Here is a 55,994-nt window from a genome sequence, read left to right on the forward strand (position 1 = left end):
CGAAAGCTGCGCGTTGGTAGCCTGCTGGCAAGTGGCACATTTCGCGACAGGACGCTCTTGGTGATGCTGGTCGAGATGCCCTCTGCCTCCCTGCTCTTTGAGAAGCTGCTTTGAGGATACACTCAGCGTAGCCTGTGCAAATAGTACGGCCTTCTGCTTCTCTCAACTAACGACTTTACCTGCCCTCGTCCCCGGTGCAAAGTGCCTAACCACAAGTGCACGCTCTGACCCCGGCGTCCACACGTCAGTGTTCCAAAGCCTTCACAGGCGTCACAGACGTACTGCTGCCACATCCCCTCTGAACGCAGCCTGCTACCCGGCTGGGGCTGCATCGCTGCAAACGGTTTGTGGACAGAGCTCCTGCCACTCTCCTAACCGAGGGAGCCCAACGCAGGGTTTCCTGTAACGTTTGCAGACAGCACTGTCTTGTAGCACATCTCTTTCGTTTTCCCTCACCGTTAGCTATACTTTCTAAAGCCGGGGCAACAGGCTCCTGCTGTGACGGACGAGGCTCGCTTACTGCTTGGCATACGCCACAGAGAAATGAGCGCAGCTGTAGAGGCCTAGTCCAAAGAGCTCAGGGACGTCTCGGTCCAAAAGTGGCCTTGCCACAGAGTTCACAGATGTCTTCCAGCCCAGGAAGGAACGCGCTGCTTTAGGACTTGTTTCCTAGGCTAAGCCATGAATTGTGCCATTGCTTTCGTGCGTCCTTCATTTCGCCTACATTCCAGAGCCCTGAAAGTAACGGGGGCTTGTCAACGTTCAAGCTCCCTCCTGGGGACAACGCATACTCGTGGAGCGAGGAAGCCTCAGGCAGGCTGCTGGCAGCGAGTTCGCGTTCCTTTGGCGTCTGAACCGAAGGCTTCCGGAAGGTCTCCTGAGAACCCCCCCCCACACCCCCCCGCAAAATTTGGCAGGACGTCTACAAGTTTGCCAGGCACAGCGATTCATGGTGTTAGGTCCGATGCACTGAGCGGGCCGTCCTTGAAAACTGCTGTCGTTCTTTTGCAGCTCCATAGGTTCCTTTTCTTTTTGGAGAGATGCCCTTTCTCTTTGCTCCTCTTACACACAGGGAAACGATTTCCTGGCCATTCGGCCGCTACCCCCTCGAGAGAGGGCAGCTTCTCATTAACTTTGGAGAGTGCCCTCCTGCAGCGCTCTCGAGCATGACTGTTCCTTGAACACACTAACCTGCACTCTCCATTCGAGGAGGGAGCGCACTGCCTGGGAACCGTTTGTTCTCTGAGCGGAGTAGGTGGCACTACTGGGCCTGTGTACTTTGTGGTTCACTGTCTTCTGAAATGCTTTCGCCTCGCCATTGTGGGGCATACATTGTGCGGCTCAGCTCCCTTAGGAGTTACAAGTGGTAGAATTACCTTCCGGGGGAACACATCGGTGCCCGGATCACCCTCAAGGTATCACTTTCTTGGCGTGGAGGTACCTTCCTCGAAAGCTGTGCATTGGTAGCCTGTTTGAAGGGGCTCCTCTCTTGACGTGAACGCTCTAGGTCACGCTGATCGACACGGCCGCCGGCTTCTCTGCTCTTTGAGAAGCCTGCTTTGAGGATACACTCAGCGTAGCCTGTGCAAAGTTCAGCCTTCTGTTTCTCTCAACTCACGGCTTTACCTGCCCTCGTCCCCGGGGCAAAGCGCCTCACCACGATTGCGCGCTCTGAGCCCGACGTCCACACGTCAATATTCCAAAGCCTTCACAGGCGTACCGCTTCCACTTCCCCTCTGGACGCAGCCTGCCACCTGGCTGGGGCTGCATCTCTGCAAACGGTTTGTGGACAGAGCTCCTACCACTCTCCTAAGCGAGAGAGTCCAACGCAGGGTTTCCTGTCACGTTTGCAGAGAGCACTTTCTGGTGCTCCCCTCTTTTGCTCGTCCCTCACCCTTGTCTGTGCTTTCTAAGCTGGGGGAACAGTCTTCTGCTGCGGTGGACGGGGTCTGCTTCCTGCTTGTCGTACGCCACAGAGAAATGCGTGCAGCTGTAGAGGACTAGTCAAAAGAGCTCAACGACGTCTCAGTCCAACATTTGGCTAGCTGCAGAGGTCATAGTATCTTCCAGCGCAGGAAAGAATTCGCCGCGAAGGAGATGTTTCCTAGGATAAGAAATGATTCCTGGCCTTGCAGTTGTCAAGCTCGTGCTGACCGTTGCCATCTCAAAGCCTTTCCCCAACAGTCTCCTTGGTTCTGTTCTGTGGAGGCCAGCTCACCTTAACATTACCCTGGCTCACCCAAGGAGCTCATGAAGGGATTATATTCGGTATGCCCGTCACGTCTGGCGTGCAAACTGGGGCCAAAACATGGCCTTGGTTGCCAGATACAACAGTCTTGACTGCACAGGGAGCCTCCAGAGCCTAGGGCCTGTTGGAGGAGGCGTTAGTTACAGGCCAAGTCACTACCGTGATCTCCAGAGAGTCTCACCGCCACCAGGGAGAATTTTAGTTTGAGAGGGCAGTCTGTTGAAAACGCCTCTGCGGTTCCTTCATTTCTCTTACAGCCCAGACCCCTAAAAGTAACGGGGGCCATTCATTCAACGTTCAAAGTCCCTTCCTGCGGACCACACACACTTGTGGAGCGAGGCAGCCTAAGCCGGGCTGCTTGCGTCAAGTTCATGTTCCTTTGGCTTCTGAAACGAAGGCATCCGGTAGCTCTCCTGGAAACCGCACAAATCTTCGGCAGGACCTCTACAAGTACGCCAGGTGCAGCGAGTCATGGTGTTAAGTCCCATACTGTGAAAGGGCCGTACTTGCAAAATACTGTCGTTGTTTTGGAGCACCGTAGGTCCCTTTTCTTTTCGAAAAGATGGCCTTTTTGTTTTCTCCTTTGGCACGCAGGACAAAGGACTCCACGGCGTTCGGCCTATAGCCACTCGTGGGAGGGCATCTTCCCATTAACTTTTGAGAGTGTACCCCTGCAGCGCTCTCGATCATGACTGTTCTTTGAACACACTACACTGCACTTTCATTTCGAGGAGGGAACGCACGGCATGGGAACTGTTTGTTCTCTGAGAGGAAGCACTGGCGCCTGTTCACTGCCTTTTGAAATGCTTCTGCCTCGCCATTGTGGGGCATACGTCGTGCCGCTAAGCTCACTTAGCACCTATATGTGCTAGAATCACTCTCCGGGGGGGCGGGGGGGAACACATCGCTGCCCAGATCACGCTCAAGGTATCACTCTCTTGGCGAGGAGGTACTAAGCCTTCCGCGAAAGCTGCGCGTTGGTAGCCTGCTTGCAAGTGACACATTTCGCGACAGGACGCTCTTGGTGATGCTGGTCGAGATGCCCTCTGCCTCCCTGCTCTTTGAGAAGCTGCTTTGAGGATACACTCAGCGTAGCCTGTGCAAATAGTACGGCCTTCTGCTTCTCTCAACTAACGACTTTACCTGCCCTCGTCCCCGGTGCAAAGTGCCTAACCACAAGTGCACGCTCTGACCCCGGCGTCCACACGTCAGTATTCCAAAGCCTTCACAGGCGTCACAGACGTACTGCTGCCACATCCCCTCTGAACGCAGCCTGCTACCCGGCTGGGGCTGCATCGCTGCAAACGGTTTGTGGACAGAGCTCCTGCCACTCTCCTAACCGAGGGAGCCCAACGCAGGGTTTCCTGTAACGTTTGCAGACAGCACTGTCTTGTAGCACATCTCTTTCGTTTTCCCTCACCGTTAGCTATACTTTCTAAAGCCGGGGCAACAGGCTCCTGCTGTGACGGACGAGGCTCGCTTACTGCTTGGCATACGCCACAGAGAAATGAGCGCAGCTGTAGAGGCCTAGTCCAAAGAGCTCAGGGACGTCTCGGTCCAAAAGTGGCCTTGCCACAGAGTTCACAGATGTCTTCCAGCCCAGGAAGGAACGCGCTGCTTTAGGACTTGTTTCCTAGGCTAAGCCATGAATTGTGCCATTGCCTTCGTGCGTCCTTCATTTCGCCTACATTCCAGACCCCTGAAAGTAACGGGGGCTTGTCAACGTTCAAGCTCCCTCCTGGGGACAACGCATACTCGTGGAGCGAGGAAGCCTCAGGCAGGCTGCTGGCAGCGAGTTCGCGTTCCTTTGGCGTCTGAACCGAAGGCTTCCGGAAGGTCTCCTGAGAAACCCCCCCCCAATATTTGGCAGGACGTCTACAAGTTTGCCAGGCACAGCGATTCATGGTGTTAGGTCCGATGCACTGAGCGGGCCGTCCTTGAAAACTGCTGTCGTTCTTTTGCAGCTCCATAGGTTTCTTTTCTTTTTGGAGAGATGCCCTTTCTCTTTCCTCCTCTTACACACAGGGAAACGATTTCCTGGCCATTCGGCCGCTACCCACTCGAGAGAGGGCAGCTTCTCATTAACTTTGGAGAGTGCCCTCCTGCAGCGCTCTCGAGCATGACTGTTCCTTGAACACACTAACCTGCACTCTCCATTCGAGGAGGGAGCGCACTGCCTGGGAACCGTTTGTTCTCTGAGCGGAGTAGGTGGCACTACTGGGCCTGTGTACTTTGTGGTTCACTGTCTTCTGAAATGCTTTCGCCTCGCCATTGTGGGGCATACATTGTGCGGCTCAGCTCCCTTAGGAGTTACAAGTGGTAGAATTACCTTCCGGGGGAACACATCGGTGCCCGGATCACCCTCAAGGTATCACTTTCTTGGCGTGGAGGTACCTTCCTCGAAAGCTGTGCATTGGTAGCCTGTTTGAAGGGGCTCCTCTCTTGACGTGAACGCTCTAGGTCACGCTGATCGACACGGCCGCCGGCTTCTCTGCTCTTTGAGAAGCCTGCTTTGAGGATACACTCAGCGTAGCCTGTGCGAAGTTCAGCCTTCTGTTTCTCTCAACTCACGGCTTTACCTGCCCTCGTCCCCGGGGCAAAGCGCCTCACCACGATTGCGCGCTCTGAGCCCGACGTCCACACGTCAATATTCCAAAGCCTTCACAGGCGTACCGCTTCCACTTCCCCTCTGGACGCAGCCTGCCACCTGGCTGGGGCTGCATCTCTGCAAACGGTTTGTGGACAGAGCTCCTACCACTCTCCTAAGCGGGAGAGTCCAACGCAGGGTTTCCTGTCACGTTTGCAGAGAGCACTTTCTGGTGCTCCCCTCTTTTTCTCGTCCCTCACCCTTGTCTGTGCTTTCTAAGCTGGGGGAACAGTCTTCTGCTGCGGTGGACGGGGTCTGCTTCCTGCTTGTCATACGCCACAGAGAAATGCGTGCAGCTGTAGAGGACTAGTGAAAAGAGCTCAACGACGTCTCAGTCCAACATTTGGCTAGCTGCAGAGGACATAGTATCTTCCAGCGCAGGAAAGAATTCGCCGCGAAGGAGATGTTTCCTAGGATAAGAAATGATTCCTGGCCTTGCAGTTGTCAAGCTCGTGCTGACCGTTGCCATCTCAAAGCCTTTCCCCAACAGTCTCCTTGGTTCTGTTCTGTGGAGGCCAGCTCACCTTAACATTACCCTGGCTCACCCAAGGAGCTCATGAAGGGATTATATTCGGTATGCCCGTCACGTCTGGCGTGCAAACTGGGGCCAAAACATGGCCTTGGTTGCCAGATACAACAGTCTTGACTGCACAGGGAGCCTCCAGAGCCTAGGGCCTGTTGGAGGAGGCGTTAGTTACAGGCCAAGTCACTACCGTGATCTCCAGAGAGTCTCACCGCCACCAGGGAGAATTTTAGTTTGAGAGGGCAGTCTGTTGAAAACGCCTCTGCGGTTCCTTCATTTCTCTTACAGCCCAGACCCCTAAAAGTAACGGGGGCCATTCATTCAACGTTCAAAGTCCCTTCCTGCGGACCACACACACTTGTGGAGCGAGGCAGCCTAAGCCGGGCTGCTTGCGTCAAGTTCATGTTCCTTTGGCTTCTGAAACGAAGGCATCCGGTAGCTCTCCTGGAAACCGCACAAATCTTCGGCAGGACCTCTACAAGTACGCCAGGTGCAGCGAGTCATGGTGTTAAGTCCCATACTGTGAAAGGGCCGTACTTGCAAAATACTGTCGTTGTTTTGGAGCACCGTAGGTCCCTTTTCTTTTCGAAAAGATGGCCTTTTTGTTTTCTCCTTTGGCACGCAGGACAAAGGACTCCACGGCGTTCGGCCTATAGCCCCTCGTGGGAGGGCATCTTCCCATTAACTTTTGAGAGTGTACCCCTGCAGCGCTCTCGATCATGACTGTTCTTTGAACACACTACACTGCACTTTCATTTCGAGGAGGGAACGCACGGCATGGGAACTGTTTGTTCTCTGAGAGGAAGCACTGGCGCCTGTTCACTGCCTTTTGAAATGCTTCTGCCTCGCCATTGTGGGGCATACGTCGTGCCGCTAAGCTCACTTAGCACCTATATGTGCTAGAATCACTCTCCGGGGGGGCGGGGGGGAACACATCGCTGCCCAGATCACGCTCAAGGTATCACTCTCTTGGCGAGGAGGTACTAAGCCTTCCGCGAAAGCTGCGCGTTGGTAGCCTGCTTGCAAGTGACACATTTCGCGACAGGACGCTCTTGGTGATGCTGGTCGAGATGCCCTCTGCCTCCCTGCTCTTTGAGAAGCTGCTTTGAGGATACACTCAGCGTAGCCTGTGCAAATAGTACGGCCTTCTGCTTCTCTCAACTAACGACTTTACCTGCCCTCGTCCCCGGTGCAAAGTGCCTAACCACAAGTGCACGCTCTGACCCCGGCGTCCACACGTCAGTATTCCAAAGCCTTCACAGGCGTCACAGACGTACTGCTGCCACATCCCCTCTGAACGCAGCCTGCTACCCGGCTGGGGCTGCATCGCTGCAAACGGTTTGTGGACAGAGCTCCTGCCACTCTCCTAACCGAGGGAGCCCAACACAGGGTTTCCCGTAACGTTTGCAGACAGCACTGTCTTGTAGCACATCTCTTTCGTTTTCCCTCACCGTTAGCTATACTTTCTAAAGCCGGGGCAACAGGCTCCTGCTGTGACGGACGAGGCTCGCTTACTGCTTGGCATACGCCACAGAGAAATGAGCGCAGCTGTAGAGGCCTAGTCCAAAGAGCTCAGGGACGTCTCGGTCCAAAAGTGGCCTTGCCACAGAGTTCACAGATGTCTTCCAGCCCAGGAAGGAACGCGCTGCTTTAGGACTTGTTTCCTAGGCTAAGCCATGAATTGTGCCATTGCCTTCGTGCGTCCTTCATTTCGCCTACATTCCAGACCCCTGAAAGTAACGGGGGCTTGTCAACGTTCAAGCTCCCTCCTGGGGACAACGCATACTCGTGGAGCGAGGAAGCCTCAGGCAGGCTGCTGGCAGCGAGTTCGCGTTCCTTTGGCGTCTGAACCGAAGGCTTCCGGAAGGTCTCCTGAGAACCCCCCCCACACAACCCCCCCAATATTTGGCAGGACGTCTACAAGTTTGCCAGGCACAGCGATTCATGGTGTTAGGTCCGATGCACTGAGCGGGCCGTCCTTGAAAACTGCTGTCGTTCTTTTGCAGCTCCATAGGTTCCTTTTCTTTTTGGAGAGATGCCCTTTCTCTTTCCTCCTCTTACACACAGGGAAACGATTTCCTGGCCATTCGGCCGCTACCCCCTCGAGAGAGGGCAGCTTCTCATTAACTTTGGAGAGTGCCCTCCTGCAGCGCTCTCGAGCATGACTGTTCCTTGAACACACTAACCTGCACTCTCCATTCGAGGAGGGAGCGCACTGCCTGGGAACCGTTTGTTCTCTGAGCGGAGTAGGTGGCACTACTGGGCCTGTGTACTTTGTGGTTCACTGTCTTCTGAAATGCTTTCGCCTCGCCATTGTGGGGCATACATTGTGCGGCTCAGCTCCCTTAGGAGTTACAAGTGGTAGAATTACCTTCCGGGGGAACACATCGGTGCCCGGATCACCCTCAAGGTATCACTTTCTTGGCGTGGAGGTACCTTCCTCGAAAGCTGTGCATTGGTAGCCTGTTTGAAGGGGCTCCTCTCTTGACGTGAACGCTCTAGGTCACGCTGATCGACACGGCCGCCGGCTTCTCTGCTCTTTGAGAAGCCTGCTTTGAGGATACACTCAGCGTAGCCTGTGCAAAGTTCAGCCTTCTGTTTCTCTCAACTCACGGCTTTACCTGCCCTCGTCCCCGGGGCAAAGCGCCTCACCACGATTGCGCGCTCTGAGCCCGACGTCCACACGTCAATATTCCAAAGCCTTCACAGGCGTACCGCTTCCACTTCCCCTCTGGACGCAGCCTGCCACCTGGCTGGGGCTGCATCTCTGCAAACGGTTTGTGGACAGAGCTCCTACCACTCTCCTAAGCGAGAGAGTCCAACGCAGGGTTTCCTGGCACGTTTGCAGAGAGCACTTTCTGGTGCTCCCCTCTTTTTCTCGTCCCTCACCCTTGTCTGTGCTTTCTAAGCTGGGGGAACAGTCTTCTGCTGCGGTGGACGGGGTCTGCTTCCTGCTTGTCATACGCCACAGAGAAATGCGTGCAGCTGTAGAGGACTAGTGAAAAGAGCTCAACGACGTCTCAGTCCAACATTTGGCTAGCTGCAGAGGTCATAGTATCTTCCAGCGCAGGAAAGAATTCGCCGCGAAGGAGATGTTTCCTAGGATAAGAAATGATTTCTGGCCTTGCAGTTGTCAAGCTCGTGCTGACCGTTGCCATCTCAAAGCCTTTCCCCAACAGTCTCCTTGGTTCTGTTCTGTGGAGGCCAGCTCACCTTAACATTACCCTGGCTCACCCAAGGAGCTCATGAAGGGATTATATTCGGTATGCCCGTCACGTCTGGCGTGCAAACTGGGGCCAAAACATGGCCTTGGTTGCCAGATACAACAGTCTTGACTGCACAGGGAGCCTCCAGAGCCTAGGGCCTGTTGGAGGAGGCGTTAGTTACAGGCCAAGTCACTACCGTGATCTCCAGAGAGTCTCACCGCCACCAGGGAGAATTTTAGTTTGAGAGGGCAGTCTGTTGAAAACGCCTCTGCGGTTCCTTCATTTCTCTTACAGCCCAGACCCCTAAAAGTAACGGGGGCCATTCATTCAACGTTCAAAGTCCCTTCCTGCGGACCACACACACTTGTGGAGCGAGGCAGCCTAAGCCGGGCTGCTTGCGTCAAGTTCATGTTCCTTTGGCTTCTGAAACGAAGGCATCCGGTAGCTCTCCTGGAAACCGCACAAATCTTCGGCAGGACCTCTACAAGTACGCCAGGTGCAGCGAGTCATGGTGTTAAGTCCCATACTGTGAAAGGGCCGTACTTGCAAAATACTGTCGTTGTTTTGGAGCACCGTAGGTCCCTTTTCTTTTCGAAAAGATGGCCTTTTTGTTTTCTCCTTTGGCACGCAGGACAAAGGACTCCACGGCGTTCGGCCTATAGCCCCTCGTGGGAGGGCATCTTCCCATTAACTTTTGAGAGTGTACCCCTGCAGCGCTCTCGATCATGACTGTTCTTTGAACACACTACACTGCACTTTCATTTCGAGGAGGGAACGCACGGCATGGGAACTGTTTGTTCTCTGAGAGGAAGCACTGGCGCCTGTTCACTGCCTTTTGAAATGCTTCTGCCTCGCCATTGTGGGGCATACGTCGTGCCGCTAAGCTCACTTAGCACCTATATGTGCTAGAATCACTCTCCGGGGGGGCGGGGGGGAACACATCGCTGCCCAGATCACGCTCAAGGTATCACTCTCTTGGCGAGGAGGTACTAAGCCTTCCGCGAAAGCTGCGCGTTGGTAGCCTGCTTGCAAGTGACACATTTCGCGACAGGACGCTCTTGGTGATGCTGGTCGAGATGCCCTCTGCCTCCCTGCTCTTTGAGAAGCTGCTTTGAGGATACACTCAGCGTAGCCTGTGCAAATAGTACGGCCTTCTGCTTCTCTCAACTAACGACTTTACCTGCCCTCGTCCCCGGTGCAAAGTGCCTAACCACAAGTGCACGCTCTGACCCCGGCGTCCACACGTCAGTATTCCAAAGCCTTCACAGGCGTCACAGACGTACTGCTGCCACATCCCCTCTGAACGCAGCCTGCTACCCGGCTGGGGCTGCATCGCTGCAAACGGTTTGTGGACAGAGCTCCTGCCACTCTCCTAACCGAGGGAGCCCAACACAGGGTTTCCCGTAACGTTTGCAGACAGCACTGTCTTGTAGCACATCTCTTTCGTTTTCCCTCACCGTTAGCTATACTTTCTAAAGCCGGGGCAACAGGCTCCTGCTGTGACGGACGAGGCTCGCTTACTGCTTGGCATACGCCACAGAGAAATGAGCGCAGCTGTAGAGGCCTAGTCCAAAGAGCTCAGGGACGTCTCGGTCCAAAAGTGGCCTTGCCACAGAGTTCACAGATGTCTTCCAGCCCAGGAAGGAACGCGCTGCTTTAGGACTTGTTTCCTAGGCTAAGCCATGAATTGTGCCATTGCCTTCGTGCGTCCTTCATTTCGCCTACATTCCAGACCCCTGAAAGTAACGGGGGCTTGTCAACGTTCAAGCTCCCTCCTGGGGACAACGCATACTCGTGGAGCGAGGAAGCCTCAGGCAGGCTGCTGGCAGCGAGTTCGCGTTCCTTTGGCGTCTGAACCGAAGGCTTCCGGAAGGTCTCCTGAGAACCCCCCCCACACAACCCCCCCAATATTTGGCAGGACGTCTACAAGTTTGCCAGGCACAGCGATTCATGGTGTTAGGTCCGATGCACTGAGCGGGCCGTCCTTGAAAACTGCTGTCGTTCTTTTGCAGCTCAATAGGTTCCTTTTCTTTTTGGAGAGATGCCCTTTCTCTTTCCTCCTCTTACACACAGGGAAACGATTTCCTGGCCATTCGGCCGCTACCCACTCGAGAGAGGGCAGCTTCTCATTAACTTTGGAGAGTGCCCTCCTGCAGCGCTCTCGAGCATGACTGTTCCTTGAACACACTAACCTGCACTCTCCATTCGAGGAGGGAGCGCACTGCCTGGGAACCGTTTGTTCTCTGAGCGGAGTAGGTGGCACTACTGGGCCTGTGTACTTTGTGGTTCACTGTCTTCTGAAATGCTTTCGCCTCGCCATTGTGGGGCATACATTGTGCGGCTCAGCTCCCTTAGGAGTTACAAGTGGTAGAATTACCTTCCGGGGGAACACATCGGTGCCCGGATCACCCTCAAGGTATCACTTTCTTGGCGTGGAGGTACCTTCCTCGAAAGCTGTGCATTGGTAGCCTGTTTGAAGGGGCTCCTCTCTTGACGTGAACGCTCTAGGTCACGCTGATCGACACGGCCGCCGGCTTCTCTGCTCTTTGAGAAGCCTGCTTTGAGGATACACTCAGCGTAGCCTGTGCAAAGTTCAGCCTTCTGTTTCTCTCAACTCACGGCTTTACCTGCCCTCGTCCCCGGGGCAAAGCGCCTCACCACGATTGCGCGCTCTGAGCCCGACGTCCACACGTCAATATTCCAAAGCCTTCACAGGCGTACTGCTTCCACTTCCCCTCTGGACGCAGCCTGCCACCTGGCTGGGGCTGCATCTCTGCAAACGGTTTGTGGACAGAGCTCCTACCACTCTCCTAAGCGAGAGAGTCCAACGCAGGGTTTCCTGGCACGTTTGCAGAGAGCACTTTCTGGTGCTCCCCTCTTTTTCTCGTCCCTCACCCTTGTCTGTGCTTTCTAAGCTGGGGGAACAGTCTTCTGCTGCGGTGGACGGGGTCTGCTTCCTGCTTGTCATACGCCACAGAGAAATGCGTGCAGCTGTAGAGGACTAGTGAAAAGAGCTCAACGACGTCTCAGTCCAACATTTGGCTAGCTGCAGAGGTCATAGTATCTTCCAGCGCAGGAAAGAATTCGCCGCGAAGGAGATGTTTCCTAGGATAAGAAATGATTTCTGGCCTTGCAGTTGTCAAGCTCGTGCTGACCGTTGCCATCTCAAAGCCTTTCCCCAACAGTCTCCTTGGTTCTGTTCTGTGGAGGCCAGCTCACCTTAACATTACCCTGGCTCACCCAAGGAGCTCATGAAGGGATTATATTCGGTATGCCCGTCACGTCTGGCGTGCAAACTGGGGCCAAAACATGGCCTTGGTTGCCAGATACAACAGTCTTGACTGCACAGGGAGCCTCCAGAGCCTAGGGCCTGTTGGAGGAAGCGTTAGTTACAGGCCAAGTCACTACCGTGATCTCCAGAGAGTCTCACCGCCACCAGGGAGAATTTTAGTTTGAGAGGGCAGTCTGTTGAAAACGCCTCTGCGGTTCCTTCATTTCTCTTACAGCCCAGACCCCTAAAAGTAACGGGGGCCATTCATTCAACGTTCAAAGTCCCTTCCTGCGGACCACACACACTTGTGGAGCGAGGCAGCCTAAGCCGGGCTGCTTGCGTCAAGTTCATGTTCCTTTGGCTTCTGAAACGAAGGCATCCGGTAGCTCTCCTGGAAACCGCACAAATCTTCGGCAGGACCTCTACAAGTACGCCAGGTGCAGCGAGTCATGGTGTTAAGTCCCATACTGTGAAAGGGCCGTACTTGCAAAATACTGTCGTTGTTTTGGAGCACCGTAGGTCCCTTTTCTTTTCGAAAAGATGGCCTTTTTGTTTTCTCCTTTGGCACGCAGGACAAAGGACTCCACGGCGTTCGGCCTATAGCCCCTCGTGGGAGGGCATCTTCCCATTAACTTTTGAGAGTGTACCCCTGCAGCGCTCTCGATCATGACTGTTCTTTGAACACACTACACTGCACTTTCATTTCGAGGAGGGAACGCACGGCATGGGAACTGTTTGTTCTCTGAGAGGAAGCACTGGCGCCTGTTCACTGCCTTTTGAAATGCTTCTGCCTCGCCATTGTGGGGCATACGTCGTGCCGCTAAGCTCACTTAGCACCTATATGTGCTAGAATCACTCTCCGGGGGGGCGGGGGGGAACACATCGCTGCCCAGATCACGCTCAAGGTATCACTCTCTTGGCGAGGAGGTACTAAGCCTTCCGCGAAAGCTGCGCGTTGGTAGCCTGCTTGCAAGTGACACATTTCGCGACAGGACGCTCTTGGTGATGCTGGTCGAGATGCCCTCTGCCTCCCTGCTCTTTGAGAAGCTGCTTTGAGGATACACTCAGCGTAGCCTGTGCAAATAGTACGGCCTTCTGCTTCTCTCAACTAACGACTTTACCTGCCCTCGTCCCCGGTGCAAAGTGCCTAACCACAAGTGCACGCTCTGACCCCGGCGTCCACACGTCAGTATTCCAAAGCCTTCACAGGCGTCACAGACGTACTGCTGCCACATCCCCTCTGAACGCAGCCTGCTACCCGGCTGGGGCTGCATCGCTGCAAACGGTTTGTGGACAGAGCTCCTGCCACTCTCCTAACCGAGGGAGCCCAACACAGGGTTTCCCGTAACGTTTGCAGACAGCACTGTCTTGTAGCACATCTCTTTCGTTTTCCCTCACCGTTAGCTATACTTTCTAAAGCCGGGGCAACAGGCTCCTGCTGTGACGGACGAGGCTCGCTTACTGCTTGGCATACGCCACAGAGAAATGAGCGCAGCTGTAGAGGCCTAGTCCAAAGAGCTCAGGGACGTCTCGGTCCAAAAGTGGCCTTGCCACAGAGTTCACAGATGTCTTCCAGCCCAGGAAGGAACGCGCTGCTTTAGGACTTGTTTCCTAGGCTAAGCCATGAATTGTGCCATTGCCTTCGTGCGTCCTTCATTTCGCCTACATTCCAGACCCCTGAAAGTAACGGGGGCTTGTCAACGTTCAAGCTCCCTCCTGGGGACAACGCATACTCGTGGAGCGAGGAAGCCTCAGGCAGGCTGCTGGCAGCGAGTTCGCGTTCCTTTGGCGTCTGAACCGAAGGCTTCCGGAAGGTCTCCTGAGAACCCCCCCCACACAACCCCCCCAATATTTGGCAGGACGTCTACAAGTTTGCCAGGCACAGCGATTCATGGTGTTAGGTCCGATGCACTGAGCGGGCCGTCCTTGAAAACTGCTGTCGTTCTTTTGCAGCTCAATAGGTTCCTTTTCTTTTTGGAGAGATGCCCTTTCTCTTTCCTCCTCTTACACACAGGGAAACGATTTCCTGGCCATTCGGCCGCTACCCACTCGAGAGAGGGCAGCTTCTCATTAACTTTGGAGAGTGCCCTCCTGCAGCGCTCTCGAGCATGACTGTTCCTTGAACACACTAACCTGCACTCTCCATTCGAGGAGGGAGCGCACTGCCTGGGAACCGTTTGTTCTCTGAGCGGAGTAGGTGGCACTACTGGGCCTGTGTACTTTGTGGTTCACTGTCTTCTGAAATGCTTTCGCCTCGCCATTGTGGGGCATACATTGTGCGGCTCAGCTCCCTTAGGAGTTACAAGTGGTAGAATTACCTTCCGGGGGAACACATCGGTGCCCGGATCACCCTCAAGGTATCACTTTCTTGGCGTGGAGGTACCTTCCTCGAAAGCTGTGCATTGGTAGCCTGTTTGAAGGGGCTCCTCTCTTGACGTGAACGCTCTAGGTCACGCTGATCGACACGGCCGCCGGCTTCTCTGCTCTTTGAGAAGCCTGCTTTGAGGATACACTCAGCGTAGCCTGTGCAAAGTTCAGCCTTCTGTTTCTCTCAACTCACGGCTTTACCTGCCCTCGTCCCCGGGGCAAAGCGCCTCACCACGATTGCGCGCTCTGAGCCCGACGTCCACACGTCAATATTCCAAAGCCTTCACAGGCGTACCGCTTCCACTTCCCCTCTGGACGCAGCCTGCCACCTGGCTGGGGCTGCATCTCTGCAAACGGTTTGTGGACAGAGCTCCTACCACTCTCCTAAGCGAGAGAGTCCAACGCAGGGTTTCCTGGCACGTTTGCAGAGAGCACTTTCTGGTGCTCCCCTCTTTTTCTCGTCCCTCACCCTTGTCTGTGCTTTCTAAGCTGGGGGAACAGTCTTCTGCTGCGGTGGACGGGGTCTGCTTCCTGCTTGTCATACGCCACAGAGAAATGCGTGCAGCTGTAGAGGACTAGTGAAAAGAGCTCAACGACGTCTCAGTCCAACATTTGGCTAGCTGCAGAGGTCATAGTATCTTCCAGCGCAGGAAAGAATTCGCCGCGAAGGAGATGTTTCCTAGGATAAGAAATGATTTCTGGCCTTGCAGTTGTCAAGCTCGTGCTGACCGTTGCCATCTCAAAGCCTTTCCCCAACAGTCTCCTTGGTTCTGTTCTGTGGAGGCCAGCTCACCTTAACATTACCCTGGCTCACCCAAGGAGCTCATGAAGGGATTATATTGGGTATGCCCGTCACGTCTGGCGTGCAAACTGGGGCCAAAACATGGCCTTGGTTGCCAGATACAACAGTCTTGACTGCACAGGGAGCCTCCAGAGCCTAGGGCCTGTTGGAGGAGGCGTTAGTTACAGGCCAAGTCACTACCGTGATCTCCAGAGAGTCTCACCGCCACCAGGGAGAATTTTAGTTTGAGAGGGCAGTCTGTTGAAAACGCCTCTGCGGTTCCTTCATTTCTCTTACAGCCCAGACCCCTAAAAGTAACGGGGGCCATTCATTCAACGTTCAAAGTCCCTTCCTGCGGACCACACACACTTGTGGAGCGAGGCAGCCTAATCCGGGCTGCTTGCTTCAAGTTCATGTTCCTTTGGCTTCTGAAACGAAGGCATCCGGTAGCTCTCCTGGAAACCGCACAAATCTTCGGCAGGACCTCTACAAGTACGCCAGGTGCAGCGAGTCATGGTGTTAAGTCCCATACTGTGAAAGGGCCGTACTTGCAAAATACTGTCGTTGTTTTGGAGCACCGTAGGTCCCTTTTCTTTTCGAAAAGATGGCCTTTTTGTTTTCTCCTTTGGCACGCAGGACAAAGGACTCCACGGCGTTCGGTCTATAGCCACTCGTGGGAGGGCATCTTCCCATTAACTTTTGAGAGTGTACCCCTGCAGCGCTCTCGATCATGACTGTTCTTTGAACACACTACACTGCACTTTCATTTCGAGGAGGGAACGCACGGCATGGGAACTGTTTGTTCTCTGAGAGGAAGCACTGGCGCCTGTTCACTGCCTTTTGAAATGCTTCTGCCTCGCCATTGTGGGGCATACGTCGTGCCGCTAAGCTCACTTAGCACCTATATGTGCTAGAATCACTCTCCGGGGGGGCGGGGGGGAACACATCGCTGCCCAGATCACGCTCAAGGTATCACTCTCTTGGCGAGGAGGTACCTTCCGCGAAAGCTGCGCGTTGGTAGCCTGCTGGCAAGTGGCACATTTCGCGACAGGACGCTCTTGGTGATGCTGGTCGAGATGCCCTTTGCCTCCCTGCTCTTTGAGAAGCTGCTTTGAGGATACACTCAGCGTAGCCTGTGCAAATAGTACGGCCTTCTGCTTCTCTCAACTAACGACTTTACCTGCCCTCGTCCCCGGTGCAAAGTGCCTAACCACAAGTGCACGCCCTGACCCCGGCGTCCACACGTCAGTATTCCAAAGCCTTCACAGGCGTCACAGACGTACTGCTGCCACATCCCCTCTGAACGCAGCCTGCTACCCGGCTGGGGCTGCATCGCTGCAAACGGTTTGTGGACAGAGCTCCTGCCACTCTCCTAACCGAGGGAGCCCAACGCAGGGTTTCCTGTAACGTTTGCAGACAGCACTGTCTTGTAGCACATCTCTTTCGTTTTCCCTCACCGTTAGCTATACTTTCTAAAGCCGGGGCAACAGGCTCCTGCTGTGACGGACGAGGCTCGCTTACTGCTTGGCATACGCCACAGAGAAATGAGCGCAGCTGTAGAGGCCTAGTCCAAAGAGCTCAGGGACGTCTCGGTCCAAAAGTGGCCTTGCCACAGAGTTCACAGATGTCTTCCAGCCCAGGAAGGAACGCGCTGCTTTAGGACTTGTTTCCTAGGCTAAGCCATGAATTGTGCCATTGCCTTCGTGCGTCCTTCATTTCGCCTACATTCCAGACCCCTGAAAGTAACGGGGGCTTGTCAACGTTCAAGCTCCCTCCTGGGGACAACGCATACTCGTGGAGCGAGGAAGCCTCAGGCAGGCTGCTGGCAGCGAGTTCGCCTTCCTTTGGCGTCTGAACCGAAGGCTTCCGGAAGGTCTCCTGAGAACCCCCCCCCAATATTTGGCAGGACGTCTACAAGTTTGCCAGGCACAGCGATTCATGGTGTTAGGTCCGATGCACTGAGCGGGCCGTCCTTGAAAACTGCTGTCGTTCTTTTGCAGCTCAATAGGTTCCTTTTCTTTTTGGAGAGATGCCCTTTCTCTTTCCTCCTCTTACACACAGGGAAACGATTTCCTGGCCATTCGGCCGCTACCCACTCGAGAGAGGGCAGCTTCTCATTAACTTTGGAGAGTGCCCTCCTGCAGCGCTCTCGAGCATGACTGTTCCTTGAACACACTAACCTGCACTCTCCATTCGAGGAGGGAGCGCACTGCCTGGGAACCGTTTGTTCTCTGAGCGGAGTAGGTGGCACTACTGGGCCTGTGTACTTTGTGGTTCACTGTCTTCTGAAATGCTTTCGCCTCGCCATTGTGGGGCATACATTGTGCGGCTCAGCTCCCTTAGGAGTTACAAGTGGTAGAATTACCTTCCGGGGGAACACATCGGTGCCCGGATCACCCTCAAGGTATCACTTTCTTGGCGTGGAGGTACCTTCCTCGAAAGCTGTGCATTGGTAGCCTGTTTGAAGGGGCTCCTCTCTTGACGTGAACGCTCTAGGTCACGCTGATCGACACGGCCGCCGGCTTCTCTGCTCTTTGAGAAGCCTGCTTTGAGGATACACTCAGCGTAGCCTGTGCAAAGTTCAGCCTTCTGTTTCTCTCAACTCACGGCTTTACCTGCCCTCGTCCCCGGGGCAAAGCGCCTCACCACGATTGCGCGCTCTGAGCCCGACGTCCACACGTCAATATTCCAAAGCCTTCACAGGCGTACCGCTTCCACTTCCCCTCTGGACGCAGCCTGCCACCTGGCTGGGGCTGCATCTCTGCAAACGGTTTGTGGACAGAGCTCCTACCACTCTCCTAAGCGAGAGTCCAACGCAGGGTTTCCTGTCACGTTTGCAGAGAGCACTTTCTGGTGCTCCCCTCTTTTTCTCGTCCCTCACCCTTGTCTGTGCTTTCTAAGCTGGGGGAACAGTCTTCTGCTGCGGTGGACGGGGTCTGCTTCCTGCTTGTCATACGCCACAGAGAAATGCGTGCAGCTGTAGAGGACTAGTCAAAAGAGCTCAAGCACGTCTGAGTCCAAAAGTTACCGTCCACGTCACTATCTTGATTTGCAGAATGTGTCACTGCCGCCAGTAGAACTTTAGTTTGAGAGCGCACTCCGTTTAGGACGCCTTTGTGTGTCTTTCATTTCTCCTGCTTTCCTGAACCCTGAAAGTAATGGGGACTATTCAAAGTCTCTGGGAGACTCTCCAAAATCAGCAGGTGGGTCTAAGACAGGCTGGTTTCAAATTAGTGCTTTTGCCCATCTTCACAGAGTGTGTGGTTTTTTTTTGTGCCCTTTAGATTAGAGTCTCTGTTTCCCACATCCCCCTGGGTGTCCGTAAATTAAGCCCTGCTGCCCTTCAAAGCAAATTTCTGGAATTTCATCTTCCCAGTGCAGGGTCTCCAGACTGGGGATCCTGTTGCAGGTCTCAGATCCATTGCTCCTTGGCGAAATCTCTGCTGTTGTAATTATCCTCACATTTGTGCTTCCCCTACCTGGAGGTATGGATGTTGAGTATTCCACAACTCCATTCCTCCTACCTCTCTCAAGTTTGGTTCCTTCTTTAGATCTTTTCTGCTAAATTAAGGTCTTTTTCATCAATAGTTGTTCTGTAAACAGTTGTAACTTCGGTGTGAAGTAGGTGAGCTCAGGATCTTCCTGCTCCTTCCTCTTGACCAAGCTCCACTTTTTCATTAATACCTTTTTTCAATTTTTTAATGTTTGTTTTATTTCTCAGAACATGGTTATCCTGATCAATGTTCCATGTCCATCAAAAGGTCTATAGAGTCTGCTATTTTGGGCCTAGAATGTTCTGTGAATGCTAATTAGGTCAAGTTGGTTGATAGTTCTGTTCAAGGCATCCATATTTTTACTGAATTTCTGCTTACTTGTTCTTTCAGCTAATGTGAGAAGAGTATTGAAGTTCCAACTATTATTGTGGATTTATCAATATCTCTCTTCAAATCTATTAACTTTTGTTGCATATATTTTGAAGTTTGTGTATGTGTGAAGGTTCATACACATTTAGGATTGTTATGTCTTCTTGGAGAATGGTCCTCTTTTCCATTTGTAATGCTCCACTTTATCCCAGTATTGTTCTGAAGTCTAATTTATTTGAATAAATATGATGACCTCAACTTTCTTTTGGTTACTGTTTTCATGACATCTCTCATATTTTTAAATTTTAACCCAAGGTTTCTCAACCTCGGTACTAATTAAATTTAGGGACAGATAATTCTTTGTTGTGGGGGCTTGTCCTGTCCATTTTAGGATATTTAGCAGTGTCCCTGGCCTCTACCCACTAGATGTGTGTAGCACCTCCTCGTTTTGAAAACCAAAAAAGTCTTCAAACATTGCCAACTGTACCCTCGTGAGCAAAATTCCCCCACTCTCCTTTATAACTATTGTTTTAAACTATGTCTTTTTATTTAAAATATGTTTCTTATAGACCTTATAGATGTTACTTCAATCTTGCTTTTTCCCCAAATCTATTAACAGAGATTATTTAGGCCATTCACATGTACGTGATTATTCATATCATTGGGTTAAAATCTAGCTTCTTGCTGGAGGTTTTCTATTTATTCAATTTGTCTTATTTTTTCCCCTCTTCTTGTGCCTTTATGGATTTAACTTTATGATTTCTCTTCACCTCCTCTATTGACTTCTTATTATTTAAACCTTTTACTTTATAATTCCCCTGTAATGTAACAATCTTATACGTGTATATTCCCAATTCTTCCCTTCCATCTTTTTGCCATTGTTGTCATGCATGTCACTTTTAAATATGCTATAAATTCACAATACATACAACCTTTGTTTAAACAGTTAGCTTTTAGAGTGATAAAAATAAGGAATAAAAAATTTCACTTTGCCTTTATTTATTCTATTTCCAACGTTTTTCATTTCTTTGTGTAGATTCAGTTTTCTGACATATATTGTTGTCTTTCAGCCTGAATCACTTACTTTAAGTTTTCTTGGAGTGATAATGAATACTGCAGATGCCAAGCAGTGACCAACCCTCATAGCTTCCAGGAAGGGTAGCCAGTTGGGAGTAGAGGGGGGAAAAGATGAGGTGGGTGCCTGGGTTCTGTTCATATGACCCACCCCACCGAGGCAAGTTATGGAGTAGACATACCTCAGATGGCCTGCAGTCCTCCCTCTTCCCCTCCCCAGATCCAGAAGCAAGGAAGGGTTTCTGAGATCTGAGCACAGGAAGTAAACTCTTCAACGAAAGCAGCTGCCTCCAGGAATAGGAGGAGGTGACCTGACGGGCCAAGTCCGCATTACCAATCCCAGTGGGGACATTCCCAGAATTGTACAGACAGGAAATATGGGCACTGCCCTCCTCTCCCTGCTGGACCAGATGCCGTAAACCTGATCTCTCCCAAATGATGATTTTTCTCTTTTCATGTCACCACTGCCTACTTCCCAACACATCCTGTACTCAAGGAAGGTCGGGGTAAGAAGTTGTCTCTGTCCCCCACACTAGGGACAGACAGGTAATGGGAGGGAGGAAGCAAGGGAGGCAAAGACCATTTGCAGCCATCCTACACTCCTGCCTGGTCCAAGTGCTATGGTTATTAAAGCATTTAATTAAAACTTTGTAAAACCATGTTCACCCAATGTTAAAGGATAAATGTAGGGGAGAAAAAGAAGAGAGCAGAGTGAGCCTGGGGGAAAGGAGGGAAAAGGGCAATTATAGAAAAGAATGAGGATGCAGGAAGGGAGAGAGAACCGTCTCTACAAGGTCTGAGGGCCAAGGGCCCAGATGAATGAATGTGCCTGGAAAACCTCTGACTTCCACTCTAAGGACAGGCAGGAGTTCAAGATTCAAGTTTCCTGGGCCTGGGACTAGACCCTGCTGTGTCTGATATTTGTGGGAATGGGGCAGGTTCTGCTGTCTGGAAAATGCAGGAGACGGTGTGCCCAGGACAACGTGCCCTGAAGGAGTGTACAAGCTCCAGAGGAAAAGGTGGGATTTGAAGAGTCTAAAACAAAACAAAACAAAACAAAACAGCAAAGGGGAACTCGTGGTTTGCTTTTAGCCCTAAGGAAGAAAATCCATCCTTCACAGGTCCCTTCAAAAACAAGAGACTCAAAGGCCCTGCTCCTGCTCCTGCACTCCTCCCACTTCCCTTGCTTCTGTGCTTTGCCTCTGTGGTGAAAGGGGGACACCAGTACTTCCACCCCACTTCTCTTCAGAGTAACTGCTGCACCTGAGTGTATCTACCACCTCCTTTTTTTAAAAAAAAAAGTTAAACATGGTCCACAGGACTATGATACAACCAAACCTCTACTCTGGCTGACCCCACTGGGATCCTGCCCTGTCAATCTGAAGCCCAAGCACCAATTTTCATCCATTACCTCAGGCAAGTTGAATGTCTCAAGTTTAAGGGTGATAAAAATTAATTCCTGGGCTTCCCTGGTGGCGCAGTGGTTGGGAGTCCGCCTGCCGATGCAGGGGACATGGGTTCGTGCCCCGGTCCGGGAAGATCCCACATGCCGCGGAGCGGCTGGGCCCGTGAGCCATGGCCGCTGAGCCTGCGCGTCCGGAGCCTGTGCTCCGCAACGGGAGAGGCCACAACAGTGAGAGGCCCACGTACCGCAAAAAAATAAAAAAATTAAAAAAAAATAATTCCCACAACTGTAATTAGTGGGAGTTTGTGCAGGCAGCACCAAGCATTTCTGGGCACAGAGAGTGGGGATGGCTGCACCTTTAAGCCCATCCTCCACAGCCCCCCTGCAGTTCGTGAGCTCACCTGCAGGCCCCCATGCAGTGTCTCAGTCTTAACTCTGGCCACTTCTCTCCTGTGAAAAAATCCCAGATCCTGGAAGCCAGCCTTGCCCCCACACCTGACCATGGTGCTGGGCCTGGGTCTCTGCCAGGATCTTGCAGTCAATGCTACTGCTTTATCTATTCTGCAAGTAAGAAAAACAGCAGGTTTGAACCACTGAGGCTGTTATTATATTATGACTATTTTTAACTTTAAATATACACCCTGCCAACTTCCAGAAGCAGCAGCCACCTCTTCAGTATGCTCTTGGGGATCAATTCCTGTCTGTTGGTATCTGGTCTTTAGGAATGATGTTCAGGCACCTGCAGCATCTGGTTAGGGGAGTGTCCCTTGGGCTTACAGTGGCCTCAGAGGGAAATTTTCATTTTTCATACACTGAATTCCTGTAGGGAGGAAGAATTGCTGAAGTAGCCTTTTTGTTTTCTTTTGGTTTGGTTTGGTTAAAGAAGTGAGGAGTGTTCAACAAGGGATGGGTATATATAGATCACGTTAGTTACTTTCTCTTTTCTTGATTGGGCCAATGTTGGGTTGCATCCCTCTCAGACCCTCCTGGACCGGCCCAGAGGCATTCTCTCCTGACAGAGAACCATTGCCCCCATCTGGCACAGGACCTCCCTCTCAGACTTCTCACTTCCAATGTGGTCTTAGGAGGGCCGAAAAGAGTGTCTGGACGCCCTGCACAGCCTCCAAGGAAGAAGCAGCCGGGGAGGCTCCTTGAATTGAAGGTTTTGCAAAGGCGTGACTTCTGAGTGCGCCCAGATCCCTACCCTGGACCAGGGAGAAGGTTCTGCTGCCAGGAGTGTTCTCTGGCTGGTGCGCTGCTGGAGACACCTAGCTTACCCAGGAAGATGTCAGGAAGTGCACTGCGATTAGATCTTCAGAGTCTACCGCGGGAGATCAGCAAACCAATGAAATACCTCTCCTGGGCGGCCAGCATATACTCAGAGATTCTGTGTCCAGAGTAGCTAGGTTTCAAGGCCAAGGGCTTCTGTGGGTGCCTGTCTTGTGCAGCGGCTGCCATGACCCTCACATTCCTCCTTTTCTGCAAGACTCTCTGCTCCCCACACAAAGGGGACAACGCCTGTAAGTGAGCTCAGAGAGGAGCTCAGCAGAGTGAGGACAAGTCTTTTGAAGTGGGGTGTTGGGGAATCTTCTTTCAGACACTTCTTTTCTTCCTCTGTCAGAGTCTGGGTTAACATGTCCTCTTCTATCTTGGTATGTCTCAATGTCTGACAGGAATTTCTTGGATTCGAGATGAATCTCCAGCTTTTGACTCTCACTTGGCACTAGGAAGATACCCAATAAATGTTTGCATGGAATTCTATAAGGATATTAGAATTCTAGCTTTGATAACTGAGAAGTCTAAGAAAAAAAAGTAGAAATGTTTATAACAGCAAAGGGGGAGGTGGTAGTGGAAGTCTTGGGGACTAAGCAGTTTGCCCTACCACATTGCTGTTAGTAGCTTGGTCAGGAGTCAATTCTATCCTCTGCAGATGGGCAAGAGGACCTACTTCTTTGACCTTGGGGTTCATGTCCCTGAGATGGCAGAGTTTATATGGACAAGAAGTTGTCTCTACCCATGTTCCCCCTCACCTCCCTCACCTGACCAGGCTTAGGCTCCAAGCCTGAGTTTCTGAGGTGCCCATGGCTTCCTTACCCTGAGTGCATATGAGCCCATCTCACTCTAGAAAATGCCAGAATTTCCCAGAGGTGTTCTAGCTTCTAGTTGAGATACCCTATACCAGCTCCTCAGGTTTTATTTGCTGGTACAGAGATGCCAGGGCTCAGATGGACCCAGAAGTCCAGCAAACAAATTGATAAGGGCACATTTTGAGCACCCTGAATTTCAAAGCCTTAGGCCATGTGGCTTCCTAGGCTTATCCAGACACTGAAGCCCCCAAAGACCCACACTCACATGCTAACACAGACACAAACACACACACACACCTTCAATGAGTCACGCTGTGGGGCTGACGCCTACCTTATTCCATCTTGGGCTTCTTAGCTGTGTTAGCAGAATTGTAAAGGACCTCCTAGGCTTTCAGATGCCTAGTATTAAGGGAGTTGAATCTGAGGAGCATGTCATAGGGAGTGGAGGAAGGACCTCCTGGAGCAGGAAACTGGAAAACTCTGAAGCTTAATTGACCAAATTCAAAGAACACTGAGTCTCCGAGCTGCTCTTGTTACTGGGACTTTGGGTTCAGCTTTTGTTTCTATCGTGGAAAAGAGTGAGCATTTTAATTCCAGGAGAATTTGGAAAAACCTGGAAAATAGGAGGATTCGTTTGGAGGAACCCCTGGGGGGGAAAACCCACCCAGTACAGTCTTAGAGCCTGACACTGGGTCCCCTACTCTGGACCCAGCACTTTGAAGGCCCTCTCTGGTCCTCATCTAGCCGCTCCTGTCTCTACCAGGTGAGAATCTTTCAGGGTCCAGGGCGCTTGCCACCTGGATCTGCAGCTCCTTCCCCCACTTAAGTCTAATACCTAGGTCCCCTGTACCGCTATTCCCTGCCCTAATGGCACTGATCTCGCTTCCTGTGTCTGCAAGACATTCCCAGGTTTCATCCTCCGAAAGGCAGCTGAGTCAAAGAGGAAATTATTGAGCTGAAGGGGGCACTGTTTGCGCAGGTGGACAGTTCAGACAGCGCCTAGATGTGCAGTCTGGGAACGAGTGAACTGAAGAAGTCTCTGGTATAGTAGGGAGCGGACGCCAGTCAGGCAGTGGGCCGGGGTCTTCACGTGTTCTCCCGCCAATCTCGGGAGCCAGGAGCCCCCGGTATGGATGCCCGGAGACCCTTAAGGCCGAGAGCTCAGAACCTAGAGAACTTGTCCTGCGACCGTGAAGGGACCAGGTGTCGTTTGCATTGGGCAGACATCCCGAGGGCTGGAGAAGAGCCAGACCCCGGGACCGAGAAGTGTCTGAAGCACTTAGAAACGCGTTGCTCGAGCTCCCGGGAAGGTAAGGCTGGTAGAGCTAGAAGCGGCCCAGGCCTCGAGTCCCCAGGTGTCTGGGAGTGGTTTCTCACAGGAGCTGAATGTTTTAACTCCTCCGCTTTCTTAGGTCTGGTTGTTTTCATTGCGACGAGCATGCCCCGCCCATTCCCAGCCCAGACCAGTAAGGTCTCCGGGACCGCACCTCCCAGCCTTCTAGGAGCGCCCGAAAACTCCGTGGTTCAGCCCCGCGGTCTTCAGTAGCTTGCAGGAGCGCCCTAATTGTTTCCAAAGTCGCCTGGAGCAGTGCGCCCCGCTACGCCACCCCAGAGCTCCTGCCCCTTACGCCCTGCGCACTCATTTCGGACTCCAAGTCATTTCGTTTTCTGAACTCGGATTTGGATCCTGCTGGGAATGGATCTCCCTGAAAAACCAGGGATTTAGATTTCCCAACGCAAAGAATTCGTGACTTCTCTACCCTCACTTGGCTGCATTTCTCCTTTGGTTGGCGGGTATGAGTGAAGGGATATTGCTGCCTCAAAGGCAGTTATTTTTCTTTTTCAACCCCATTCGGGGCAAAGATTCCAATCTTCTGCCAGTTTGAACTGTAAGGGTATCTCTAATCCCTAGAAGGAAGGACAGGGGAACCCAAAGAGTCGAGGTACGCCTTGCCCTGCCTCTTGGGCTTTCTAAGACCCGCAGGGACGCTGAGATGCCTTGTTAACCTCAGCGGTCTCAACCCCTCAGTTCAGTCGTTGGCACTATAGGCACCAGGACCCGTGCAGGCTGACAGCGAGAGGGGGGCCAGTAGTGCGGAAACACCCTCTGCCTTCCTTCCTTCGCTCGCACCCCTTCCTCCTCCGTAGTGGGTCCGCAGGCCGAGCAGCAGGACAGGAGGCTGAGAAGGGCTAAGAAGACTGGAGTGAAGGGCACAGAGAACTTGACCTCACATGTGCCAGCTCACCACCAGGTGTGATGAGGCCAAGGGGTACCCCGGGTGTGTGCCGCTGCCTGCGTGATCCTAAAAAGCTAGTGGGAGAACCAACCCTCAAATAGAGAACCAAGAATAGATTTTTAAACCTCACACAAATTACTTTGATATATGATAAACGTAGCAATTTGATTCAATGAATAAGGTAGTTTATTTAATGAATAGAGCTGGTATATTTTACTATTGGTTTAGAAGAGACTCAGTCCCTTGATTCTCAATTTTATTTTTAAAAAGGAAAAAATATTAGTGTATGTGTTACTGAGTCCAAACTTTCTCTGCTTGCCACATAACAGGCAAATAAATCAGGAGACGAGGTGTTGAGCCAAGGAATGGTAACTTTATTTGGAAAGCAGGTTTCTGAGAAGATGGCAGACTAATGTCCTAGAGTAACATCTTATCAGGGTCTGGATGCTAGGTTTTTTTATAGAACAGAGAGAGGGTAGAGGTGAGGAAGTAAAGTAAAAGGCCATAAGTCTTGCAAAATATCTCCTGGTTTTTGGCCATCCACAGGGAGGGGCTGTGTTAATTTCTTCTTTTCTGCAGCCATTCACAGTTGGGCAGGGTCAGGGTGTTTCCCTGTGAGCTGAACAAAGGCACTTTAGTTTAATATTCAGGCAGAGGGGCAGGGTTCCCCGAGGGAGGCCATTACATATGCCTATAGCTATAGACAACTGCCTTTTAGTGATTATAGTAACAAAAAGTAATGGAGAGCAAAGGTTAAAGTAAAAGAAACAGATCCAACATGGGGTCAGATTTTGTTCTTCCCTGTTCTATGTGTATGCCTGTATTTTTCTATGAGCATAATAAGTTGTGGACAGATACACACTACTAATGTTGTTTATCTCATGTTGAGGTGAATTTGCTTAACATGGGGTTTTGTGATTAATCCAGGTTAATATGTATAAATATATATTCATGTATAATATATATTCATCTATATATGTCTTATATGTATATAAATCTTTTGGGTTGACTGTTACAAAGACACTATATAACTTTTGTAATTTATAAAACTCTTATTAAGATTTGTTTCATAAAAAAATACCAAGATGTTTCCTGAGGAACATAAGAGAAATCTGGAAAAAAATAACAAGCTACACTGATATCAGACTAGAGAAGCTAATTGGTGGGAAAGAATTAGGAGTCTACAACTGTCCCATATGAGATCTTAGTGTGGAAAAATGTTGTTACAAATCAATGTTAGACTGTTAAATAAATTATATTGGAAAAACCAGCTAGCTGATTGAGGGGAAATTGGATGACTAATTTACTGCACAAACTAAAATAAATTTAAGATGATTCATGGCATAATATTTTGATCCAAATAATGAGGAAAACATGGGTGAAGCCAGTAAAATTAAGGGGAGATTTCTCACTTGGGGTTCCTCAAGCACTAATAAGAGATGACTAGATCAATACACAACTCAGAAAAGCAATGCAGAGGAGAAAAAAATGTAAACTGCCAATAAACATGAAACTTTTAAACTTTCACTAGCAATCGAGTAAATGAAAACTGAAAAAATAACCAACTAGGAGACATCACTCTCAGTTAAAAAATTGTCCAAAATGATCAATGTCGATAAGGATGTGCTGAAACTGACACTGACATTTTGGGAGGCATGCAAACCAGTATTATCTTTCAGGAAGGCAGTCTGGCACAAGGGGATAATTATATGGAAATGTAATTGTGCATCACAGAGGTTTCAATTCCAGACTTTTAAAATATAATACATAAAAAAAACTGCAAATAAAATCCCTAGAGGCTTGTTTACTCAGAATTCTATGTATCTGCTCATAAATGAGGTAGACCTACATATAAATAAGTAAATTATGAGTAAAATAAGTACATTATAAGAAATATGGTATATAAATGGCAAACCAACTAGGCCACAGCATGTTTCTGTTAGGAGAGCTCAGACTAAGGCACTTCACAGCAGGTTCTTTCCTGGGAATGACCTCTTATGAACCTCAAGACTCACGGATTGCTCTTGGAAATGTTTGTATTTAATCAAAATATTTCTTCTCTATCACAAACTGAAACTGAGCCCCTCTAAAATTTAGTTCCCTTTGTGAGTTTATGATTAAGCTCTCTACTCAAAACTTTATTCCCTTGTTTGCCTCTTCTGACCTCAATCACGTGTTAACTGAACACTAATCAAACAGAATCAGATGACTAAAATTGCTATTGTCTATAACATCATTAATGTACTAAAATTGCTGTTGTAGATATCATCATTAACACACAAACTCAGGATGTTTCTCCAGAGCAGGAAGAGCTCACAGATCCCCCAGGTGGCTAGAGAATTGTAAACTGGAAACATCCTGACTTCTACAACTGTGCTTAAGAGATGTCACAAGACGATGATTAATTCCAACTTCTTTTTTCTTCTTCTTTAAAAACACTCCCAACTCAAAGGCCAGGTTGGAGCAGATCTGAGGCTTGTCTCCCACTCCCTTGCTTGGTGCCCTGCAATAAACCCTTACTTTACTGCAAACATCGGCTGTCAGAGTTTGGCTTTCTGTGCTGCAGTCACAGGAGCCCTTGCTCAATAACAAAACCACATGCAAATGACTTAAAAGTTATATTGAAGGTAACATTGAAGACTCTTACAGGCTTAGCAAATCAGGTATTATTTATTTATTGCTTATAAGACACTGGAGAGCTAATATTTGATGATCAGATTTACAAAGCCTGTTGGAAATGGGAAAGGCTGGAGCTAAGGGAACCAAGGAGGAGAATTAATCAGAAAACGTGAGGCCAGAAAAAGCAAAGTGTCTGCTGGAACAGAAAGGAGAGGAATAAATTCAAGAGCTATTTCCAAGATAGAGCAAACAAAACTTAATGATGGATTCAGATGGTGGTGATGGGGAAGGGTTGTATAGGTAGACTTTAAATAAAAAGCCTTATTGAAATCAGCTAGAAACAATGGGGTGAAGGTCCTCAACTGTGATCTCAATGAGTGAAGTCCCAAAAGTTCTATCCCCTTCAACCATTTCCATCCACCAGCAGCAACCACTGCTTCCCTCAATGCCACTTTTCCACCAGTCACCTCCACTGGGGCTTTTTACCTATATCTTCCAGTAGTTTCACCTCCTTAAATTCACTCAGTTAATCAGCACAGTGAGCCTTCATCATGAGCTCCCATTTTAACATTCCCAGTCTCTGAGCTGTCCCTCACCATATTTCTACTTCACCCTTAGAAGGAAAGGAAACCACCCAGTTTTCTCTGTTTTGTGAGGGCCACAGGCTGGGAAATTACCTTATCAGTACTTGTTTAACTTTAGTTCCAGGACTTTGGTGGCTCAAGGCTGAGGGGAAGCATGGGTGGGGGTGGAGGGCAGGGCAGATGACCAGCAGGAGTTGGGTGCAGGGTGGGGTACCAGTCTTCAGACTGGTGGGGTCGAGCAAAGGAACCACCACTAGAGGGCTGAGAGGGAAGGGCATGGTTGTAGGGGTGAGGGAAGCAGGTCATTGAGGGAGGTGGTGTTGGGTAGGAGTAGGGGCAAGCAGGGCGCTCAGGCAAGAAACCGGAGAAGGTGGCAGGAGACAGATGGGCCAGTGGCTGGAGCAGTGACCTCTCTTGTTTCCGCTGCTTAGCTCTGCGGTTCTGGAACCAGACCTGAGGAGGGAGAATAGCCACATCAGAGCCTCTCTCTCAAATAGGTGGCATTGTCATATGCGGCTACAGACGTATAGGGCATAAGACTCCCCCACATCCCCAGAGGAAGTAAAGCTCTTGCAGAAGGCATAGTTGAACCAGGACTAGTGACAAAGCAAGACCCACACCATTCCCCCATTCCATGTCTAAATTTGCCCTGCTACAACTTTGGGTGAGTAAGAAATGTCAACTTGTAAAAAGAAAGAGATAAACATGACACAGTGGCATTTCACCTCCACAGAGAATGGGAAATTTCCGCTAGGGTTATTAGAGACTAAGACTATGGATGAGTTTAATTGTTACAGACCAGGTTAGATTTAGGGTACAGTTTATTCTTAAGATTAACTAACTCTATGGTTAGAATTGAGCATCAGGTTGAGTTTCAAGGCCATGGTTAGGGACAAGGTTGCATACGTGTGTGAATAGTTAGGATTGAATTTCTGTTGGAGTTCACATCACTGTTAAGGCTGGGGTTTGATATTGAAATTCAAGTTAGATTAGGTTAGCTCCAAGGTTAAACTCAAGTGACATTCCTGATGTAGATGAGGTTATGCTGACTCTTGGGTAAGACTCTGTTCTGGTGAACATTTGGGTTAGGGTTATAGTGCCCTGAGAATTTATGCCCCAGTAGTTGCCAATCACCGAATCTGCATTTCTTCAGGGGATGGTAGGGGGAGGATCCTGGGCCATCACCTGGATTCTGGCCTCGCTGAGGCCTGTGTCCCGGGCGAGGCCTTCTCGGGCCCAAATGTCAGGGTACTGGTCCCTCCCAAAAGCTGACTCCAGCTGTTCCAAGTGCGCTGGACTGAAGGTGGTGCGGTGGCGGCGCCGGGAGTGTGGGCGACCCCTCTGTTCTCCTTGCGAGCAAAGACTTGGTCTCCCCACTCTTACACCAGAGAGGTTCCTGTAGGGCTGAGTGCTCATGTCTGAGAAGGAGGGGGGAGGGAGAGTTTGCTGCCGCATGGACCACCCATCCATCCCAGACCACATATGCTGGAACCCCCAGATTCTACTAGGACCCAGTGTGTTGCTCATACACTCTGCCCTGACCAGAAATTCTTCAGCTTTCAGAATTAGCTGAATCCAGCTCAGCCTTGGCCCTGCTTCACTTCTGAGTCCCCTAACCCATGCTGCCCTCTCGACATGAAGTCCGCCCCTCAGACTCACTTGTCCTGAGCACTCACGCTCCCTCTGCCTCACTTCTGCACCTTGTGCCCACTAGCTATTACACACCCCCGGATGCATCCCCATGTAAGGCATGCCCCTCCATAGCCTTTCACCTCTCTCAGCACACATACCACCTTCTTGGGTCTCACCTTGTGGATCTCCTATTCACTCTGACAACCTAACAAACTGCCCAGGTCTCTGTCTAAGACCCCTATTAGTTGCTCCCTGCTCTCATGGTTCACATGCAACTTAAACCTTTATATTGTTCCCATTGTCCTATTCCCTCCACCTGGGAAGATGAAACATTCCTCACTCTTCTACTCAGACACACCCTCCTCACACATACATTTCATCTTCTCCCCTATCCCAGTCCTGGCCTGGCCACCAGGCTGCAGGAACCTGAGCTCGTGGGAAAGGCTTGCCTCTTCTCCCTACAGGCTCACTAAGCCCCCACACTAATTAGTCTGAGAGCCAGCTAGGGAATAGAGAACAGGAGCAAAAGGAAACACCTGGGAGGCACACACAGAGAAAAGATATCTGGAGGATCCCATCCCCATGGGGACCCAGTGAGTAGTCCCTACCCAGTGCTCACTGCCCACCTTAGCCCCCTGCTCTCCTCGGATCCAAAGCCCTGGACCCTCCAAATCTCTTCCTTGGAGAAAACAGTGCAGTGGGCAAACTGAGGTCAGGAGTGAGGAGACAGATTTCAGCTCTGCCTCTGCCCCTTCCTCATCAGTCAGGGCCTCAGTGTGCCACTCTGTAAAGCAAAGGAGTTGTATCACCCCATGTATTCTAAGACTCCCTTGTTTTAAACATTCTAGGATTCTGTTTTTTTATTTCTCCTCTTCACTCTCCTCGTGGCGAACCATTGGCCCATGGAGCCTGGGCATGGAGAATGCACACCTGCTGCTTCCTCAGGACCACCCCAGAGATTCACTCACCCACCGTGGAGGTCGAAGTCCCAACGGCTGCGTAGCCCTCGGGCCAGAGAGTGCTGCAAACTCGCCCCTTTTTTTGTTTACCCTGCTCACTCTTCCCTTCTGCATCCATGGCTCACAACAAAGACCAAAGACAGCCCAGTCTCGTGTCCCTGAGTCTCTGATTTTGGATCAGTCTTTCTCTGGTTCTGTTCCCCTCTATGCCTTGTATATCACTGTTTTCCCCCTGTCTATACCTCTCTCTGAATCTCTCTCCCTGTGTAGCTATAGATAGAACTTTTTCCCCCTCTCTCCTTTTTCTAACTTTTATTTCTATTTCTAATTCCCCATTCCTTTGCTTATCATCTCATTCTGCCTTGTCCTCACCCTGTTTCTCTTAGTCTCCACTTTTCTCCCCCTGCCCCTTCTCTCTGGGATGCTGTTCTCTCCTTTTGCTCTCAGCTGCCTACTTTCCCAGCTTGCAATCCCACACTAACTCTTTCTCCCTGAGCCTTGGAGGAGTGACCTGTTCCTCACCCCTGTGGGCCCATCCAATCATTGCCTGGTCACCAGAGCCCTCATCATCAGGGGAGGATCACAAGCCGGATGAAGGAAGGTGCTCTGTTGGAGGGTCCAGGGACTGGGGCCAAGAGCTCATATTCCCAGAGGACCAAATTCTTTTGTCCTGTTAAATCGCCTCCTGGGAGCAGGCAGGGGAAGGAAGAGAAAATACATTCCTCTTGAGACCCCTCCTCAGAACCTCATCATGAGAGGAGAAGGAGAGGGTGTGCAAATGGAGACCAGGAGTAGGGCCTGCCTTGTGTCTCGGTATGTGGGTGATTCCCAAAAACTTCTTTCCAGGAAACTAAAAAACTAAAAAACACAAGTACATTCTGGCCCCTCATAGATATCCTGATTCTCAGAATACACTGGACACCCCGTCAGGACAACCTGAACCATAGGATGAGTCTCCTGGACACCACAGTTCTCAAGTACTTTCTGCTTTCCTCTCCGAAATGTCACCTTCTCATTCACCCAGAATCCCCCAGGACTCCATGACCTTCCAAGGTCACCCAGCTATTCAGAGAGCACTTACCTCAAGAGCATCTGTATTCCAGGTGCATCCTGATCTCCCTGGACCTCAGGACTCTGCAGAAGACTGAGATTCCCATGACATCCTGACCACCTGATTCTTCAAGGAAACCCTGACATACCCAGCATCCTTGAGCAGTCAGGACACCCTGATACATGCAGTACTCTGCTTCTTGAGATTACTTAGATCTAAGAAGTACATTCTGACATCCTTGGGACATCCTGACCCTTTAAAGACAGCACAATACCCTAGGACTCTAGGGTCCTTTAGGACACACTGAAACCTAGAGCATTCAACCTCAACTAGGAGATTATCCCTGTCCCCCGCCATGAAGTCCTGAAATGTCAGAATAGACTGAATCAATGAGGGCACCCTAATCCCCTTGGAACACACTGTACTCATAAGACTGTCTGATCCCCAAGGTTATGATAATCCTTCACACACATCCTTTAAAAGAACAATTTAAGACAGAAAAACATGGTAATCTTCCAGGATCCTGAGGAAAGCCATGGATCAGAAGTATAAGTAACACATGAGAGCTTGTTAGAAATGCAAAATTTGAGGCCCCACTTCAGTCCTACTGAATCAGCATATTCACTGTAACAAGATCCCAAAGAAAACTGACTGTACACTTGTCTTCATCAGCTCTGGCTGCCATAACAAAATACCAAAGGCAAGGTGGCTAAAACAACAGATATCTATTTCTCACAGTTCAGCAGGCTGAGAAGTCCATGATTAAGATGTCAGTTGATTCAGTTTCTGAGAGCCTTTTCCTGGGTTAGACAGCCACCTTCTGTGTCTTCACAAGACAGAAAGAGAACTCAGTCCTGGTCTCTTTTCTATTCTTATAAAGACACTACTCTCATCTTGGGGCCTCACCCTCATGATCTCACTTAACCCTAATCACCTCCCAAAGGCCCCACCTCCAAATATCATTGCATCACATTGAGGTTAGGACTCAACATATGAAGTGGTAGGGAGACACAAACATTCAGGTCATAACAACATAAAAGTCGAGAAGCACTGATTCAAACGCCAACCCCTCTCCCCCTACCCCAGGGTATACTGTGACCTCCTAGAGAAACCCGAGCTGCATGACAGTTCTGCCTCCCAAGATTCAAGTAGTCAACTTGGATCCACAAGCACACACTGAATTCCAATACTCTTGCTGCCTGAAAATAGCCTAACCCTATAAGGGAACTCTGACCAGCCATCCAAAACAGCCTGATGATCCCAGGACACTCTGATATTACAAAGAAACTCTGACCTACAACCCTGCTCCCCAAGACATTGAGACACTACAGGTTTGACTTGACATCCCAAGATACCATTATTTCCTAGGAGGCTGGGGAGGAGTTTGTTTTCCAGGGCATCCTGATTCCCACTCCCAACCCTGACCTCCAAGGAAGCCTGATACCCAGGGTTCTCTCACCCTACAAGAGTCAGGATGGTGTGGTGGGGAAGAATACAGGTTCTGAAGCCAGGCTGCCCTGGGTTCAAATATCAGCTATACCACTTACTAACTATATGAAACCAGGCTCATTACTTTTTATCTGCTCCTCAGCTTTATCATCAAGGGATAATAATAGTCAATTCTCTTTATATAAGTAGTTTTGTTCCATAAAGTCACGATAAACACTGAATTAGTGAATACTGAACCGCATGCTGCAGAGAGGTTGGGCCCATGAGCCATGGCCGCTGAGTCTGCGCGTCCTGAGCCTGTGCTCCGCAACGGGAGAGGCCACAACAGTGAGAGGTCCGCATACCGCAAAAAAAAAAAAAAAAATCTTTGGGAACTTGGATTACATAAATATGTCTTAGCTATGACACCAAAAGACCTTATATAAATGAACAAACAGGTAAATTGAACATCAAAGTTAAGAACTTCTGCTCTTCAAAATACACTGATAATGAATTAAAAGACAAGTTACATACTGTAAGAAAATATTTGCAAATCATATATCTAATAAGAACATTTATCTGCTAATTCATATATCTGATAAATGATAACTATGCCCAATATACAAATTCAAGAATGTAAAGACAAACAATGTAATTTTTTAAAATGCAAAAAATTTGAACAGACAATTCACCAAGAAATATATGCAATACAGCCACCTTGGAAAAGAGTTTGGCAGTTTCTTAAAAATGTTAATTTCTTAAAATGATCCAGACTTTCCTCTTCTAGCTAATTAATCCAAGAGAAGAAAAAGCATTGATCCATACCAAGTCTTGTAGTTGAATGTTGCTAGCAGCTTTATTTCTAAGAGACGACACAAGTCTTCATAGACAGGAGCTTGTATGAGCAGTTGTGGTATAGCCGTGAAATGGAATATTACCAGCAATAAAAAGGAATAAACTACAGCTACAGCATGGATGAATCTCAAAACAATTATGCTAAATTAAGGAAGCCAGACAAAAGTGTACATGTTATTTCATTTCTGCAAAACCCAAGAACAAAAGTTGGCAAAGCACAGCCTATAAGCAAAATCCAGCCCTCTGCTTTGTTTTTTCTTTTTTTTAACAAGTTCTTTGGAACATAGCCATCATCATTCTTTTCATATCTATGGCTGCTCTCCTTCTACAATGGGAGAGGTGACATTGCAACATCTTACTCAGTAACTGGCATTTTACAGTAAAAATTTGCTGACTCTTGCTTTAGTGTACGTGTTTAAGTACATAGAAAATACAATGGAATCTACAGAAACATTCCTAGAATTAATAAGCTAATTTCAGAGTACAAGGTAAATACGCAAAATCAACTCTGTTTCTATATGTTAGCAATAAAAGATTAGAATTTAATCCTCCCCAAATTAATCAACAGATTCAATACAACCCAATCAAAATCTTAACAATTTTAAAGAAATCAACAAGGTGATTTAAAGGTTTATAATGAAAAGCAAAGGACCTAAAATAACATAAAACCTTGAAAATGAAGATCAAGTTCAGATCACTTACATTATTGATTTCAACATTTAACAGAAAGATTCAATAATCATGACAGTATGGTATTGGCGTTAGAAAAACATAGAAATGAATGGAACACACAGAAACTCCAGAAATAGAATTGAATTTCAACAAAGGTGCAAGTATAATTCAATATGGAAACAGAAATCTTTTTAGCAGGTGATGCTGGAACAGCTGGTTATCAGTATAATAAAAACTAACTCTATTTTTTACCTCACATCATATTCACTCACGGAAATGAATCAGAGTTAAAGACAAAATTCTATTAAACTACTGGAAGAAAACATGGGACAAAATATTTGTTACACTGACTTAGGCAAAGATTTCATGAATAGGACATAAAAAGCATAACTTTAAGGGGAAAGAGTGATAAGATGAACATTAAAATTAATTTTTTTCCCTTCATAAGGCATAAGAAAATTAAAAGCAAACCAGAAACTGGGAGAAAATATTTGCAAAATTTACAATTGAGTCCAGAAAGAAAACAAACTTACAACTGAAAAGTGAGAAGAAAAACAACTCAATAAAAATCCGCAAACAACCCATTAAAAATGGGGAAAATATATCAACATAACTTCACAAAAGAAGATATATGAATAGGTGATAAGTATAATATGCTCAACATCACTAGTTAACAGGAAAATGCAAATTAAACACACAATGACATATTATTATACATTCAGTAGAATAGTTTATGTTAAAAAGACTAACAATACCCAGTGTTGATAAGGATGTGTAACAATTAAAACTCTCAAATATTGCTGATAGGAATGCAAACTGTACAGCTATTTTTTGCAAAAACAGTATTGCAGTATCTTATAAAGTTAAAACATTTACCATAAAACCCAGTAATCACATTCCAAGAAAAATGAAAACATATGGCCACACACAAACTTCTACAGAAATGTACATGGTGGTATTATATACACATTGTATACCTATATAGAGCTATGCATACATATTTATACATAATAGTTCTAAACTGGAAACAAACCAATTTCCTCAACTGTTGAATGGTTATAAAAATTGTGGATCTCCTTGCTATGGAATATACTTCACAGGAATGAAAAGGAACACAATGTTAATAAATGCAACAAATTTGTGATACATTGACAACATGGATTAATCTCAAAAGCATTATGCTAAGTGAAAGAATTCAAACACAAAAGACCACATACTGTATGATTCCATTTATATTAAATTCTAGGAAACACAAAAGTGTAGTGGAAGAAAGCAGATCAGTGATTACTTGATCATGGGAGGGTGCTAACTACAAAGGGAAACAAGAAAACTTTTTAGGGTGATATAACTGTTGTGTTTCTTATTGTGGTAGTGGTTACATGACAACATGATTTTAAAATTCATTGAAGTGTAACTTAAATGGGTAATGTTTATTATCTATCAATTATAACTCAACCCCCCCCAAAAATTAATTTCACAATATGGGAAGAAAAGAGACATAAAAATTAAGCAAATGAAAAAAAATGCAATTATTTTTTAAAAATAGGCAATTATTAACTTCAGGAACATTCAAAAGTTGTGCAAGGAAAAACAAAAAAGATTAGTACACTGACAGTGTATAACAGAGTCAGAAAGTCAATAATAGATATTGACATACCTCCAAATTGTGATGTACCTATAATTGGAGCATTTGAGGAAGAGGAAAAGGGATGGTGAAGTGGTATTAACTCATCATCTGTCAAAATGGGAAGACAGTGTATTGTAAATCAATGAACAAAAATAGCATTATAAGCATATTATTTAGAAACATATAAAAGTATATTGGGAAGTTGGATCATGGAGTGGAAAGATAGGTAGGAACTACCTTTCTCATTTAAAGACGTTTAACTTTTAAAGCTATGCTAATATATTTATTTGACTAAAATAATTTTAAAATAAAAATTATTGATTAAATACTTGACTTATTCAGTTTTTATATTCCTTTATTATTAATAAGAGCATTTAAGGCTATTTTCACGTAGATTTTTATATTTTTTTCTCTAATTTATGATGATTTGGTTTTTGTTTTGTTTTGTTTTGTTTTTGGCGTAATGTAGGACTATTTTCCATGCCCCGAGGCAATACTTTCCATTGAAATCTCCTCATGGGTTCCTTAAAATTTAAGGCAGGCAAGCTAAAAGCAAAATGTTTTCTATCTTCAGGAAACAAAGGAATAGTGAAAAAACAATCTTTTAAATCTATAACTAAAAGATGATAATTGTGTGGTATGACTGTTGGAGAGGGTAGGCCTGGTTGAAGAGTTCCCATTATTAGCATAGTTTTATTGACAGCTCTTAGATCCTGTAATAACCTATGTTTTTCAGATTTTCTTTGTCTTTTTTTAATGGTGATTTTTTTTTACATCTTTATTGGAGTATAATTGCTTTACAACGGTGTGTTAGTTTCTGCTTTATAACAAAGTGAATCAGTAATACATATACATATGCTCCCGTATCTCTTCCCTCTTGCGTCTCCCTCCCTCCCACCCTCCCTATCCCACCCCTCCAGGCTGGTAAATGTTTTAACTTTCTGTAAGAGTTGCTCCACGTGTAGATGTATTTCTGGTGTATCTGTGGGGAGGAAGGTGATCTCCGCGTCTTACTCTTCTGCCATCTTCCCCTCCCTCTCTGCCATATTTTTAAATTAACTACTTGATCTATCAAATTCTGGGAATTGTATATTAAAATCCATCATTAAGACAATCAACTTCTTTAAAAAATTTTTATAAACCTTTGCCTAACCTATCTCTATTATGCATTGCTTACATTGCTATAGCAAACAGTTGCTACATTGTTTTGTTTGATTTCATAACTGTGATTAAGTTTTATGAATTTGTCCTTTGTTATAAAATATTCCTCTTTTGTGATTTATCCCTGTAGTTGACTTAATTATTGCTTTGTCTGTAATTAATCACGCCACCAATGTTCTCTAATTTTTGCACTTGCCTAAAACATCTTTGCCCAATTTCATATTTGTGTTCTTTCTTTTTTAAAAATTGGTTTTAAAACTCACTTTGTAAAAATTTTGCTATGTATATGCACACAAATAGAAACTTAAAAATACACACCCAAGTTCAATAGCCAACAGATATTATTTAGATGACCACATATATAGCCCACACCCAGTATTCCCTACCCCCGTCCACAGGCCAGCATTTCTAAGTGGTACCTCTGGTTTCCTATGTCAGGTACACAGCAACTATTACAGAGATTAATTGAGACAGAATTTAGGTTCTGTTCTTAGACATTACTTTCTTACTATAAATTGACAAACATTTTATTTGAAAGAAGAAAGAGTACAGAGTCCTAAAGACTTAAGGATTATACAAAAGGGAGTCCCTGTAGAATAAAGAATGGAGCTACCATGAATATCTGTGGTCCAATTTCACTGGCTTCACAATTTTTCTTCAGGTTAATTCTGAGCACAGAGCAACGGACCAAGTATATTTTGTCTGTGACATGGGCATGAGATGTACTTGATGCAATGGGAAGCAACAACTCTGAGCACTAAACTGATTTCCCCTCAGGCTGAGATATCTGTATCCAGAGAGGATAGAAACAAAGAACAGTTAGTAAGTGTGCCTTTAATGAGGAGCTGTGGGGAATCCACCTTAGAGGCACCTGTCTGGATCTAAGTGTTCTCCAGTGAGAAAAGCTTTCTTACTCCCCCACTAGCTGTGACTTTCTCATGATTCAGGGTCAAGCAAGGAGCCAGTGGAGACAGGGGTCCCATGATAGCGTCAAGCAAGGAGCCAATGGAGACAGGGGTCCCATGATAGCCTCTCACAGCAGCAGAGCAGCCAGGTAAGAAAATCTTGGAAAGCAGGTGAGGACACAGATCTCCAACAAAGACAGATTCACACAGACAAAAACACATACATTTACATTTGGAGAAACACACACTAAATTCTTCAGCATCTCACCAAGTTCAAACGGGAAACATCACCTGGTTTAACATGTACAAGCCTTTCCTCTTTCAGGATGGACTGCCCATTACAGAATAGAGCAAGCATGTTTCCAAGGTGGAAATAGAAAATTAAGCAGTGGGAAAGGAAAGAGTTAACTAAGGGCAGCAGTGCTAAGATCAGTGATGGCAGGCTCTTCGAAATTCTGGCCAAAGCTCCAAGCCAAGAGCCACCCTCCTTCCTCACAAAAGAGACTCTTCTGTCAGACATTCAAGACCCTCCTATTCTGCCCTTAATCTCCACCGTTTTATTAGTTGCTTCCCTGTGTACCTTCATTCTGGTCTATGACCACATTACAGAAGTGTCTCAGAAGGAGGTTGCTTGGATGCTACATGGAACCCCACAGAGGGGGTCAGCTTGACCTGGGGTCCAGGCACTAAGCATCCTCAGTTTTAAGGTCCAGGAACACAAACACTCAATGCTGCAAAACATCAGATGTCTCAGAGACAGTCACAAACTAAAGAGACTTGCAAGGGAGTATGAAACCAGGCCCTCTTACCATATTGACTTGGGGGTTGGGGGCAACGTTGATTGTACTCCTGATAGGACTATCCCAGCAAACATTGACAAGAAGTGGCTAACCTTAATGCTGGCAGATCTCTCGACATAGAGTCTGGGTTATTTAGAGCCTGTAGACCTGTTTTTGCCTTTGCCAGTTCCCAGACTATAGGAAAACCCTACCACCATCCTGCTATACGACTTTCACCTTCTACTACCATCTCCATTACGGGAAATAGCTTATAATTAAGACCCTAATATCAATATCTACTCTTTGGAGCACAATGATAAAGTTGGCACAAATATTGTTTTGGTTTTTCCTTGATGCAACCTCTGTACCCCCCACTTCTACATTCTACATCCTTTCCCTGAAGTACCTTCTTTGAATAGCTCTGGGTACTGCCAACTACTGCCTTTCTACCTTTTAATTCTGTGATATAATTTATAGGAAAAATGGCTTCAGATCTCAGAATTTTCCATTGGTTTTACTAATTTAACTCTCAAAATGCTAGGATAATTTATAATCACCATACTATATACATCCTGCAACCACTCTCCTAAAAGTATAGCCTGTGACATCCTTTATCTCAGTCAGTCAAGACATTTAACCTGTAAATCTCCTCCCCTGAAATGCCATCTCCTCTCCTCTTTACTATTTGAATACTGTGAATTCTTACAGATTCAAAATACTCTGACTCTTCCTGACTGCATTAATTCCTTAAGGCTGGGATTATCACTTGGATATGCCCCATGACTTTACTTTCTTTATGAATCTCATTTTCCTCTTTAAAAATAATACCGAATACCAGTGATCCTGTTTTGGCAAGCACAGGGAGAAAAGAAGTCTCTTCATAGAATCCAGTACATTGCAAACTCACTAGCATGCTTAGCTCATCCAAGCCAATATTTGTGAGCTACTGCAATGACATTTTGATGCTATTCAGTTACAAGGTTGAGGGAAAACTGCCAGGCAGATCCTTCAATGCCTAGAAGTAGTATAATCCTGAGAAAATAAGAGAGATCCAGAATGAATTTGAGTGAGTTGTATAAAGTTATTCTGGTAAAAGAACTTATGACTTTAAACAAATAGCTAAATCTCATTGCTTCATTCTTCCCTTCTGCTTAATGAAGCTTGTTATTTTTTAAATTTACATATTTTAAATCTGTAAGAAAGGTATGTAAAGCAGGAAGACACTGCCTGGCACTTGGTTATAGTCGCAATAAATGGTTGATAATTGAAACTTGGAAGTAAAACTAGGGAGGAATATAAAGAAAAGGGCATTTCAGCTGTTTCAAGACTATAAATGGTATGCGTTCTTTCAATCTAATCTGTCATCACCTAATTTCTCTGAATTCCAGATTCTTCATCTCTGATTCTTCTTCTCAGGGTCCTCATTTATGAATGATGGATTACTGAAGTTCCCTGGTGGCCTAGACGTTAGGATTCCAGGTTTTTACTGCTGTGACCCAGGTTCAATACCTGGCCAGGGAACTGAGATCTCACAAGCCATGTGAGGCGGCCAAAAAAAAAAGAAAAAAAAAAAAAAAATATATATATATATATATAAATGATATGGATTAAAAGAAATTGTGTATGTGAAAATAACTTGTATATACCAGATATTCATTAACTGTTAGTTAAGTATGAATTAAGCTGCATGAAATCAAAGATAATTAAACACAAAATAAAATTATAGAAATTAACCAGCTATTTATTTCATTAAAACTCGTTTCATAGAATTATTTAATGTGAATTAATTCTCAATGACAAAACAGTATCATTAAAAATTTGCTCAAATTATGACATTATCAATCTCATCTACTTTTATATTTGAAATGTTATTAATTAAGAAATAAATTTTGGATCTGGTACCATTAACAAATTGTAGGGCTTCCCTGGTGGTGCAGTGATTGAGAGTCTGCCTGCCGATGCAGGGGACATGGGTTCATGCCCCGGTCCGGGAAGATCCCACATGCCGCAGAGCGGCTAGGCCTGTGAGCCATGGCCGCTGAGCCTGTGCGTCCGGAGCTTGTGCTCCGCAACGGAAGAGGCCACAACAGTGAGAGGTCCTCGTACTGCAAAAAAAAAAAAAAATTGTAATCTCTAAACAATATATGGAGCCCAATTAAATAAATATTTCCTTTAACTTTTGACCACATTTTCTCCCCTGCAGAAATAGGCAGAAACAATCAGACTGGAGTCACAGAATTCATTCTCCTGGGACTCTGGGCAGTCAGAGCAGGAGGAGGTTCTCTTTGGGCTGTTCTTGTGGATGTACCTGGTCACCCTCATTGGGAACTTTCTCATTGTTTTGGCTATCAGCTGTGACATCTCCAAACACCCATGTACTTCTTCTTGGCCAACCTCTCCTGTGTTAACATCTGCTTTTCATCAGTCACAATCCCCACGATGCTGGTGAATCACATACTGGGAAACAAGTCTATCTCCTACATGGAATGTATGACCCAGATCTACTTCTTCATCATTTTCATCAACATGGATGGGTTCCTCCTGAGTGTGATGGCCTATGATGATTATACTGTCATCTGTTGCCCACTCCACTACACCATGATCATGAAGCCCAAACTCTGTGTCCTTCTGGTGGCTGCATCTCAGGTCAGTACAAATCTGCATGCTCTCCTACACACTCTTTTCATGGTTCAACTCACATTTTGTTCCAACAATGCTGTGTATCACTTTTTCTGTGACCCTTATCTTATTCTAAAACTCTCTTGTTTGAATACCTTTATCAGTGACCTGATGGTATTCACTGTGGGTGAATTGGTATTTATGACACAATTTACATGTATCATCATTTCATATGATTACATCTTCTCTAATATACTGAAGTTGCCATCTGCCCATGGAATAAGGAAAAACTTGTCCCCGTGTGGATCCCATGTCACTGTGGTCTCTCACTTCTATGGGGCAATCCTGGGGGTCTATAAGCACCCTTCATCCTCCTACTCAGTACAAGATGTGTTGACTACTGTCATCTTCACAGTGGTGACTCCCCTCATCAATCCCTTCATCTGCAGCCTGAGAAATCATGACACAAAGGGAGCTTTAAGGAAACTAATTTCATATTCTATACTTTAAAAATTTTAGAATTGAGAGGACTCTTGGATAGCATACATTTTTTCATTTTACAAACCAAGAAACTGAGTCCCTATAGGTGTAAATTTACCTATGACTATTCCTCTAATTAATGATATGTTATCATGGTCATGCTTTTAAATATGAGGCTGATAGGTGCTCATAAGTCATAAAACCATTAGTTATCTATAAAAAGGTGTGATTTTAAAACATTCATTTTAAAGACAACAAAAATTCAGGAAAAGACAGGATTGGGTCCAGCAACCCTATAAGACCGTGGCTACCATATGGTCTGAGAATTTCAGAAAACTTTAGAGCTGGCTCTCCTCAGTGTCACCTGTCCTCTATGGCCTTACATTAGGAGATGTTAAATTATCCCCAATTTACTGAGTCACAGAAAAGTTACCTTTTCCAGGACTGTACAACTGGCAATTATTGGTTACAAATGGTCCTGTTACTTTCAGGGTCTTTTGTCATTACTGAATTAGTTAATTTTTCCTCTCTCCTAGGCTCAATTCCTACCCTCACCTCTCACAGCTCAGAACCTACCCCTGCACTATTCTTCTTCCCCCACCACCAATCTAACTTTTTGGTGCTTTATTGCCTGGCATGGGTGTCAGGGATGGGTATCAGAGGGTGAGCCTCAGACAGTAGCTAGACTTCCTCATATAAATCTCGGTATCCCTTCAAATTTAGATGTGCTAAGAGAAGCAGAGGTTCCCTTAATGCTAAAGTGTCCAGAGTTACTATAGCACCTTAGGAACATGAAAACATGAATTAATTACAGGATTTGGATTAGAACCCAGAAATTCTGACGCCAAGTCCAGAGTTTGTTCCAATCCATGGGGCAAGTTTCCAGGAACCCTTGCCTCTTTTCCTACTGTACATCTGAGGGTTCCCACCTCGTCTTCCTTTGTGTCCAGAGAACACTCACCTAAATCTCCAGTGGTCATTCTTCAATAGCCTTCAATTCCTCATTGGCCTTCTCTCCTTTCTCAATCTTCTCTTATCTCGTGAAAAATCAGTACTCATTGTGCTCACTCTCACCTCCTTTCCCTTGTGGTCCCAACACTGACCAGCTCTTACCATGAGCACAGCAACAGGCTTATAGTGGTTCTGACTGCCTCCTGCCTCCCCCTACACATACCTGTCCTGCACACAGAATCAGTTTAATCCTCCTAAAACATTGATGGCATCCTGTCAGCCAATCCTTATAGAAATATTGAAGAGGCCAGGATAAATCCAAGTATTACCTTCAAATACAATGCCCAAGATGACTTGGCCCTGAGCCATACTTACAACTTTGTCATCAACTCACATAATTATATGTTCCATGACTTTCTCCTAATTCTCTTCCTCTTTCTTTCATTCATCTGCTGAAAGACTCCCTTGATTTTTTTAAGACTCTAATAATCGTGCATTCCCCTTAACTCCTTTACTAATTACATCTCACAGGCGTGTACTGAGCACACAGCATAGTTCTTCTTGGATGTAGTAAATGAGCTCCCAAATGTATGTTGGTGCCAGTGGGAACCTGACTACATGTGATTAAAATCAATGTAGTGTTCAGAACTGTTGTTTTATTTTAGAAGTAGTTTAGTGCAAATGTTTGAGATATAATAACATGGACTAATGTTGGTATTTAAGGTCACGTGACTCATTTTGGTCTCATCATATTCTTCCTTGTATTACCCATATCTGCATACATGTCTCCTCTGGTTATTACATTACATATTCACTTTGATAAAATACCATAGATTATACATGGGCACATCCCATACAATGCTCAGTAGAGTATTTGTTCATCCCAAATAATCATGTATTGAAAAATCACTGATGATGTGGTAGGCAAGTCTAATGGGAAACTGGGAAGTGAACATTCCTAGACACAAAAAAATCAGAAGGGTAAAAATTTAAATCTAGGAACTAAAGTACTGAGAATGTTACTCCAGAACACAGAAAGATTTCAATGCATTTTGGGACCCAAAGAAGCAGCAGGGTTGAATGAAAAGAGCCATGTTTGGGATATAGTTTTATTGCTCATCCCTCTCTCCCTCAATTCTCAGTCAAAAGTTGGCTGTGAGAAGGAGCATGAGGATAGAGAGAAATCAGTGAACTTACAATAGGGTACAAAGTCAAAGGGAAAATCAGTCTCTATCTACATGGTCCCCACTCGTTCATCTCAGGTGAGAAATCATCATTCACCAGACAGAAGATCCTGTCTGAAGGGGAAAAGAAATCTCAGCAGTGTCGAGTTAGCAGAAAGAGGAAAGGCCTCTGTCTTGCTCAGACTGGCTGTGGTGTGAAAGGTTATTATGCTGTTTAATTCTACCAGAGCCTCAAATCTTTAATCCTCCTACTGCTGGGGACCACCTTCAACTCCATCTTCACTGGCTCCTTGCATTACTTCAACCACTTAAGGGGAATGAAGGGGAAATAAGAAAAGGGGTTTACTCTAGGGTCCAGCCTCTGTTGTGGTTTCCTGCATGTGAGAGTCACACATGACATGAAGTGGTCATAAATTAAAGCTCAGCCTCATGCAGGGCTTCTGTGCCCTCTCCCCATAGAAGCAAAGCAGTGCCAGGCTAGCAGAGTACCCCCGGGAGCAGCCAGGAAACCAGGATTGTGTCTGGGAATTCACCCTCCAGGGCCTGAGTTAGCAGAGGCCAGGCCTGTGCCAGGAGCCTCTTCTCTGCAGCTGGGACTCCCTAAAGGCACCACTCCCACTTCGCCACAGGCAACTTCCATCTAGCACTAGTTAGCCAACAGGGAACAGCTCTTTGTGAGACAATTAAAACCATTTGGACCCAAACCACTTAGAGGGGTGGGATAGGGAGGGTGGGAGGGAAGTGAACGCAAGAGGGAAGAGATGTGGGAACATATGTATATGTATAACTGATTCACTTTGTTATAAAGCAGAAACTAACACACCATTGTAAAGGAATTATACTCCAATAAAGATGTTAAAAAAACCCAACAAAAACAGGGCTTCCCTGGTGGCGCAGTGGTTGAGAGTCTGCCTGCCGATGCAGGGGACATGGGTTCGTGCCCCGGTCCGGGAAGATCCCACATGCTGCGGAGCGGCTAGGCCGATGAGCCATGGCCGCTGAGCCTGCGCGTCCGGAGCTTGTGCTCTGCAATGGGAGAGGCCACAACAGTGAGAGGCCCGCATACTGCAAAAACAAACAAAAAACCATTTGAAGAGAAAAGTTGGGCTTCACCTCAGTGAATGTTGAAATAAAGGCTCATCCTTCTTCCTGGCACATTTCCCCAGATACTGTTCTCCCTGGAGGGAACAAGGATTGCTCCACGTCACGGCCATTGGAGGTATTTTCAAGTTTCATGGAATCATTTTCCTCTAACTTGTCCTTCAAGTGTCTGTTCCAAGGCCACGGTTTCCATCAGAGTCCAGCACCATCTCTCATGAGCTGAAGAAGCCCTTCCTGCTAGTCCCCAGTTATTGTAGCCTAGTAGAGATTCTTAATGTTCTGCCTGTAATATCTTGTCTCCTTGTGCTTGAAGGCAGAAAGCTAGGCTTTATATGAACATTATCTATCACATTGTCAATTGGCCTTCAAGCAGATGACTTTGTTCTTGGCATTGACCTTTTGTCACTTGAATATTGAAAGCTGGCTATGTCTAATTTATGAACTCTGATTCCAACTGAATCTGGTTTTCTAGATTAACGTTTCATTTGTGAACCACACAGAGCTACACAGTGTATTGCCAAGCCCACCGTCAAAACAAGCCACCTTTTATTCATTCTAAACTTCAAGCATATCCTGTTGCTCGTCAAAAACTACTGGTTCAGGTTCATCGTGATTTCTAAATGTGAGATACAACTGATATAAAGGCACAAACTTGCCCCTGTATTGTGGGTAGATATATTTGCCAAGAAGGAGGTGAGGTTATTTTTGTTGCATGAAAGTAGCTGCACATGTCCCTTAAGAATTCAGACTTGATGATGCAGATCAAATCCCACAATACAAAGCCATGATTACAACACAAACTCCCTATAGAACCTAAAAAGACCAAAGAATTGCCTAGTGATCCAGTTGTTTCAAGAAATTTCTATCGTAAACAAATTCAGCTTATATCCTTTTTTTTAAGGCATGTACATTGCTTTTATTTTTAGACACAATGCTATTGCACAGTTTTTAGACTACAGGATAGTGTAAACAATTTTTACATGCACTGCGAAACCAAAAACATTCACATGACTCGCTTTATTGCGGTGGTCTGGAACTGAACACGCAGTATCACAAAAGTCTGCCTCTAACGCTAATGTTTCCTCCTTTATTTGCCCATAGAACTTAATTGCCTGCATTGTGCATTATTTTTTTTTTTTTAAGGCACATTATCTTAGCACTTTTTTTTTTAACATCTTTATTGGGGTATAATTGCTTTACAATGGTGTGTTAGTTTCTGCTTTATAACAAAGTGAATCAGTTATACATATACATATGTTCTCATATCTCTTCCTTCTTGCATCTCCCTCCCTCCCACCCTCCCTATCCCACCCCTCCAGGCGGTCACAAAGCACCCAGCCGATATCCCTGTGCCATGCGGCTGCTTCCCACTAGCTACGTACCTTATGTTTGTTAGTGTGTATATGTCCATGACTCTCTCTCGCCCTGTCACATCAGCTTATATCCTTAAAAATTGTCATAATGAAGCCAAAAGTAGTCTTGAGAAATCATATCTAATATAATATTTTGGTAAAGAAATCATTCAAAGCCAAATAGGTAAATTACTCTGACTTTACTACATGAAGTGTGGAGTAGAGGATCAGGAAGGAGGGAACAGGGACATGGTATAATACTGATGACATTTATATGGTCAGGCCACTCAAGATAGGGACTCTCTTACTCTCTGTACATCCCCTGCTCAACCACTGCCTGCTTCATCTATACCCTACTCACACGACTGACCTTCCTACATGCTTGCCCCAGGCCCAGGCTAGTGATTGTCCTTATCAAAGGGGTAGTATGGGTCCTGGTAACTAATGTGCCACACTGACGTAATTCTCCCTATAACTGGCAATCTACACCCCCTACCCTCCATTAAGCCACTGATGTCTCTGTTGCTGACTCCAGGCTTCTTCTTTGGTCTTAAACTGGGCAAATGTAGGCATTATAGGCCTGCTGGGTGCAGCCCAACAGTTGGCAGAGCCAGCCAGTAGAACAAGGAATCTCCTGTGAGCACTGAGATGGTGGGAAACACAGGATGGGGAATGGAATGTTGCAGGGGCTGTCCACAAGCTGGTGGGGCCCGAAAGTTGTGGGCTTTATCCCGGGGTGGCCGGCCATTCACACAAGAGGTCCAAAAGTTGAGGGGGTAATCCTGAAAGTTGCAGGGGTAGTACTGCAGTGGATGTCTACTAGAATGTGGACCCTGTAGTGGCTTGTGCATGATGAATGGGGGCTGCCAAGAGATCTGGAGAAAAATGGCCCCTCATGGCTCTGTTATTGTATCAAAGTGAGCCTTCTGTAATTGGTTAAGCTAGCTCTCTAGAAGGAATTGGTATTTCTCTTCCTGTACCTTTGAGATGTATATGATCTACCTGGGTTCTCAGGAAGTTTAATCTAATCATATGTGATCTCTAAGAGAAACTGAAGAAAAAGGAACAAGGTTTTTTAAAATCTTCATGGGGATAATTATGTTTTAGGAATGTCTATCTAAAATAGTCTCTCAAGATTTTGGTAACTTGAAACTAAACTAAGTTACATGAAGAGAATTCATTGACTAACTAAGTAATTTCAAAAAAGGTAAAATATTGGAACATTAATTGCTGAGCAGGTCTAAGTTTATCTACTTTTGCCTGCTTAGGAGCATAAGACTAAAGCATTAAGCTTTCCAATCAGGAAATGCACAATTGTTTCTTGGTTTTTGCCAGAGATTAAGGTTTTTGAGGGTTAAGATTATAATCAGTCATAATTCTAGTTATAACCAAGTTTATCACTTACATTGTGATAAGATGTTTAACTGTGGCTTTATATCTTTTGTCTTTTATAGACAGTTATGTATGCTGATGCTTTTGCAAAAGTGCTTTATCTTCAAGATTCATAGGAACGACTTTTGACAATAACAAGTCTCTGATAAATTTCAGATTACACTGCAGAACTGGGTAAGAACTTAAATAATCCTAAAGGAAAACCTGATGGCTTCGTAAAAAGTTAATGGAAGGATTGGTTACTGAGTGAACTGGTGAATATGGTTATAATATTTATGGGTTTTGTCTGGAATGTTTTGATATGTGTTTTCCAGATAGAGGGATGCCCTTCCCCTCAAGTTAGTTGTGACTTACAGCAATTGGGTAAACTACTCCTAAAGGTAGAATTGAAACATTTTTCTTTTCTCTCTGCCCAGTCCCTCCAAAAACTGGGACTCTTGGTTTCTAAGCAGCCTTATCAGGTGAATGGGAAAGACTATCTCCTGGCATGTGCACGAATCTTGATATTTGGGGGACCTCTAGAAGAGAGAAATACACTGAGGTGGAGGCTTATGGCAGGCTTTTGTCATGGCTTTCCTGGCCTTGAGAGGCCTTTGGGGAATTCAGTCTGAGACTCCTGAGGACTTCTACCTCAGCCAGTTTGAAGGAGCTGATATGGTCAATTGCAAACAAACTAGTTTTGATTTTGCTGTGTTTGGTGGAGATGAGGGTAACTTCAGAGAGAAAAAAGACAATGTTTTAGTGGATGTTAAATTCTAGTTCTGTTAGTTAAGGTCTGTATTTATGACAGTTATTGTGTTAACCATGCTTTTGCCCTGATGTTCTGGATGGAAAGAAAATTATCTAGTGAAATTTTCAGATTATAACTACTCATGAAATGTGACACTGCTTGCTTTAAGCTAATAGCACATGTGCAATGCTTGTGTGGCAATTGAGTGTAAGTGATAAAATGTATAGCCTATAAAGTGTTTCCCAATTAACATATCTCTGAGCCTGTTCACGAGTTCAGATTAGTTTTCCCCCAACGTGAATGACTAGGTTAAAATAAAGGAGACCTAACAGCGAGCGAAATGATCTGAACCTGGGGTAGGAGCCAGCACCCCAGCATTGAGGGATGGATATTTTGAGTATCATTGCTTTCTATCAAAAGATTTGCAATCAAAAGGGGAAATGATGGAAAATATGCACATATTCAGATACGGGGGAAGTCAGAAGGCTTATGCGTGTTATAACTTAAATTTTACTGACCAGGGAAGCCTGTTTTGCAGACTTTCAGACATGCATTGTGCATCTGCTTTGGCCATTGACGGAGGAAATGCATTTGAAAGTCAAACTGGAGTAACTGTGGTTCAGACATCCAAGGTAAAACTAGGTGGCCATTGTGTAGATCATTTTAGACACGTTCTTGTATTACTGAAAACTTGAGTTTTCTGAATTGTATTGCAGACTAAGACAAAAACCACGGGTGGGTGTGGTATTATCTCAGAATGCGGGTACTGCTGGTATTTTGCTTTATTGTCATGATCTCCCCTGTGTTGTGCCTGTTAGATGTCTTACATTTTGTCCTTAGTCTGAGGGAGGATCTCTATTTGAGTACTGAGCAGCAACATGGGCCTCACTGCAAAATGAGTCTAATTCCTGCATCTACAGTGAGATGCCATTGTCATCCTCCTCTGGACTTCCATGAAAAATCAAACCGGCTAATGTGACTATGTGAGGATGACTGAAACTGGGGGAGAAAGACTCTCACCACCTTCCTGTCTCACATGCCAACACATCAGAAGGACCCCCGTCGGTAAACTTACTGTACAACTGACTGCCCATGAGCCCCCTGGGCTATGCTGTGTGGAGTGGAATAGGCTGGCCTCAGAACACACAAGTCCAACTAGTGGGATTAACTGTTTTTTTGTTTAGAAAGACTTAATGGATCCACTCCTAATGGCACCCAAAATAATATTGGGTGGCAGACCTGTAACTGTGCTGACTCCTGGCTACGACAACAGAATGTTTCTTTTAAAGCTGGGGCCTTCCCCTCCCCATGGGAGTGGCTCTGGGTTTGTGAAAACCAGGGGTGGCTTTACCTTCCTTATAACTGCACAGGGCACTGCTGCTATTCCCTCTCCATTGACCTGGTAAGTGCTTGTCTCCAAAATTTGCACACATCATGGCAAATGACTGTCCTGAGCATACTAGGTCTCTTACTCTTGATGCTCTCTGGCTGCTTCTGTCTGTATTGTATCTGTGGTATCTGGTGGCAGCGCCCCCTACATACCTGACCACAGGGATATTGTGGAAGAGGGGCAGACCAAGATTTTAATGTGATGCAGGGTATGTAGGGGTGGAGTGTATTGTCAGGCCACTCAAGATGGGGGCTCTCTTACTCTCTGTACATCCCCTGCTCGACCAGTGCCTTCTTCACCTATACCCTACTCACCTGACTGACCTTCCTACATGCTTACCCCAAACCCCAGCTAGTGATTGTCCTTATCAAAGGGGTGCTGTGGGGCATGCCTCTCTACTAGTTTCCCTGGTGACTAATGAGCCAACCTGACCTAATTTCCCCTATAACTGGCAATCTCCTTTCCCCCCTCACCCGGGAATGAAGACTGCCACCATGTCCTGCCCACTGTGTGCCGCACATGGTAGGGTGTCACTCCGGAACCTGGTTTCAGACATGTAGGATCCCCCATTCATTAAACCACTAATGTCTCTGTTGCTGACTCCAGGCTCTTTCTTCAGTCTTAAAGCTGGGCAAATGTAGGCCTTGTAGGCCTACTGGATGCAGCCAAACAATATTATGTTAAATATTTTATTGGATTTTCTGCTTAAAATTATAGACCTGAAAAACTCTGCATCTAAAATCAAAGTAAGATTTCCATAACCTACTGAACTTTGTCCAAATTCTTCATCCCAGATTTCAAAAGTCCTTCACAATTTAAACTGCCTGGGATAAGAAAATTTCCAGAAATGATAGCTTCCAGCAGATACTAGAGAGGATGGAGCATGGAAAGTGAGTAGACTTTTTCCAAGTGATTCCAGAGGCCAGAACAGGAAGTGACCACAGCTATAAAAATCATGGTGATGTGGGGCAGCCTGGAGAGTAGGACCACTACTCTGCTCCTCTGGGAAAGTCATTTAGCTCTGCTGTGCATTCCCTGCCTCATGTAGAATGGTGACATGCATACTGACTGCACAGGAAGGCTTTGAGTGATGCCTGGGCATCTATGTTCAGAACTAAGCACAAGGAGTACTTAGTGAGTATTAGCACCTCTCCTTCTCTAGCTGATTTCTGCTCTCCAAGAACAGGAGTCCAAGGACTCCAGGTCTGCTAGTTTTTCTAGAAAAGGTAGAATTCCAGATTTTATATAAAATCATTGATTTCTAAAAATGTCAGCAAATGTGAAATGTTTCATAAAACATTAAAGCTTCACACCAGGTCTTCTGGCAGGCTGCATCTGGCTCACAGGAGCCAGTTTGCATCCCTCTGGTCTATAGTGGTCACAAGTCCCGGGTCACATCAGCCACACAATTCCTTCTCCTTATTCACACATTTGAGGAAATTCCCACTGACATGGAACCTTGGGCTTACCTACATTGACAATGATGACACTACCTCCTTTCCACTCCACTCACTTAGAAAAGCCTGCATTTTATGCTTTAAGCCACAATTTTGTTTCTTAATTGCATTCATTAACTACAACAAAATATTTCCCACTCAACACAGGGTCTTGATTTTGTCCTGGTGACTTTTGTGTGCAATACCTTTGTGAAAGTTCATTCTTTTATTTGACTACATTGTTGAGCACTGACCATGTGCTAGGTATTATTCCAGGCACTGGTCACCTAGCAGTGAATGGGATGGACATGCCCTGTTCTCAGGAGGACACAGCCTCATAGGGAAACCACACTACAAACAAGTTACCTGACAAACGAGATCACCTCCCACAGAAATACAAAGACAATAAATCAGCCATTTGAAGGTTCAGGCAGAGAAAATGCCAGGCCAAGAACAGCCAGTGCAAAGGCCCTGAGGCAGGAAGGGTATGAAGTCCCATGTGGCTGGTAGGAAATGCAATCAGAGGAATAAATAGGAACAAGGTCAGGAAGGGTCAGTTCAGCAAGGTCAGTTGAAATTAGAAAGCTGGACTTTATGTACATCGACAGATGGATGGGTAAGGAAGATGAGTATATATACAATGAAATATTACTCAGCCATAAAAAAGAATGAAATAATGCCATTTGCAGTACCATGGATGGACCTAGAGATTAGCATACTAAATGAAGTGAGACAGAGAAAAACAAATATCATGATACTACTTATATGTGGAATCTTAAAAAATAATACAAATGAACTTATTTACAAAACAGAAATAGATTCACAGACATGGAAAAGAAATTTATGGTTGACAAAGGGGAAGGGGGAGAGGGATACATTAAGAGTACGGGATTAAGGGAAACACACCACTAGATATAAATAGATAAACAATAAGATCCTGCTGTATAGCACAGGGAATTATATTCAATATCATGTAATAACCTATAATGGAAAGGAATCAGAAAATATGTATATATGTATAACTGAATCACTTTGCCGTACAGGTGACTAACACAATTGCAAGCCATATATCAGTTAATGGGTTAATATATAAAATATATAAAGAATTCATACAACTCAATACCAAATAAACAATCTAATTTTTTAAACAAGCAAAGGAACAAAATAGATATTTTTCCAAGGAAGAAATCCAAATGGCAAACAGGAACATGAAAAGATGGTCAATATCACTAATCATCAGGGAAATGCAAATAAAAAACACCGTGAGATATCACCTCACACCTGTTGGAATGGCTATTGTCAAGAAGATAAGTGATATCAAGTGTTGAAGAGGATGCAGAGATAAGGGAACCTTTGTTCACTGGGAGGGATGCAGATTGGCTCAGTCACTATGGAAAACAGTAGGAGCTTCCTCAAAAAATTAAAAATAGAACTACTTATGATTTAGCAATTCTTCATCTGGGTATATATTCAAAGTAAATGAAAACAGGATGTCAAAAAGATACACACTGCCATGTTCACTGCAACATTATTCACAATAATGAAAATATGGAAACAGCCTAAGTGTTCATCAGTGAATGAATGGACAAAGAAATTATGATATATAATGGAATATTATTCAGCTATGGGAAAGAATAAAATACTGCCATTTGAGACAACATGGATGGACCATGAAAGCATTATTCTGAGATATGTCAGATGGAAAAAGACAAATACTGTATTATATCACTTATATGTGGAATCTAAAAAAGCCAAACTCATAAAAACAGAGAATAGAGTGGTGGTTACCAGGGGCTGGGGAGGGCGTATTCAGTATACGTTGATTAAGGGTACAAACTTGCAACTAGTAGATAAATAAGTCCTGTAGATCTAATGCACAGCATAGTAATTATATACAACAATACTGCATTATAAACTTCAAAGTTGCTAAGAGACTAGATCATAATTATTCCCACATTAAAAAAATGATAATTATGTGATATAATAGAGGTGTTAACTAACACTATGGTGGTAATCATATTACAATATATAAACGTATCAAATAAACATGTACACATTAAATTTACAAAATTCTATATGTCAATTATAACAAAAATAAATTGAAAAAAATTTTAGATAAAGGTAAACTGATTTTACTCCTACAGAAAGGCAGAAATTGTCAGATTAGATTTAAAAATACAATTCATCTGTATTCTTCCTATAACAAATTCACTTTAGATACAAGGACATGAAGAGGTTGAAAGTAAATGAATGGAAAAAGATAGTTCATGCAAATAGTAATCATAAGAGAGCTATAATGTAATGGCTATATTACTGTCCGAAAAATAGGCTTTAAGTCAAAAAAGATAAGAGGGACAAAGAGGACATTAAATATTGATAAAAGGTTCAATCTAACCAGAAAATGTAAGACATAAATGTATACACATCTAACAACAGAACTGCAAAGTATATGAAGCAAAAACTGACAGAACTGAAAGGAGAAATAGATAATTCTACAATAGTACAGGCATAACTCAATTTATTGTTTTGCTTTATTGTGCTTCATGGATATTGCATTTTTTACAAATTGAAGGTTTGTGGCAAGCCTGCATTGAGCATGTCTATCAGTGTCATTTTTCCAACACCATTTGCTCACTTAAAGTCTGTGTCACATTTTGGCAATTCTTGCAATATTTCAAGCTATTTCATTATGATTATATTTGTTATGGTAACTGGTGATATTTGATGTTACTGTTGAAAAAAAGATAATGACTCACTAAAGACTCAGATGATGGTTAGAATTTTTTAGCAATAAAGTATTTTTAATTAATGTATGTACATTGTTTTTTAAACATAATGCTATCACACACTTAATAGACTACAGTATAGTATAAACATAACTTTTTTATGTGCACTGGGAAACAAAAAATTTATGATGTTTGCCTTATCGCAGTGGTCTGGAACCAAACCCACAGTATCTCTGAATTGCCTGTAGTTGGAGATTTCAATACCTTCTATTAAATAATGGATAGAACAACAAAATAGAAGATTAATAAGGAAATAGAAGTCTCAAATAAAACTATAAACCATCAGATTTAACAGACATATATAGAACACTTCACCAAATAGCAGCAGAATAGACATTATTCTCAAGTGCATATTGAACATTCTTCAGTACTGACCATATGTTAGACCACAAAACAAGCTCTAATAAGTTGGGAAAAAATCATTTTGATCTTTTCTAATCAAAATTGGAAAAAGATAGAAAACTGGAAAAGTCACAGATATGTGGAAATTAAACCACACACTCTTAAACAACCAAATGGTCAAAGAAGAAATAAGGGATATTAGAAAACATCTTTGAGTTGAATAAAAATGAAAACAGAACATACCAGGAGT

General features: G+C 45.8%; 1 protein-coding gene across 1 annotated transcript; it reads right to left on the reverse strand.

Annotated features, from left to right (window-relative positions):
- Positions 1-28,367: 28,367 nt before the first annotated feature.
- On the reverse strand, positions 28,368-31,983 carry PROP1 (PROP paired-like homeobox 1). The gene is made up of 4 exons (XM_049707716.1): positions 31,513-31,983; positions 30,098-30,330; positions 29,006-29,365; positions 28,368-28,462 (listed from the first exon to the last, which is right to left on the reverse strand). Exons 1-3 carry the CDS (start codon positions 31,619-31,621, stop codon positions 29,027-29,029), a joined length of 681 nt encoding a protein of 226 aa, XP_049563673.1. The 5' UTR covers positions 31,622-31,983; the 3' UTR covers positions 28,368-28,462; positions 29,006-29,026.
- Between the last annotated feature and the right edge of the window lie 24,011 nt (positions 31,984-55,994).

The sequence above is a fragment of the Orcinus orca genome, chromosome 3 (assembly GCF_937001465.1).
Source record: "Orcinus orca chromosome 3, mOrcOrc1.1, whole genome shotgun sequence".
In the NCBI taxonomy this organism is placed as follows: Eukaryota; Metazoa; Chordata; class Mammalia; order Artiodactyla; family Delphinidae; genus Orcinus; species Orcinus orca.

Bases quoted from the DNA above. Each gene is read 5' to 3' on its own strand.
- PROP1 (XM_049707716.1), bottom strand. From the start codon at position 31,621: ATGGATGCAGAAGGGAAGAGTGAGCAGGGTAAACAAAAAAAGGGGCGA. The intron at 30,331-31,512 runs GTGAGTGAATCT...CCTCCTTCTCAG, and splicing joins GACTTCGACCTCCACGGTGG to ACATGAGCACTCAGCCCTAC. The intron at 29,366-30,097 runs GTGATGGCCCAG...CTCCCTCCTCAG, and splicing joins TCAGCGAGGCCAGAATCCAG to GTCTGGTTCCAGAACCGCAG.